The 59,059-nt window shown below is 41.8% G+C and overlaps 2 protein-coding genes across 3 annotated transcripts; both read left to right on the top strand.

Annotated features, from left to right (window-relative positions):
• The first annotated feature begins 1,089 nt into the window (after window positions 1-1,089).
• LPCAT2 (lysophosphatidylcholine acyltransferase 2) lies at window positions 1,090-58,773 on the top strand. Of its 2 annotated transcripts, XM_036088800.2 has the most exons (14): window positions 1,093-1,377; window positions 6,599-6,738; window positions 9,143-9,360; window positions 10,642-10,754; window positions 12,703-12,763; window positions 13,928-13,986; window positions 15,215-15,249; window positions 18,823-18,877; window positions 28,632-28,714; window positions 30,846-30,971; window positions 32,800-32,953; window positions 50,707-50,805; window positions 55,050-55,185; window positions 58,441-58,773. In XM_036088800.2, the coding sequence occupies exons 1-14, from the start codon at window positions 1,207-1,209 to the stop codon at window positions 58,623-58,625; spliced, it is 1,635 nt and encodes a 544-aa protein (XP_035944693.2). In that variant the 5' UTR covers window positions 1,093-1,206; the 3' UTR covers window positions 58,626-58,773. The 2 variants fall into 2 exon arrangements, with proteins under 2 accessions (XP_035944694.2, XP_035944693.2); XM_036088801.2 differs by lacking the exon at window positions 50,707-50,805 and having other exon boundaries at window positions 1,090-1,377.
• CAPNS2 (calpain small subunit 2) lies at window positions 42,068-43,943 on the top strand. Its single transcript, XM_036088803.2, has one exon. It carries the CDS (start codon window positions 43,012-43,014, stop codon window positions 43,762-43,764), a length of 753 nt encoding a protein of 250 aa, XP_035944696.1. The 5' UTR covers window positions 42,068-43,011; the 3' UTR covers window positions 43,765-43,943.
• Window positions 58,774-59,059: the final 286 nt, after the last annotated feature.

Raw genomic sequence — 59,059 nt, 5'->3', positions numbered from 1 at the left:
CCATTTCTTGACTGCTTTTTTTATGAACACTGCACATTTTTTTTAATTGTTACCACAACCCTATGGGGTAGAAATTAATCCTTCCGCATTCTTAGATGAGAGTACAAGCTCAGAGAGGTTAAGTGAGGAGCTGCAAGCCACACATCTGTCTGGTGCGGTTGGAAGATTTTGAGATTCTGCAGTAGCTGAGTATGAGGCAGCCACTGTGCTAGGGCCCGGATTGATTCTCACCGTGCCCTCCAGCCGGATGTGAGCAGTTGACCGGTAATTTTAAGTCATTCCCCATCTCCAGCCTATTCTCAGCACTCAGGGCTTGACCAAATGACTTCAGTGCCTATCTTCCCCAGCCCCACCACCACCCATACAGGTCCAGATAGGCCCCTGAACTTCCTCAGGGTGAAATGGAGCCACAGCCCCAATCATTTCCCTTTTCGGGGCCAGGTTCCTCATCACGTGTGGAAGGCAATAGCTGTTTCTGCCTTTTTCTAGTAACAGCATTGGGAAAGCTCAGTTTTCCTTTGGACAGCCATCTCCCAAGGTCAGTCCATGTTTTGAGGGGAAGATTCCACCCCAGGTACCAATCTCTCCCTTGTCAGGAATCTTTCAGCTGCAACTGACAAACAACCACCTCATATAGGTTTAAGCAAAACCAAAACATACCAGATATCAAACGCATAAAACAACACCCACCCTGGATATATTAACTCACTTCAGTGGAACAGCCTGGCAGTGGCTGGACTGGGGTTCTGCTTATCTGAGTTCTATATATCCCCATTTTACAGAAGGGGCCAGCTGAGGCTCATGGAGACACCGACTTAGCCAAGGTCAGCCACAAAGCCCGTAAAAGAGGTTGGTACTCCAGGTGGGCGTGACCCGCAAGCAGAGAACTCTGCCTAAACTGTCACTGGGGTGCCCTGCTCTGAGGGAGAAAGTCATCTCCAGGGGGCGGACCAAAGAGGAAGAGCCGATACCTAAAGGGGTGTGGCTAAGGCTCAGAGGGTGGAGCCAGAGCGGGGAGGGGGGGGGCGTTCGGAGCCAGAGGGGCGGGGCGAGACCGGACGGTGTGTAGGTGACTCGCGCTTGCGCGAAAGCCCCAAGGCTGCGCCGCCGGCTGGGACTCTGGAGAAGCTCCCCCCAGGTCTCCGCGGGCGCTCGCTCCCGCGTTTCGCATCCGTCGCTGGATCCGGTCCGACGCCCGGCTGGGCCATGAGCCAGTGTGCGGAGGCGGCGGCGGTGGCGGCCACCGTGCCGGGCGCGGGCATGGGGAAAGCCGGGCTGCGGCCACCCATGGTGCCCCGCCAGGCGTCCTTCTTCCCGCCGCCTGTCCCCAACCCCTTCGTGCAGCAGACGCGGATGGGCGCTGCGAGGCGTCTCCAGGTGAGGGCGCGGGCCCGAGAGAGGAGACGGAACCGGGAGAGGGGCGTGGATCTGACAGGGGAGGCGGAGCCAGGTGAGAGAGGTGAGAGATGTGGGTCTGAGAGAGGAGGCAGATCCAGGACAGGGACCAGGATCTGCCGGGGGCTGTTGTCTGAGGGGAGTGTGGGTATGATGGGGAGGCATCCCAGGTGGGGGGCGCCAGTCTGAGAAGCAAAGGCTCTGAGGAAGGAAGAGATGTCGATCTGCGAGGTGAGGGCTTTTGAAGGTTCCATGAGTCTGGAAGGGGCAGAGATGTGGGTATGAGAATTGAGGGCACTTGGAGGATGGTCTGAGGGTGTGTGAGAAGAGAAAATGCGAAGAACATGTGGATCTGAGGGGCAGGTCCTAAACAAGACAAAGCTGAGCAGGCCAGTAGCGGAGGAAACATTCCATGCTGAGAAGGGAGGTGAATCTGTGACAAGAGCTTCAAGTTGAGTTTGTTAGAGTGGAGGGGTGGCCAGTCTATAGGAGAGTGGACTTGGGGAAGTCTTTTTTTTTTTTTTCCTTTATTTCTTTTTCTTTTGCCTTAGGGAAGGAGAGGAGTCAGTCTAGGAGGTGAAGAGTGAGGGAGAAGGCAGAGAACCCAGGTCTGGAATTAGAACAAGATGATCTAGCTGAGAAGGGGCATCAAGGGTCGGAAATCAGAATCTAAGAAAAGGGATAATGTGGGTCAGCTTAAGGTATTCAGAAGTCTTCACCCTGAATCAGTCCTGCATCAGTCTTCACTCAAACCCTTTGAGATTCAACACTTCTCCAAACTTTCTTCCACTGTTAAAAACTGCTGAATACAAAAAGGAAGTTTCCTTTTCTTGTAAAACGCTCTTTTACCATTAGCAGTTACAACTTGCTCTGAGGACTTCCCCTTTGGTGAAGCTAGCGATCAAAGAACAAGATAGAGTGTGCACACTACATTTGTCCTGTGTGTCCTGCATGGAAAAAAAAAAAAAAAAAGGTTTTGATGTTTTCCTGTCCATCTCACACATTTCTTTACTTCAGATTTGAAATAGTGTTATTTTTGCATAGCGCACTTATATGCCCTGAGACCATTGTCCTCCACAGTGGAGGGGCAGGTTAGAGTAATGGTAAATGGGCAAATGGGTTGAAGAAGGGTGTGAGAGAGGAAGAGGAAGATAATGTAGTAATACCTCTTTGTAAAGAAACTAAATATTTAAAAATTTGATCTTCATGTCTTTAAATGGATAGATGCTCCCTTTGTATCTTAAAACTTCTGAAATACTTCTAAATACATTGACTATCACTCAAGATTAATTTTAGTCTGATTTGGTGAAATCAGTCATTCTTAAATGTAAGTATGTCTATTTGGCTTCATATTTTGGAGAGAGGACCAAAGTGGCATATTTATAGAGAGACTAATTGTTGGTGTTGGTTTTCTTTTTCTTTTTTCTTTTTTTTTTTTTTATACATGGCCTATTACTACTTGGAGAGCACTTTCAAATAGCTTTCCAAGAGCTGTAGTATAATGGAAAGATCATTAGTCTAGTCAGAAAGCCTGCTCAGGCCGTGCCCTTTATTAGTTAGTTGTATGACTTTGGCCAAGTCACTTAACCTCTCTGAATTTCACTTTACTCATTTATTAAATTGGAATAGTCCTACATCAAGAAGGGTTAAAACTAAGTGAGATAATGTGTGAAAGAAACTGGATTGTTTGGTGATCTTAATATTGATAGTTATGCTATTTGTTGCCTAGAAATCTTATACTGTACTTAAAATTTACTATTTGTATTGAATGGAATTCAATAGGTCTAGGTTTTTTCTTTTTTTTTTTTTAACTAAAAATGTAGACCAAAGAGGTCTCAATGTCTTGAACAATCTGGGCAAAGGGAAGATTTAACAGACATGATTGAAAAACAGTATTGTCTGTATTATCAAGTTTAAAAGATGGATATACTTTCACTTAAGTATGACTTACTATGATCAATTCAGACTAAATTTAACCTTGAAAGTGATCAATATTTTGCTTAAGGACCGTTGTCACTTTTGTATCTCATTGTAGGACTTAGCTTTGCCCTTCCCCTTCTCTTTTTGACAATTTAAGGTCCTCCTACTCAGTGGCATGGAAACAAGTAGCCTAGCTTTCATTTCCTCAATAGAATATGGAATTGAAATAAGTGTTTGGTAGTAATTGTGGGTCATTTATCATACCAAAAGTATTTGTTGAATGTCTATTATGTACCAGGCACAAGACTAATTTCTGGAGATGCAGCAGTGAACAAGAGAAATAAGAACTCTGACTATCTAAAGCTTATGTTTCACTGAAAAAAAAGTTAAAGAGACCAGTACAAAATTATGCATTTCCGTGTTTTAGTAGTACTATGAAGAAGATCCAGGGAAGACAATAACCCTGAGAGAGTGTTGAAAGAAGGCCTCCCTACATAGATGATGTATTACCAAATGGAAATATGATGGGGAATCCTCTTATTTTGTCAAAGGGTTACTCAAAGTTCATTTATTTACTGTTAAATACTATTACTTGTTGCAGACCTAGAAATGGCACAGAAAAAAAAGTTGCCCAATATTTGACAACTTAATTAAAATCCATATTAGCTACTCATTGTGAATGTGAGTTAGCTTATATGAATATACTATAACCTCATTCTAACTCTATCTTCGGGGTCTATGCTATGGTCCTTTCTTGCAGTGAAGATTATTTCTAGGTCATTTGCAAGGGTGTTTGCAAGGCTTATTTGACCTACCTTGGAGGTTACCCACTGCAAACAGTCTTTTCTCCAGGGGTGTTTGTCAAAACAATCAGAGGCAATTGCTTAACATGACAGCTACCGGAGGTGGTGAATACTGATTGGAGCAAACAATAGGCTTAACCAAACACCTTGAAGTTAGGGAATGAGATGCCCATAGGGGACTTCGAAAAGCTTTGACATATTCATGGGAACCTAGAAGGGTATCCACATGTATAGGCCTGTGTGTATACCCAGGGCTATGCATGTGACCTGAAAAACAACAACAACAACAAATGAGAATACCCTAAGCTCTCACCTCTAGCTAACCATCAGGCTCTGTACAAACTGGAGGTAAAAGCTAAGGTAGAGTTGTGAACTTCCACTTGGCTGTGTGTTGAAGGTGTGTTCCAACATGCACACAAAGACTCTTTGCAAACACTGGGGAACTTATTGATTCCAAGCACTTAAGGAAGTCTTATCTAATCATTAGGTGACTACCAAACTAATTGGTCAGAGACTTCAGTAACCACACATGACACATGACAAAGAATACAGCCTTTATAGAATTAGTTCGTAATAGTCACTGAACAAACAAATAACAACAACAAACAGCAACAACAATACACCCTGGTGGTGGAAGAGAATCTGATTTTCAGAGTTGTTACATTATTTAAAATGTTTGCTTTTCAACAGAAAAAATTGCAAAATGATAATAACAAACAATAAAGTATGTCCCATAAATAGGAAAAATAGCAGTCAATACAAATTATCTCCAAGGAAGCCCAGATGTTGGACCTACTATCCAAAAACTTTAAATCAGGTATTTTAAATATGTTCACATAACTAAAGGAAACCATGTCAAAAGAACTAAAGGAAAATATGAGACAGTGAATCACCAAATAGAGATTATCAGTAGAGATAGAAATTATTAAAGAAGAACCAAAAAGAAATACAATAGCTGAAATGAAAAATTCACTAGAGGAACTCAACAGCAGACTTGAGCAAACAGAAGAATCAGCAAATTTAAAGATAGATCAATTGAGATTAATTAATCTGAGGAACAGAAAGAAAAAAGGATGAAGAGAAGTGAACAGAATCTCAAGAGACCTGTAGAACATTATCAGGTGTATCAACATAAACATAATGGGAGCCACAAAAGGAGGCAAAGAATGTTTGAAGAAAAAATGGCTGAAAACTTGCCAAATTTGGTGAAAAATTTACGCATTCAAAAAGTTTAATGACTTCTAAGTATAATAAACTCAAAGATATCCATACCTATATACATCATAATCCAACTGTTAGAAGGCAAAGAAAAAGAGAGAATCTCGAAAGCAGAGAGAAGTAACTCATCATACACAAAGGGATCCTGAATAAGATTAATGTTCATCAGGAACTATGGAGGCTAGAAGGCAATAGGATGATATACTCAAAGTGCTGAAAGTAGAATATTGTCAACCAGGATTAATATAGTCAGAAAAACTATCCTTCAAAAATAGAGGAGAGGGGTGCCTGGGTGGCTGAGTCGGTTAAGCGTCTGCCTTCGGCTCAGGTCATGATCCCAGGGTCCTGGAATTGAGTCCCGCATTGGGCTCCTTGATCAGCAGGGAGCCTGCTTCTCCCTCTGCCTCCCGCTCCCCCTGCTTGTGCTCTCTCTCTCGCTGACAAATAAATTTTTTAAATCTTTAAAAAAAAAAAGTCAATATGGTATAGGATTAAGAGCAAGGGCTTTGTAACCAAGCTGGGTTCAAACCGTGGCGCTGCCACTTAGTAACTGTGATCTCAGCAGCTACACCTAACTTCCTCTGTGCCATTCCTTTCCTGTATGTAAAACAGCCTAAGGTTGTAGGAATAAAATAGGTTTCTACATGCCAAGTGCTTCTCGTGCCTGCTACATAATAAGCATTCGTGTATTATTGGCCATTCTTATTAATTTTCATTCTTATTCTTGTTTTTTATTTTATTTTTTCCTTCTCCATCTCCTTATTGTTGTTAGTTATAAAGGACTGGCAGGTATATAAAATAACGCATTTACTCTTTCACACTCTAACACCTTCATTAACACTCTTCCTTCTACTGATAGCTCTCAAAAAGCAATTTCCCCTCTTACCTTGCTAGCTTCTGCTGGTCTTTCAAGACCATTCAGCCTTCAACTCCTCCAGGAAGCTTTCCCTGACTGCTCAATCAGATACTTTGTTTCCCCAGCATCCTCTAGTCACTTTCCTTGATAAACAGATCACATGTTCTTATAGGACCTGGTTTTCTTCACTGTTGCTTTTCTACATCATAGGTGTTGTGTGGTGGGATATAGTACCTTATTTTTCTTTGTGCTTAGCTTCATGTCTGGGGCAGGGTAATGTTCAATTCATCCTTTAGTGAACGCATAAATAACACAAAACGTTCCTCTTCTGTGTTTCTGGTTGATAGCCAGAACATTAAAATACTGTCCATTCGCCTATTTTTTTTTAATCAACTTTGACTTTCAGATTTTATTTCTTGGAATTATCCTGCTTCCAATCCGTGCCTTGTTGGTCGCATTAATTATATTACTGGCATGGCCATTTGCCGCCATTTCAACAGCATGCTGTCCCGAAAAGCTGACCCATCCAATAACTGGTTGGAGGAGGTAAGAAAGAATAATGTCTAAATGTTAGGTAAATCAAGATAAAGAAGAGTTTGCCATAGTTTAATCATCGATCGAGAGTTTTATCTACTGCTGCTGACTCAATATTCACCATTTATTTCTGTTTCTCAGATGAAACGGTTCTTAATTCCTCATATGGAGAAATTGCTGCCCAAGCACCTTATGATAATCTTCTGTTGAAGCTGTAATTTCCTAACATTAAAATATTGTTTTCTGAGTTATTGCTTAAAAGTGATAGATCCTTAGTTCTGGAAGACCCAGTTAGTATACCTGAAACCATTATAGCTGGAAAATACCTGGCTTTCTTCTGCTCTCCCTCAGTCTTGACATTTGCTTTTGTCCCTGTATAGTAACTACATACTTTCTACAGTGGTATAATTAAGTGGGTAAGTTACAGTGTATTTAATACTTTAGTGATTATTATTAATAACAGTTTAATTCTTAATCAATATAGTCTAGCTTTTTAAAACATTAGTATGGAGGGAGAATGGAATTGCTTCTCGAGCATTATCTAATTAGCAGGGTATTAGAGAATAGACTCATCACAAATTAACAAAGTTACTGGTAAAAGTTCATTCCCATTGGGCAGAGCCAACTTGTTGCCATATGTTTATCCTGAGAGTGAAGCCTTTTAAAATGTGGATTCCTTGGAATAGGAAGCCATAGGTGAGTTTTAGGGCACTGTTGAACTCTCCAAAATTGTGCACATTTTTTTCTTTGTACACAGGGTCCATTCCTTTCATCCAAATCTCGAAGGAGAATATTCTCCAAAAATTTTGAAAATCACTGTTCTAGAAACTTTTAAAGAAATATGCAATTTGCTATTCAGTTCATGTTCTAGTGAATAAATGTCAACATTCAGCCCAAGGCTGGTTTGAAGTGGAAGTGAATCCAAGGCTGGCAGTGTCCCCAGAGAACTAATACCACCTCAATCCTTGCAAATCACACTCCTTTGTTTCAGAACTCAAGGTTGCGTATCACTAAAAAATACTTTATGAGAGATTTTTTCATGATGCACCAATCCCTTTCAATTATCTCTTTGGTTTCTATCGTTAACGGCTTATGGAGCCCTATAATGACGGAGGGGAATAGTCCAAGAATCCAGAGAACAGATTTAATAAATGTTAGGGGAAAAAGTTCTATTTTTGCCAATTAAGCAAGTTTCTCTACTTCCTCTCAAACAGGTAATGTTGAAGTTAATTATGCAGCACCAAACTTTTAGCCTTTTTGAAATCATTTAGATAGAAGTGTTTAACAGCTCTGAGTATGGGATATTTTAGAATCTACATCACTACAAATCAAAAATAGGAGGTGTAGAAATTCAGTAACAGGGTGAGCTTTTTATCCTTAGGTAAATAGACATCTGAACTTGAAAGAGCAAGAAGGAGAGACACAGTCATTTCCCTGTGCCCTCTGGAAAAGTGCCTTGGTTTTCTGTGTCTCACTTCTCTGCATTATGACAAGACTTGAGAGAATTAGACAGGAAGCTTATTTTTTAAAGCTCTCATTAGATGTCTTATGGGAAATACACATGTTTTGTTTTTCATGAAAAGCTGCTGTGTGCTTATTCACATCCTTGGACGTCCATTCTGTGTTTGCATTTCTAGAAGTGGGTTTTTGTCTCCCTACTCAGTTGAGCTTCTCAAGGACAGAGACTGGATCTTATCTGTCTTGTGGGTCCAGCGCAGGTCACCTGGCACAGTTCGATGAATTAATTAATCTGTAATGACAGAAATTCTTTTTAAAAAGTAAGCAATTTGATATCTGAAATTGTGTAAGTGCATCTATGTTCCAGGGCAGTGAAATGGTGAATTTACCTTTTAAGATTTTTGATGATGTCTAAGAGCTATAATTGTATAGGTAAGGACAGATTCAGCATGAGAGTTCTAAAAGTGTTTGGGGGAGATAGCAGCATCTTTGTTACCCACATGTACATTCCCAAGGTGACTCCTCTGAAGAACAGTACGCATTTGGGTTTCTCAGTGGGGGATGTGTGTTGAAAATTCATGTTTATCCCTTTATAGTCACAGAATAATGGAGCCACTTATTAGCCATATGTCCTTGGGAAATTTTGCTTCTCCGTGACTCAGTTTTCTCATCTGCAAAATGAGGATGCTGATAAATAATACCCATTTCATAAAATTGGGCTGAGGATTAAAGAGATGTAAAGTCCTTAGAATAGTGTCTGGCAGAAAGAACCCTTCGTATAACTATTAGCTATTCTTCTTAGCTCATATTTTAAAATGAAATGTTCTGACACATATGGGTTTTTGTGTTGTGTTTTAGAGTAAAGCCCTGCCATTAGCTGAGATTAGCAAGGCTAATTGTGTCTTTTCTTTTTCTCTCTTTCTTTCTTTTTTTTTTTTTTAAATATTTCTTTCCAAAGGGAAATCACTCAACCAGTTTTGAAGTTTCTGGGTCATGCCCTGTTCTTTTCCATGGGATTCATAGTTACTATGAAGGGGAAGGTGGCGCGCCCCATGGAGGCCCCGATTTTTGTTGCTGCCCCCCATTCAACATTCTTTGATGGAATTGCCTGTGTCGCTGCCGGGTTGCCTTCAATACTATCTCGAAACGAGAACGCACAGGTCCCTCTGATTGGCAGTAAGTACTTGTAAGACAACATAGATCTTTTCATGCTCGTGGGTCACCTTTTAAAAAAAATCATCTATCATTTATCGGGGGGCTTTTTAAAAGCTCTCAAAGCTATTTCCTTACTTCTAGTGAGGAATTATATCGAAGGAAGGAATTTATGATAAAGGTTAGAGACCTCCCTCTCTGTGCCCTTAGAGTTCTTTCAGATTCTTATTTTTGTCACCGTACCATCTTTGCTTTCTGTCCTTCTATCTAGCTAGAAAGACCAGCTTTCAAGTACCAAACATGCCTTGATTTTTTTCGAGAGAGAATTTAACTGAAGAATCTGTGAAAACACCGGTTACGCGCCATTTCACGAATTCCTCTTTGGGGTATTAGGCTGATAGACACGTGAAGTCTTTCCTCTTAACTCTGTTTTCTTATTATTGCCCTAGAGTCTCCATGAGGGACCAATGTGAAACTCTTTGAAAATTATGATGTGGAACGATAAAGTGCCTCCTGCCATAAAAAATAATGAAGCAAGTGAGATGTGTATCCCACCAGGTGCTTTGGTCTCTCCCTAGGGTGTGGGTCTCTAAGTAACCGCTCCCTGTCGTCCTGAGGTTATTGCAAACATCCAGTGGTGAGAGAGTGGGTATGGAAGTTTCCCGATGTTACCTTGGCACTCTGGAGAAATAGCAGTAGTTCCTGCCACTTTTCATTCAGCTAAGAAAAGCACACACATACACGCACTACACACATTCTCTCTCTCTCTCTTTTTTTTCAGTGTAACCACCTTGCTTTGTGTAATATGGCATTTTCCTGAAAAGCTGTTTAGCAATAGATTTTCGGTAAATTGAGGTTATTTTGCATGTGTGAGGAAGCTACCTACTTAGACTGGCGTGCTGAAAATTTTAGTAAAATTAATAATTGCTCCCTATCCGTGTGTACTCTGAATTCACACAATCAGTTTTCAGGATATTCCTAAAATAAAACAAGATAATATTGTAGATATATATTCCAAAGCTTGGATGTCTGTCAGTTGAGGAAGAAGACCTTCAGGGAGAAAATTGCCTTTGTTTCCTTTCATATTCTTGCTGCTAACTTCTGTTATATCAATGAAATCTTTGTAGATATAAAAAAACCTTCTAATAAGCTGTGAATTAGAGCAGTTTTTTTTTTAAGTTCTCTTTGATTTGCTATATTTTAACTTTACATAAAAATTGTTTCATGATTTTTTCAGTATCATTGCTGTGGTAGCTTTAGCCAAAAAAAAAATGACTTGGCTCTGACCTTTTGTTTGTTTTAAAGGACTATTACGAGCTTTGCAGCCAGTGCTGGTGTCCCGGATAGATCCGGACTCTCGAAAAAACACAATAAATGAAATAGTAAGGCGAGCAACATCAGGAGGGCAGTGGCCACAGGTAAAATACGGAAGTTCATTTAGATATATTGCGAGTTTACTTATTGTATATATGTAAATCATTTGGATCCACAGATGGCAGCATTTGGGGACACCTATGCTGGGTGTTTTCAGCATAATAGAAACAGAACAAATGAGTGAGTATTAAAAAGTCCTCTTCCCCATGAGATACTCCATGGGATTAATGTATCATACTTTCTTATTCTCCAAACTCTTTGAAACAGTTTTTACTTTGTGTCATAAAAAGTAATTCTCTTCCTCTGAATTTATTATCTTAAAGACAAAATAGCAAAGCTCAAATATACTCAACAATATGGTAGGTTTATTTTTTTTTTCTTAAAAGCGATTATGATCTTAATCTTATCCGAAGTATATTTAGACAGGGCTTTTCAATTCAGGGGGTACATCCGAATCACCTATAGAACTTTTTCAGACTTTACCATCTTACTACCCCTATCCCCTAGAATGCCTTTTTAAGGTGAGGGAGGGGCAACATTTTCTGGATAAAGGGAGCCTCCTGGGTAATTCTGGTAAGTATCACTCTACCTTGGCCCAGGTGTAAGTAGGGGACCTCTAGCAGGACTCATGATCTGGTAGTGATCTGGCCACCCATGATGATGTGTAGATGTTAAAATATTAAGAGGAGTATGAGGCACCAGGAGGTTTAGAAACCACGGCACGTGAGGAATGACTTAAAAAGTGACCAGGAAGAAACGGCACCCGGAATAAGGGTTCAGTTTTTCTCTTTGGATCCAACTACTATATCTAGGACTGGTAGGCCAAAGTTAACAAATAGGTAAGATTTTAGCCCATCTCACTCATCTCAAGGAACTTTCTGTCCAGAGGTAGAATGATCTGATCTGAAATCCTTCTCCAGAATTTTCAGGCACTGACTAAGCAACCACTTGGGGGGGATATTGTAGAAAGAATTCAAGCATTGGCAATGCTGGATGGCTTTTAATGCCCCTTCCAGATCTGAGATTTTATGATTTACTCTATATCCACTCATTGTTAATAGAGTAGCTGTAGCATTTCCACTGAATGAACCATATTTGATATTGTACCAGTTGTGATAGGAAACCTGATTGTCGTTGGTGTTTTTTTTTAATTGAGGGATGAAATTGCATACACTTATCATTTTTATTTTATAAATAACTCATCATGGTGGCACTTTCGCCTAATAATGTTTTCCCTTTCTAATTATTATAAAATACAAATACCCACTAAGTACACATACTAACTGCTGTGCGTGCAGGAATTTTCTGTTTTTATTTTATGTACTTAACGATTCACTCATTGCCAAATTCTAAAAGCTTCAGAAAATCCAGCTTGTTCAGTTAATGGGGAAACTAACTACGCTGCATGTCTGTCACGTGAAGAACAGAAAGGACTTACGTTAAAAGCTAAAAATACTTTCTCAAAAAAGATACTAAATTGTATTCCATATGTCCACTAACCCAAGTAAGCATAAAGCATGTTGTAAGTATTTTCTCCTTTTTCCCTCCTCCATATATCCCTGAACTGTATGTTGTAGGAGTGAATATCCTTTAACGGGAAAACAGAAACAAGGAAGTAGGAATGATTTGGTTAAGGATGTAAAGCAGTAGAGGAAAGAATTTAATGTGCTCTTTGACCAGGACTTAGGGTCTGCATCTTCTTTTAAGTTTATCCAGATCATTAGCATTGTCATTAAGAAACATTTAGTAAGTGTATTTTCTATTCAAAGCTTTAAACCATTTTCTAATTATTTCAATGGTCAGATAGCAGTTCTTTTAGAGGAAAACTGGATAATCCGATTCTAGCTTTCGATAGAATCAAGTATTAGCCTTTTATTTCACTTTTGTTTTATAAGAATTGGCGGCTCTTTGTGAAGTCATAAGAAAGTGAGTAAAGAGACAATCTATTAATTAGACTGAAATATTAAATCTACGTATTCCTTTTCTCCCAAGATACTAGTTTTCCCAGAAGGTACTTGTACTAATCGTTCCTGTTTGATTACTTTTAAACCAGGTGAGATCAATTAAATTATGTACTATAACAAAGTATGGACAATTTCTCAAATGATTTGTTACTAATACACAAAACAACTTGTTAGTTTGTCCTGGGCATTTCTTTCCCGATAGAAAGTTTTTAATATTGTGAATCCACAGAACTCACTCCTTTACTTTCTGTTTTGGTATCATAACCCCTTCTTCCTTGGATTATCGTGTATATGCGCTCGTGTGTGTGGGCACGCACACGCGTGTTTGTGTGTGTGTACATGTGAACCATTTGATATTGTATCCGGTTGTGTGCACACACGCACACACAGAAACCACTAGCAGATTTGTCTCTTCCTCCAAGGATACCCTCACAAACACCCTAGTTCCTGCATTATCCAATAGAAAACTATTTTAGTGATCATTATAATGCCTTCAGATGCCTTCTGTGCTTCACTCCTTTTTTTTAATATTATAAAGTCACTAATTTCATAGTAATGTGTAATTTCATACATAATTTCCTTGTAACTGGTAATGCTTTAACATGTTTTTGTATTGGCTGCTAGAATGCTCAGAGCCGAAGTTAGAACTCTCTTCTAGCAAGTGGGGGTAGTCCTTGCTCCAAGTATTCGCTTTTATTTATTTATTTTTATTTTTTTAAAGATTTTATTTATTTATTTGACAGAGAGAGACACAGTGAGAGAGGGAACACAAGCAGGGGGAGTGGGAGAGGGAGAAGCAGGCTTCCCGCTGAGCAGGGAGCCCGATGCGGGGCTCGATCCCAGGACCCTGGGACCATGACTGAGCCGAAGGCAGACGCTTAACGACTGAGCCACCCAGGCACCCCTCACTTTTATTTAGATTTTGTTCTCCTCAGTTTCTCTTGGTTTTGACTTTGTTATCACTTTTTTTTAAACCCTTTTGAATAATGTGTATTTGGAAAATGAAAACATGTGGAGATGTAAATAAATATTTTCAGCGACTTGGGCATAACATTTAATATTTTGGTTTCATAATTCTGAATTTTAGAACTCTCTCATTTTGGTGAGCACTAGGGATTTACAGACAATTAGCAAATAGTTTATGTGTACTCTTAAACCAGTAAGGATAGGTATACCATTTATTATTAATTTTCTTCACTGTAAACCTTATAGTCATATAAGGAAGATGCTATAATATTTCACTGTGGTTATAGGAGCCTTCATTCCTGGAGTTCCGGTGCAGCCAATCCTCCTCAGATACCCAAACAAGCTGGTAAGCGTAGTGTTTTACTGTGGGAAAAATCTCAGACATTCCAAACAGCACAGATTCTCTAGCACCCCTTTTAAACTTTGAATGAAGTTCTGAATAGACACATGGTGGAAGAACATGGGCAGACCCCATACACCTTGCCACATGGAGCGTTTAGAAGTTTGCAAGATAGGCACGTACTTGTGGACACCGATATTATATTTTGTCTCTGCTGTTATTAAGCTCCAAGAAGGCATTTCCTTAGCTTCTACTCTATTGTCACGGTAATGGTACCAGGGTCTTAGACTGGGTAGCAGAAAACTTGCGTAAAGTGATTTTCACTAAGCCCACAAGGAGACTTTTCCTGATTCAACGGTTATTACTGGAAGGATAACTGGTGTAGCAGGATAAATTTGGGATTGCCTTGGTGTTTCATTCCTGGCTCAGTACTTACTAGCTGTGTAACTCTTAGCAAGTAACTTAAATAAGAAGATAGATAGGAAAAGAATCTGTCATCCTATAGAAAGTGCACAGTTGGCTTAGAAAACAGTCTCTCTGCTCCAGCCAGGTACAACATTGTCCTCTGGATATGGATGGTGCCACCATTTTCCTATAAAGAAAGGTATTTTGGAATCTGTTTGGGTTCTGAGAGGAACTTTCTCTACTAGAGACTTTACATAAAAAAGCAGGCTATAATTAATTATCTATGTTATTTAAGGTAAAGAGTTCTTGCTCAATTCAGCTTTTCTTTCGGTAGCTGGCTTCTCAACTTTCAACATCTGGAGTTAAAAAAAATTAAAATCCATCAAAATTTACTTATTATACTTCTGCCTATTTGGCATTTTCTCAAATTCTTTCACTATGTACTATTTTAATCTTTTCTTCCAAATACCCATCCCCCTCTTTTTGAGCAAAGATATATTCTGGGGTTTGTAAGCAAATTAATTACCCAGATATGTCCATATTAGGAGAAAAATAGCTAAGCATGCACATAGCTTTATTAAAAATTAAGAGCAACTTAATTCCATAAAAAGATAGGTGGTTACATATGGAAAACAGATTTTTGCTGCATAGATATATAATCCAAGAATTCATAGAGCAATTCACTGCTGATAATAGGCTCATTTTACTTTTCAACATACTGCTTTTAATTCAGAAGGAAAGTATACGACTACCAATATTAAAATAAGATTTGGGTTTTATTTGGCATTTTTTCACTGAACTAACAGTCTGAATACTTCTGTTATTGTAGGATACCGTGACTTGGACGTGGCAAGGATATACATTGTAAGTCGCTTCTCTCTATTATTGGTTTATTTAAATTTTATTCAAGAGAAGAAAAAAGAGATCATGTATTCCTTCTTTTTTTAAGAAAAAATAAGCCTTGTTTTTTTTTTAAAGTAAAGATTTCTTTTTTTTTTTAAGATTTTATTTATTTATTTGAGAAAGAGTGTGTGTGTGCAAGAGGGGGGAGGAAGAGGGACAAGTACACTCTGCCTGCTGAGCCAGAGCCTGAGCCCAGCACAGGGCTTGATCTCACAACCCTGAGATCAGGACCTGAGCCGAAATCAAGAGCTGGTTGCCCAACTGACTGAGCCACCCAGGCGCCCCTAAGAGTAAAGATTTCTAATCAGATCCTGAAATCTTGTCACTGAGAAGTCTCTGTAGAGAGCATCACTATCTTGTCCATTAGTCCCTGGCCCCTCCCATGTGCAGAATTCTAGCTGTCTGCCATGTTCTTATGGGTCTCAAGTGTGTATCTACCAATTCTTAAGAACCAGTCCAATGACCTGGTTTGCATCCTACTTAGCTTTAATCTTGTAGTTCTATTTCCACTGCAGACAGCATATTAGCTGGTGTCTCCATTGTTGTTTTACTATATCGGTTTAAGCAGTCCAGAGCCATTGCGTCATATGGCCTAAAATAGCAGTGATGTGTCTGATCTGAGCTGAGAAAATAGCTAAGCTTTCAGTTCCGTTCTTGGACTTTAAAATCATAGGGATCAGCAGTTTCTATAAACATTTAAGAGAGGAGAAGAATACAGCTCACCAGTAAACAAGCTGAAGTGAAACAGGCCTTTAGAAAGAACAGAACATGTAGAATCTTACTTTCCCTCAAGACCTTTTGTCGAGTTCCCCCTGGATAAGTCTGAGCTGGTTTATACTGCAGTGAGAGCCATGTATAAAATGCCTGGATTTGAGGGCTTTGCCCGGGGGCTTACCCAGCAATGCCTTTTGATACTGAACATAGAGAGTTCACATAACATTGTTAATGCATGGACAACCACTTGGACATATGTAAAGGGGAATCATCATTTGCCTTCAGGTACCTTGTGAGTTCCTTAGATCATCCAAACAACATATGAAAGTCTGATTTTTTTATACTACATACCGATTTTTTCCATTTTGTGTGTGTGAATTGCATTGAAATAATAAATTTAAATCAGAGTAGGTAACTGATGGGCCAGTTACATGTGTTAGTGTTTATTAACATGTGAGACACGTATGTTCCTATTATGCTTCGGTCCCTCATAGTTGAAGTTAAGTAAACGACGCTCAAAATACCATCAATTGCAAGGGATATCTAGGCGTTATGTGATCTTTAACTCTTCAGGAAATTGGTTTATTCATTTGTCTAGAATACATGTTTCATGTCACTGTTGATCTTGAGTTCCTGGTTTTTGGCTTTTTATACAAGGGCAAGTGAGGAGAAACAAATCGTATGAGAGCATTTTAGAAAAGGGAGTGCCTAAAAACTGGGTGCAGAACATCATTGTGTGTCTCGAGGTGTGTCATCCGCAGGGTCTTTACAATTTAAGTTCCTTACAGCGACAGTGACTGCAGGTTCCCTGTGTGGTCAGTGTGTGGTCAGTGTGCCTTGTGTAACTTGTGTGGCCGTGCAGGTGGGCGTGAAGGTCAAGTACGGGAAGGCCTTCCTGGAAGGGGGATCAGGATAGAAAATGGAACGGTTGGGTTAATCTTGCCATCTAACCTGGGACATGTGTGATAAAGGGAAAAAGAAAATAGGAGAGGGAATTCAGAAAAGAGAGGGAAAACATATTTCCAGAGGTAAAGATTTTTTAGGACCGATAAACACACAATCCTCAAAAGGCACAATTATGTTTTGTCTAGATGCCACATTGCACTTGCCTATGGTGACTCTCATTTCCACTTTTATCTTCCGATGGGCTTCATGGTGTATTTAGCACTGTGCTGTTACTTTTAAGTCCGTTTTCTCAATTGCCTTTGCTCTAAGGGTGAGTCTAGACTGAGATTGTAAGGAAGAGAGTCTATACTAAGGCAGATAGCCTAAGGGAGAAGGTTAATAAACTTAGGGAGTACACTTATAGAAGGGGCAGCTATGGAAAAATCTGTTTTGCGTGGGTCCGAGAAGTGTTGTTTGGTTTGGGTGTATGTGGACAACACAGTTTTAATGAGATCTTATGCCTGGCTCCTTCCTTCCCTCCTCCATCCCTCCCCACCATCCCTCCCACCCTGCCTCCCTCCCTTCCTCCCTCTCTTCCTTCCTTGCTTCCTGTCTTTCCATCTTTGTCTTTCTCTCTTTCTTTCTTTCTTACAGCATTCAGAATTTTCAGAACAGATTTATCTATTTGAATCACTAAATTCCAAAGCTCAATTTAAATAAATCAAGCACAGTTTATTTTGTGGTAAATAATATGGATTGATTTTATTTGCTTGGGGTTGAAAGTAAAAGATTATTTTCCTCTCAGATGGAAAATTTGAGAACTGATACTTAACATTCACAATTTATAATTATATATGGAATTGGTACATCTGCCTAAATCCCTTCTTTTAACTAAATAACTTGTTTAAATTTCCAAATTTCTTGTGTAAAGTAAGTCCTTTAAGTAATTTTTTATAGATAAATCATATTTTAGTTTCTTTTTTTTTTTTAGAGAGAGAGAGAGAGAGCACAAGAGGAGGGGAGGGGCAGAGGGAGAGGGACAGACAGAATCTCAAGCAGACTCGCCACTGAGTACAGAGCCTGACACGGGGCTCAATGTCACGACCCTGAGATCATGACCTGAACCAAAATCAAGAGTCAGATGCTTCACCAACTGAGTCACCCAGGTGCCCCAATTTTAGTTTCTCAATAGCAAAAACAGGTTGGTTGTTTTCTTAAACATGTAGATTAATCCACTCTGCCAGAATTCTGGGTCATCTGTCTAAATGAGGTGAAATAAAAATCCCATTGGCATCCTATCCAGAGAGTCTAAATATGTATTAGAAAGCCATACATAGAAACAACTATTTTCAAAAATTTTCTTTGAAAAGGTTGGTTATAATCATTTTAAAGCCTTTGTCCTTTGTCCAGCTTTACAATGAAAGAAAATTTCTCCATAACTTAAACATTTATTATTAATTGGGACAGTTATGATAAAGTTTCTGCTCTTAGGGAAAGACCCGCTGATTTCTTTTCTTTTTCTTTTTCTTTTTTTCATATCAGGAAAGAGTTTAGAAATGTAATGTTCTACTCAGGAGTTGTCCTATAAACACCCTTATGTGCCTTAAATTGTGGCCTTGGTAGTTTCTCTAAGGACTTAGGCCTACAAGTCCGAGTTGTCAAGGAGACTTCAAATTTGGGGTTTAGCATGCTGAGCTGCAGCTCTGACTCACAGGTGCATATTTGATATTGCATTTGGTGATTTAACTTTTGAATATCACGAATACTTGTTCAAGCCCAAGGAATGTTGTAGCAGCAGGGTGACATTTATAAATGCAGAATATATATGAAGTGTGACGTGGCAGTGCTTGTGTATAAAGAAAGGATCATTGAGTAATAATATTAGGTGATACTTGTATTACCACATAAAGATGGCCTGCTCTTTTTTCTCTTCAGCATTCAGCTTTGTATGCTTACTTTCTGCCAGCCCTTCACGAAGGTGGAAGTTGAGGTAAGTCATTCAACATGTAGCCTTGGAACTGGAGATTTGGCCTTCCCTTTGTTTCGAACTTCTAATCTAGAGAGCCCATCTGTACAAAGGTTGGAAGTTAAATCCACCCTCTTTAAACTAAGCCCTGGTCTTTTACAAATTGTCCACCTGGCTCTCAGATCCAGCCCTTAGAATCTTACCAGGAAGTACCGCTAACTTCTGGGAACTTCCATATTATAGCCGTCCCTGGCTGACTAGATTTGCGTAACTGCATAACTACTTTCAATGCTGACCTCCGCGCAGTGGGATGGTAGGCTTCATATCCTCACAAAAGGAGCTACAGTAGCTGATGGAGGCCTAGAGCTCCTGGAAGAGTATGTTCTGTAAAGTGGAGAGGCACAGAGGGTCAGAAGCCCTCACGAAAGGCTTGAGGAAATCCTAGCTGGGAGGCCATTCATATCATCGTTCATGGGGCAGTCTTTCAGCTTGACTTGTGGTGGCAGGCAGGGAGTGAGGGAGTAATTCGATCTTTCTGAAAATTCTGACCAGATTTTCAAGACTCTGAAGTTTGGTTCCAGAACGGTTCTTAGGTTTTAGGAGTGACGTGAAATGGACCCCTAAATGCAGAATTGAGTTGGTTTTAATCATACTCTCAGGTAGCCTCTGAAGAGAGGGTCAGAATAGTGAGGCAGGCCCTTGATTTCATTTTCCAGTTGCATCCATAGATTATGTAATGAGAACTTGAAGTTTGCATATGTAATTCAGAGTCCTGAGTGGGGGCCCGTGCTCCAAGTGACAGGACATGGAATTTAAGTCACAAGAATACTGTCTTTTACTTTGTTTTATAGCTTAGTCATTTAGCCATGCAGAGGGTGTCAGCAATACCAAATGGCATAGGAGGGCAAATTATATTTCAAAATGAGTTTAACTTTGGTTGACATTTTTGAGACTTGCAGGTTGCCTGCCTGCCAGGAAAAGATCTGTTTATTTATGTGCCACATTTCCCCACATTTAAAACTAGCTCGGCATCTCTCAGTATGACCAAAAAACACTAGTTCTTGAAATATACATAGATGTTTCTAGAGAAAAACACTAATCTGTGCCCTAATAATTAGTTTAAGAAGTACCAAGGTAAACAAAATGAACACGATTTCTTTCCTCAAGACCTGTCAGCGCCTTTGAGATGGTTTGACCACAATACCCCCTTTTCTCTGGATACCTCCTGAAACTGATGTTCCGTAGGATACATTTTGGGGAACCCTGTCAGGAAGAAATTTTATATTATTTCTAAGTACTCCAAGCAGGCTCTTCCTTCTTTAATAGCTGTTGAGATAAACTAGCCCTGTGTTCTTTATCTAAAAACAAAACAAAACAAAACAAAACAAAACCAAAAAACAGGAAAACTCATACTTAAAACAGCCACACTGTCTTCTGTGCAAATTTGGAAGATATTGTGTATATAGTGTATATGCTGCCCCTTCCCGTTTACCCTCCCCAGCTAAAACAAGATCTAGCAACAGATGTGGAAATACACATAGAACTGTACTTCTTTTGTCTACATGTGTCAGTGGTCAAACTGTTACAACAGAGGTAGGCAAAGTCCTCTTTTTTGCCCTGAACATTATTACATTATTTCCTTTCTGTGTCATGGCCGGCCTGCCTGCCTACCTTCCTATTTTTCTTTCCTTTTTTCTTTCTTTCCTTCCTTCCTTCTTTTTCTTTCTTTTTCTTTCTTTCTTTCTTTCTTTCTTTCTTTCTTTCTTTCTTTCTTTCTTTCTTTCTTTCTTCCTTTCTTTCTTTCTTCCTTTTCTTTCTTTCTTTCTCTTTCTTTCTTTCTTTCTTTGTTTCTTTCTTTCTCTCTTTCCGATTACAATATTTGTTTTCTCCAGCCAGTTCTTAGACCTGTCTGGATAATATTTCCTGGCAAAGAATATACCCTTTGATAACTTCACAAACAAAATGGCTGCCAACTTGTCTAAAATAGCAGAATCGGTGAGATTCAATGTATTAGAATTGCCATCCATGGCAAGAGGATGGGGATGTGTGGCCTTCAAGTTTCATCTTCTTAGTTTAATTATATTTCTCTTAGATTTATGGTGCTACCTTCCACTCAGGGCACTCCTCACTACTTTATGACTTTTGAATATTTTAATCCCCCCCAGGTTGGGTGCAACTGAAAACTGTATCCCACTGCTTGTCAGCTGCTAGGTATATCCACACCCCAGCTCAAGACTCTCAAGAGCTGGGCATTGCATCCAGGCTTTTGTACCACATCCAAGGAGGCCCGGCTTGAGCTGCCACACGTGTAGCTTACCTGGAAGGCTCAGTGCACTTAGTTGCACCAACGTCAGGTGACTTAGTTACTCAGAAGCACCCTCCCAGCCCACTACCACCTCCGTGTTCTTTAAAACTGTTGGAAATCGGGGGCACCTGGGTGACTCATTTGATTAAGCCTCTGACTCTTGATCTCAGCTCAGGTCTTGATCTCGGGGTCATGAGTTCAAGCCCCACGCTGGGCTCCACACTGGATGCGGAGCCTACTTTAAAAAAAAAAAACTGATGGAAATCCTAGTTATTATTTTTTCACATATGTTTTAGAACTATTAATTAGGTAAGCCTAACTGAAGATATATCATTCAAGAATATGGTCTTAGTTTTGTGGTTTTTAAAATGAACTTTGAGTGGATCATTTGGTGTCCTTTTAGGCACTCTGCTCTGGTGAGTCATGGGACATCCCAGGATGTGGAAGGCCTTATTCTTTCATCTTTTACAAGTCATCCCTCACTGATAATGATTTTCCAACTCCGTAGTTACCAAAATCATTGGATAGCTAAAATCTAGGGAGTGTAATATTGAAGGGTGTTTTTCTTGTCTCCTCTCCCCACTCCCTCTCTGCTTCCTCGACAGAGACTTTTTTTTTAAAAGGTCATTATTTTCTTGACTCTTGAATCTTAAAAATATAATCAGTTCCAAACCGCGTGCCCTCTGTAATTGGTCTTCCAGCATCCGTGAACAATGAGGCCATGTATGTCCACAGAAGGTCTACTGAAATTTATTCTCTGGATCACAGTGGCCTAGTGGGTGTGTTTAAAGTGTCTTTTAGTGGTTACTTTTATTGGCCAGCTACTTCACAAGTATGCCTTTATAAGCAGATGGCTTAGGGGCATAAGGAAGAAGATAGCTAGTAGGAAACATCCCAAAATGTGACATAAATCAACAGCCTGCTAGTTGTATCTCATGAGAGAGAATCCACACAAAGCTAGACCATCAGGCATTATGTGGGCAGCAACTGGTTTATGAATGAAAGCAGGGCATTCACAGTGACCATCAGTCTGTTTCCTCCTTCATAGGCTGTATCTCCATTTGTCCACAGAGCCACCCATTATAATACAGACACATGATTGTCTGTAGGCATACAGACATATTTTGTTTTAGTAAAATTCCTTTGTAAAGCTTAAAAGGAGCTTCTAGTGGAGAGCATTAGACCTACAATACTTTATGGGGGGCAATCCATTGCTATAAGTAGTAGAAAGGGATTGTTTTTTGTTTTTTGTTTTAAGATTTTATTTATTTATTTGACAGAGAGAGACACAGAGAGAGAGGGAACACAAGCAGGGGGAGTGGGAGAGGGAGAAGCAGACTTCCCGCTGAGCAGGGAGCCCGATGCGGGGCTCGATCCCAGGACCCCAGGATCATGACCTGAGCCTAAGGCAGACACTTAAATGACTGAGCCACCCAGGCACCCCAAAAGGGACTGTTTCTCATTAAAAAAAAAATCCTGATTTAAGAAAGGATTGTAATAATGAGTGTTATGATCAATACCTGTAGATAGATAACAACTTTTTAAATCTTTAAAGAGTTCATTATTCAGGGAAGGTTCAAATATATTTATATAGTTTACTTAAATATCCAGACACACTCAAATGATTTATAGTTTTGAATCTAAAATGAATGGGCCTTTTAGAAAACCTCTATCACATAAATACACACACATAAACACACACACAAAAAAAACCCCATATATGTACTTGTTCTAACAAAACTAATTTCTTCTGGAACTTGGTAGAATTCTGAAATTTCTAAGTAGTAGCAGAGAAATGGAGTGTTATGTCTATTTTTATTTTTTTAGACAGAAAGAGTGCATGATCGGGGTGGGGGGAGATGGGCAGAGGGAGACTCAAGCAGACTCCACGCTCAGCGTGGAGCCAGATGCCGAGCTTGATCTCACGACCCTGAGATCATGACCTGAGCCAAAATCAAGAGTTGGACGCTTAATCGACTGAGCCACCCAGGTGCCCCGAGAAATGGAGTGTTATTAAAAAGAGTATTAGCTGGGGTTTTATTCCAATTCTGCTACTCCCGATCTGTATGTGCTTGAGTAAATGACTTAAGCCTCCCCTAGCCTGTGTTCTTACTGGGAAAATGGGGATAATAATACCTCTTTTATAGGGTGGTTAGCATTTAATAAGGTGACTTAAGTGGCAGTACACGGTAGGTGTTCAGTAAGCATGCACTTGTATTTCCCTTACCGTCTAAATTGTTCCATTCTTTTGGGAAGAAGGCAGCAAATGTTAGTTCATAAATGTTAGTTCCTTCGTTCGCATTTGCTCTTTTTGAAGCCTTCACAGAAGAATCTGGGACGAACCAGAACTGCACATCTGTTGAGATTGACTCATCAAAATCCTTTTCTGTTCCTTGGAAAAAGAAAAGGCTGTTGGTAGTATCATCACTCATCAGTCTTTCTCCTTTTTTACAAGCATTTATTTAGTAGAAAGGAATGTGCTCGATGTGGTCAGGAAATAATGAATAAAGCAGTTTTATTGGTCCCGAGTGTTCATGTGAAGGATTGGCTCTGGATAGCAGATGGACTTCAAATAGGCTCAAGAATTCTGACTTTATCTTGTGCGTAGCCTACAGCCCAAGAGATGGTGGGGCACTGTGGGACCAGAAGGGCAAAGGGGGTGTTCCTGTGGGAAACACATCCGTTAGCCGCCCCCTTATATGGGGCAGGACGGTGCGGAGCCTGCAGGCAGAGGACCAGAGCACAGTCAAGGGAGGAGGGCAAGGGTACTGGGAGCCTGTCTCAGGAGCAATGGAAAAGAATTAGAGAAATGCACATAGGCTTTTGTGGGGAAGGAGAGCCTTCCCTCTACCCACCTAGGTTCCATAGCTGGATCTGTGAAATAATCTCAGCAGGGGCAGATTCATAGGAGAAAAGGTATACAGATTTATTGATTTTTAATATGTGCACAAGGGCGTCACAGGGAATAAAAAGTGAATACCCCAAAACGTGGTGAGAAAGGAGAGGGAGGGTGTAGGCCACTCAGGGGAGAGTCAGTGATCTTTAGGAACAACAAATGGGCCCTGGGAAGAATAGATCGGAAGCTATGACAGCACGTGATAAAGTTTGTCTGGGTGTGATGTCAACCTCCAGTCACATCTCCTGTGATAAGAGTCCATCTTCCCTGTTTGATGAAACTCCCCAGGAGGGAATTTATGACAACTGAGATGACAACTGAGTTCCTTTTTTTTTTTTTTTTTTTAAGATTTTATTTATTAGTTGAGAGAGAGAGAGCACAAGCTGGGGGAGAGGCAGAGGCAGAGGGAGAAGCAGACTCCCCACTGAGCAGAGAGCCCAATGTGGGACTTGATCCCAGGACCCTGGGATCATGACCTGAGCCAAAGGCAGATGCTTAACCGACTGAGCCACCCAGGCGCCCGACAACTGAGTTCCTTTTGGAGGAGTTGACTTTAGGCACATAGGGAAGTTCAGAGAAAGCCTCTCCCTGCATTTGCCATTTTTCAAGTGCCTTTAACTCAAAATAATCAATGTACCAAAGTGGTACATTATGGGGTAGCATGTCCTGAACTCCTCCACTGTTTTCTTTCTAAAGTTGAATGTGAAGTGCCATTGAGGGGAAAGGTGAATCGCAACCTGATAAGCATGGACTGTGTCTGAAACATTAAAATATGATGGCGGCAGGTCCAAAAGGCATACCCCAAGCAGCAGTGAGATTCAGGTTAAGTCACTTGATCCTCACCTGTCACAGAGACATTAAGGAAACAGACTCAGGATTAAGATCCCGTCTGGGGGCACACTTGCATGATTGAAAGGATAAAAGAAGACCTTCAGCAAAACAAACAGAACTACTTTTGTATCTGCAGGCAGAATGGTCACCTTGGGAAAATAACATAATTTTCAAGCAGCCGTGAGGACCCTGTGGAACTTAACATGAATTTGTAGTAGATTCTACCCATGAGACTGTGGACCTTTCTTTTAGCATCCCTCAGTGGACAGGGATGGGAAGGCAGGAGCAGGAGAGCTGATCATGGGTTGGCGCCATGGGTGTGGCAGAAGGGGGAGATTCTAGGTGACAGAAGGTCCACATGGATGTGTCTGACTCCTGAAGTCCAGTGAAGACAGGCAGCCAGCTGTTGCCAGGAGGGAGTGGAGGAAGAGAGACGAGCATGTCCTGAGAGTGACCAGCAGGTTCTCACAGCTGTGACGGACCGGGTTAGAGAAGTAAACAAGAACTCCTCAGAGGAGATGAGCATCATTGTCATTGTTACTGTCACCGAGGCCAAGGCACAGGTAAAAACTTCTGGGGCCAGATGAAGAGATCAACATGTCAGATGAGCCATCTGTGTGGATACTCAGGATAATGAGAGAAGAGGAAGGTGGAAAGGAGAACTGGGGGTCCTGAAGTCACTAGCTGTGTGTTAGGGGACAGTCGTAGACAATGGCAATCGTGTTTCCCTGTCTTCGGCCAATTTTCCTTCCCAAATAGAGGATGTGCTTTTGCTGTGAGCCTTGAATGACCACATATGAAATAGAAATGTGATAAAGAGGGCAAGGTCTGCCCCGAGGAGAAGTGAGTTTTTATGAGAATTTCCATTGTATTGCTTCTCAGGAGGCATGGGGAGCCTCCAAGGCCCGTGAGGGTCAAATCTGGGCTTTTAATTATTTTGTACTCTCAGTGGAATTTTCTTCATTGAGAATAAAATGTCATGCCCATATGAGAGTTATTAAAAATCATTTTATGGAAAATATTACCTGCACTAAAAGGAATTAAACCCACAGTTCATTGTATTATGTTTGGTTAACAGTGTAGCAGCAATTTATTTTTCAGGGTTTTCTGAATGTGCTTTTATAACCTACAAATTAAGTGTCATTACAAACAATCATGTGGCTTTTTTAAAAAAATGAAGAATCATATGGCAATTTAAAACTTTATCGTTTTATTTTGTTAGAGACTTTACGAACATTGATTTTAACATGGAATTTTCTTCCTTGGATTTCATACGAAGCAAATGTAAGGATGAAAATCTAGAACAGGTTGGAGGGAATTTTGAGAAATACTTATTTGCAAAGATCCGTTGTTGCTCTTGATAGATAAGTGATGTGGGGACCTCTGGTGGCTTAGTTTATTTTTCCATCTTGAAGAATAACTTGATACTACGTGGAAAGCTAGACGTAAAATTCCAGTTGGAGAAGGCGTTTGAGATCATTGAGCCGAACTTTTTCATTCGACAAGAGAGGGCACTGAGTGACCTCAGTGATTCAGACCTGATTCAGACCTGACCCCATCAGGGCTGAATAACTTTTTCAGGATCTCACGGCAGAGCCTAGGCCCCAACCAGGCCGAGTGCTCTTTCTGCAGCCTTCCCCTGCTCCCCTGGGAGAGAAGGTTAATGACGGTGCATGTCACACAGCGCGCTCTCCCATGATTCCTGTCCATGTTATCCTAAAATGCCATTTGCATCCATGCTGTCCTCTGCGCCCTCACTCCTTCTCTTCGCTGTCCTACCTTCTCTCACAGAGTGATTGCACTAACCTCCCGGGCTTCTCCCTGCTCTTAGCCTTTTCCTCTTTGGCTCAGCCATTCCCTACCACCGATGTTTCTGCTCAGAACCTTGGACTTGGTCACCACACTCTCTCGCTCAAACTTCATCTCCAAATTGCCCTTGCCCAAAGGCGATTTAATGGGATTAACGAGATTTGAAAAGAGGTCCACGTGAGTCCAAAAGTGGTGTTATTTGTACAAATCTTTCCTTTTCTTTCAAATTGTGGTCCTGCCACTGGGGTGTGGCCTTGGCTCTATTGTTTAGCCTCTTCAAGCTCCTTTCTGCACCCACCAAATGGAAATGGTAGAGCTGGCCTCCAGGAATTGTTGAGAGTTCACCTTATAAAGTACCCAGCACACAGTAGGTGCCTAATGGATGGCAGCTCTTACTGGTGGACTTGACTCATCTGTCATAATTTTTACCCCACTGCATGGAGGGCCCCTTGACGGCAGGGGTTTCCTTGTCTTGTCTTCAGGGTTTCGTGCTGCGCCTGGCCTCCAGTAGGTCCCTAAGCAATATTTGTTGAATGTAAGTGGGCCATGAAAACTTGAGCAAGTCATTTAATCTTTGTGAACCCCAATCCTAATGACAAAAATCAGGAGGATTGGCGAAATGAAATAATGCATATAAAGCACCTAGCATGGTGCCTGGTTCGTAGTTAGAATTCAATGAATAATAGCTATTGGCGAGATCATGTTTATCCTCAAAAAGCCAAGATCAAGTATTAGCTCTTCTGTAAAGCCTCTTTGGCTGCTTTTCCCTGCCTCCCTGGCCAAATTAATCATTTCTTATCCCTCGCTCTCATACTCCAGGAAGGATGGTTTAGTGGGGAAAACAAGGGTTTTAGGATCTGACAGAACTTGGGCTGAGTCCTGGTCATGTGACCTGTATAACTCTAAACTAACTTAATGAAGCTTTTAAGCCCTGTCATTGAGGGTAATGACACTTAGCACATGCTGTGTTGGTCTACCCTATTAAAATATGAATCTTTTTGGGGGCAGGAAGAGTCCTGTTAATCTTGCGTGGGATATGGTAGGTGCTCAAAAACGATGTAATGACTTAAATATAGCACCAAAATCTCATTAATGTTCGAAAACTGTAAATAAAACAAGGCACCACCAAATACCAAGTAGAGAAAAATAAAATAAAATTTAAGATGATAAAGCAAAACAACAGTGTTCGGCAAAAGCTAGACAGCCAATACTAAGGGTTAGAAGAAAGCAGAAGAGGGCGCCTGGGTGGCTCAGTTGGTTAAGTGACTGCCTTCGGCTCAGGTCATGATCCTGGAGTCCCAGGATCGAGTCCCGCATCGGGCTCCCTGCTCAGTGGGGAGTCTGCTTCTCCCTCTGACCCTACCCCCTCTTGTGCTCTCTGTCTCACTCTCTCTCTCAAATAAATAAAATAAAATCTTTAAAATAAAAAAAAAAGAAAGCAGAAGAAATAACAAAATGTGACATTTGAACAAATGATAAAATACGGCTGACACAAGAGTGGGTAGAGAAGATAAACCATAAGAGATAAGCTACTACCAATACTAACATTTTCACACAAAGTGCTGGAAGCAGTAGGAAATGCAGTGTGGAGGAGAAGATCTTCATACCTCCAGCTTTACAACTTCCAGAATTCCAGGCCCTGGCTCAGTTCATTCTCATCACAACCAGGGAAGTGCATGATCATTGCTCTCTTGTCAGAGTCCAGGCGGCAGTTAAGAAAACTTTAGGGACATCCTCATGAACACACAGAAAGACCTAGGGCTTGGCTGCAGATCCCCTGAGTCCAAGCAGTGTTCTTTCCATGATAGCATATAACCTTTGTGCCGGAAAGGCGGTGGGGGATTTAATATAATGATAGATAGGTTATAAATTAATATATGTAACATGTAACGTCTTAGGCCCAACAGTTGTGATGGAAAGGTATGTCTGTCTTTCAGTTTATGCCTGTTCAGAAACCAAATGATGAAGAAAAAAGCGACCCTGTCCTTTTTGCTGGTAGAGTCCGGAATTTGATGGCAGAGTAAGTGTCTGTATGTGATCCCAATCAGTAAATAGTTTTTAAATGATGGGTCAACGGCATGTCGCATAGTTTTAGGATTTGGGTGTTTTGTTTTATTTTGTTTGGTTTCATCCTTAGGGCCTCATTCCCTAACTCATTTTGGTAAGTAAAATAATGTGCCTGGGAAGGTGGTCAGTAAGACAATCTATAAATATTTTCCCCAGATGCAGCCCCAAACTAATGGAAATGGGGTTTTGCCGGAAGCGGAGCAGGGAGGCTTCAGTAAGCAGAAGAGACCAGCCCGTGACTTCCAGAGGGTGGGTTCTCCTCAGCTGGTCTGTCACTGTGACACAGAGCCTTGTGTCTGGGCCGTTCGGGGCTCACCTTCCGTGCCCCAGCCTCCACGGAGCTGCCAATGTCAGCTGATTCAAAGGCATTAATGATTATAGCCACACAAAGGCGAAAGTTTGCAAGGGAAGGCAATAGATGCACAGAAAAGGGGGGAAGTCACCCCCATTAAGGGATGGCTAGAAATTTAAGATTTGTAAATTGTAAACATAAAGCAAATATTTTCCTGCTCTTAAAGGAGTTTTAACTGGCCATGACTCTGATTAGATAAATCACCTCTCGTCCTATAATGAACAAATGTTTGTGATACTGTCCTACCACCCAGGCAGCCCTAGAGCCTTCCCAGTGTGCACCCCACGCCAGGCACCACTCCCTCTGTCATTCCCGTAGTAAGCTTGGCGCTGATAGGCCAGCAATATGTATCCCTAGTAAAAATTCAAATGAGAAATCTGAATCTAGCTTCATAGCTGCTTTTGGTATTATAAGCAAGATTATATATACTTAGATTCATATTTCACAGCAGAATAACTTTATTTTCACAACAGCGTAAGTGTTCAAATGCTCAAAAAAGTTTCTACTATGTGTACTTACATGTACTTGATTTTCCCATTTACTCGGGTTATCTAACATAATCTTCACAGCAGTTCTTGGAGCCAAGCCAGGAAAGTGAGATTCAGAGAGAGAGATCGTTTGCCCAAGATCATAGCAGATAGTGAGGGTCTGGGCTGGGACTCAAATCCACATTTCCTGTGACCCAAGCCCAAGCTCTTAACAAGCATCTCTACTGTCTAGAATTATAAATTATAAATTCCTGAAATTTTTAAAATTTTTATTTTCCCAAATAAAAATACTCTTACACCAAAGTATTTATTAATCAAAAACAGCCTAGTTGTAGATAGAAAAAATATTTTATTCTTATTGCATCTGTTGAAAATGTAATGTTCTTAGCAGTGATTCAACAAAATCAAATACAGTTGAAGACAGAACTGTATGATTCTCACTGAATAACTGTGAATAAAAGTTTTCTGAAGAGGAACCTTCAAGAAATTATTTTATGTACCACACAGGCTTTTTTCTCAGCACTCAGTGTCTTTTGAAGTTGTTATTAATATCTATTTTTTTCAGCTCTAGTCCGTTATTAGACCTCTGAGCAGGTGGGATCTAGTAGGGGTCATGCGCTCCTTTGAGGATGGAGGACGTTTAGGTTTGGAAGGAATAATGAGCTCATTCTCCATTCTCTTTCGTATTTTCAGAAGACTGTTAGGTAGCAAGAAGTGATCTCTAGTTTTGAGAGATGAAAAACGCAGATGGCAAGCGATTTGGCTAGATTGTCCCCTTATACTATATACAGAGGCCATTTATCTGTGTAAATGGCACTTCACGGGCCTTTTTAGTTTATCTTCACAATAAAGAACGCTGTGCAGTAGGTAATTATTCCTGTGTACAGATGACAAAAGTGAGGCTTAGGTTAAGAGCCAAAAGGTCCACAGGTGGTAAGACACTCCACTGGAATGAAACTCAGGTCTTCTTGCTTTCCCCGGATACTGAAGTCTGCTAGTATCACGGTCACAGTTAAAACACCAAACAAAATGACCAGCTGACCGAAACATGCAGACTCGGCCACAGGAAGCCTGTGCAGAAGAGAAATATGTCTCTTTGGCAATAATAAGCCAAAGCTACTGGTTTGAAAAGTAAATACTTTCCCATTTACTGTTGTTTGTTGACCAGTTCAGGGCTGATGGAAAAAATCATTACCTTTAAAGAAAAAAAAAATTGAATTTGTTTGCTTTTAAATGCCTTTTAGAGCTTTGCGAATTCCCGTAACAGATCATACCTATGAAGACTGCAGATTAATGATTTCAGCAGGACAGCTAACATTGCCTATGGAAGCTGGGTTGGTGGAATTTACCAAAATTAGCCGGAAATTGAAGTAAGTATATTTTTAAATTGCTACACTTTCTCATTGGAGGGGGACATGAACCATGAGAGACGATGGACTCTGAAAAACAAACTGAGGGTTCTAGAGGGGAGGGGGGTGGGAGGATGGGTTAGCCTGGTGATGGGTATTAAAGAGGGCACATTCTGCATGGAGCACTGGGTGTTATATGCAAACAATGAATCATGGAACACTACATCAAAAAGGAATGATGTAATGTATGGTGATTAACATAACAATAAAAAATTTTTTAAAAATTGCTACACTTTCATAAGGGTGTCCCCCAGAGATCTGACATCTTATATGTTTCTTTTCTCTGGTTTCATTAATGCCCAGCTCTAGAACCCACATGGTGTTTATTAAGGAGGCCAGGGCTGTGAATGCATCTCCCATTTAGTTCACCTAGTTGTGTTTTTTCAAGAATGGTTAACTTGGAAGTATGCGTATTGATCACAGGAGGAGCCCGAGAAATAGTCAATGTGGAGCAGCACAGATCTGCCTCTCTCAGAAGTGTCTCAGAGCAGTCGGTCTGTCCTGCTGCCCTCTTGCTAGAAAGATGACATAATTAGATGGTACTGCCATGTGGGGGTCAGACCTTTTCGTGTGAAATCTGAATTGACATGTAGAGAAGCAATTCTGACTACCACTGAATTTTAAATACTTACCCTAGATCTCCTTTCTCTTTAGGGTACATAATTTTTTTAAGGCAAAACCCCCCTTTTGTGCTTTTATGAACAACCCCTTAGAACCATCTGCTGTGAAAGGTATCACCCCCGATTCCCTTCTTATTACCGTTCATTCTGTTTTCAGCCCCATTGGGGATTTGCAGAATATATTGATTCAGTAGGCTTTGGCATCCTCCCAAGGAGAGAGCTGCAGAACTAGTTATGTATTAAAGGTCAATATTTGAAGGTAATATTTTGATAACTTATAGTGCAAATATGATTCGTATCTTCTAAGTAACAAACATGTTTTAATATTATATTCACAATAGTCATATAAATTTGAAAAGTTTAGATAGTTACTGAAATTGGATACAGAAGAAAGCAGTATGTGTTAGGTCACCTGTTTAATTGGACAAGACAAAGACAGGACGTGATGTGGGCTATGGTACATTTTCTGGTGTTTTGGTGTTTTAATGTTTCATAACTAATATTGGAGGAAGTGTGTATTGTCTAATGAATCTCCCTATCACAACATTTTGTACAATGTGAGTTCATCATCAGCCTGGAAACTCTGTTGAAAGCAAGAATTGCATATTTTTTTTAACAACCCAGTAAGTACTATTGACTTACTAAGTAATATTTACATTAAAATATGATTTCTTATTTTCTTTTTTTTTTTAAAGATTTTATTTATTTATTTGACAGAGAGAGAGCGAGCTAGAGGGGGAACACAAGCAGGGCGGGTAGGAGAGGGAGAAGCAGACTCCCCACCGAGCAGGGAGCCCGATGCGGGGCTCGATCCCAGGACGCTGGGATCGTGACCTGAGCCAAAGGTAGATGCTTAACGACTGAGCCACCCAGGCGCCCCTTATTTTCTTTTCATGAGTCATTTCTTATTCTATCACATTGCTCCTCTTCTCAGTTACTTTTCTCTTCCTCAGGTATTTGGGAAAATTACAGTCTTATTAATATCCTTCAAAAAAGTCAGAAGCCTGTGTACACATTCCATAAGTACTCTAAAATACCCACTTTATTCTTATTTTCAGATGTAACACTTAAAATATTGTTCCCTCAGACAAATGAATAAAACACCATTCACAAAATGTCCATGTGGATTGCAAAGGGCTGAAAACACGTATTTATGATTCTTTGTTTAGGTTAGACTGGGATGGTATTCGTAAGCAGTTGGATGAATACGCAATAATTGCAAGCTCTTCAAAAGGAGGGAGAATCGGAATTGAAGAATTTGCGGAGTATTTGAAGCTGCCTGTTTCAGATGTCCTGAGACAACTCTTCGCACTCTTTGACAGGGTACGTTAAAACGTCATCTCTAGCACGCAAACATCTTTACTCTGCTGGTCTCCACGGAGCATAAGTCAGTATGGCATTAGAAGAGTTGGCAGGTGACTATTAGCAGAAGCAAGACTGAGCCCAGGTTTAATTTCATGATCTGGTTTTTCCCCTGTAGTAGTAGTAGTAGTAGTAATATAATTGTGTGTGTGCGTGTGTGTGTGTTGCAACAATTATGATGGTATCTAGTTATTTTAAACACCAGGTCAGAAATAAATATTGCAACCATAAAACCATGTTTGTTATATAGAATTGGAAAGGCTTCTGTAACTGGCAAGAACTTAAATCTTTATGTCAAAATTCATTCATTGATGACAGGGGTGGTACTATTCTATCCTGAAGGCTTCTGGACTTCCCCCAAAATATGTGAGGACCAAGTAGATTTTATTTTCACGTAACCTTTTATGACAAGGTTTCAATTAAAGCTTGACTGTTCGCCATTTATGAATATGTAAGTACAGGCAGATAACTGAACTGTCAGAAAGTTTCCTTAGGAAAAATGTATCAAGACTTCAAGTTCTTGATTTTTAATGTGGTTTTTTTTTTTTACATATAAAATTGACAGTAAAGTTTACTCTTTCAGTGACAGTTTTACGAGTGTTCATAAATGCGCTGAAGCATGTAAATACCACTCCATTCAAGATACAAAACAGTTGCAAAAAAGCATCCCGTGTAGCCATCCCTTTGTAGTCAAATCCTTGCCCTACCCTTAACCCCCAGCAATCGCTCCCTCTCTAGCTTTGCCTTTTCTAGATGCCATATAAATGAAATCAGATAGTATATATCTTTCTGAGTTTGTCTTCTTTCACTTGGCATAATGCATCTGAGATTCGGCCATGTTGTTGCACGTATCAATAATGTGTTCCCTTTTCTTGCTGAGTGGCATTCCATTGTATGGACACCCCATTCTTGGTGTATCCAGTCTCCAGTGGAGGAGCATTTTGGTTTGTTTCCAATGTGGGGCAACGACGAATACAAACTATGAATATTCCTGTATAGATTTTTGTGTAAATCTAGGCTTTCGTTTCACTGGGGTACAGACTTAGGATTGTGATCTTGTTATTGTCTTATCTGAGAGTGACTTTATTTTGCATTCATTCCTAAAGGATATATTTGTTGTGAATAGAATTGACTTGAGAGTTCTTCCCTTTCAGCAGTTCAGTGATGGTGTCCTACTGCCTCAGGTCCTCCGTGATTATCCTGCCTTACTGATTGTTCTTTAGTTTTGGCTCTCTTCACCAATCCTCCTGCTACGGCATTTTGTCCAGAGGTGGTTGCCTTTTGTATTTTGATTAGCGTTTTTAATTGTAATCAGAAGGAGAGATGGGCTGGGCTTTTTCCATCCTGGCTGGCTCCAGAAGTCCCGGTTCTCTATGGACCGCTGGGAAAAGATATTTTGCAAAGAAATTATAGCTTAATGACAGAAACCAGGACAGGGCTTCTTTTTCTCCTTACCCAGAGCACACTCATGATCCTAATGACTCATTCTGTGACCTCTAAGATGAACCATCCTGCCACCTGATGAAATGAAGCAATCTTCTTCTCTCTGTAGTGCCCAGTCTCCTGTTCTTGGCTTGCTTGCAGCACGCAGATCATCTTCCCTTGTCCATGAAATAATCATGTACCACCGCAGTCGTACTACTAGAAAGTGTAATGAAGATTTAGGAGAAAGGAGAAGTAAATTATTGGCTATAACCACACAAGTTGGGAAAATAGAAGCACTTCTTACTTGTACTACTACCAGTCTCTCTGTGAGCTTTATGTTGTCGCATCTTCCCTTCTTGGCTCTAGAAGCCAGGCAAGTAATTTTAAATGAAGATTCTATAAATACGAACTTGGTGACAGGAAGGAATATGGCAGGGATAGACAAATAAGGACAGGAGGTGGGGGAAATGGGACATGAAACAGGAACCGAGGAGGAAACTTAGAGCAATCTTAGACTTTGGGCTCATTAGGATTTTCCATCAACATTAGAAATACTATCTATGGAGGTTGCCCTCCCTTTTCAGGTGTCAAAGTGTCATCACTAGCAATTCCAGGAATGTTAGGACACCCGTTCTGTCTGTTGGTGACTGATGATCCCCGTCGTTTCTCTGGCACTCTTAAGGATGGGAAGATTTGGAAGCGGGGAAGGGAGAGTACAAGGATTAAAATCACCCCCAGTTAGCCGGGTTGACTCACTCTGAACTAGAGGATACAGCGAGCCTCGGCAGCCAAGTTGGCCAATCACATTTCCGCATGGACGGCTTCCACCGGCTCACACATCACTTACAACCGTGAGTGTTTGTCACTTCTTTGTAGAGTGTGACTTGGCTTTCACTGGAGACCATGAGATGGTCTTTCCAGCACTTTTCTTTTGATCCCCAACATATTGGAAGGTAGAGAAATAGCCCGGAGAATTAGGGACTAACACATAGGACCTTCCTTTCTCTCCTTCTTTCCTTTCTCCTTCCTTTCTTTTTCCCTCTTTCCTCCTTCTTTGTCTGTCTTTCTATCCTTTTTCGTCTCCAATGTATCTGCATGTCTGCGCCTGTGAAGATTTGCTTTGTTTTGAGAAGGCGAATTATGCAATTGTTGCCACGCCCTGGGCACATACCCACTTAACTCCCAGGGTAGGCTTGTTTTCTCAGTCTCTTTAAGTCATTTAGCTGGGGAATGTTCCATGGGAAACACAAGAAGTTCAGTAATGCCACAGTTTGTTTCTCTCGGAGTAGCTTATCTTGCTGAACTCAATGCTTAATGAGGGGTCGGGGAGGAAGGGTGAGAACGAGAAAGGGCGGGGTGTTCCTGTGGCTCTTGCAGCAGCTGTAAATTTTTGCAGCGCAGACAGTTGTCCTCAGCCTCTCTGTCTTCCCCCAAGTCTAATGAGGTTGTGTCGGGATTTGGGGGATGGGGAAAACACCTGAAGATCTCTCCACATTCCCTTACTCTTTCTTCCCATGTACATTCTTGGCTGGTCTATAAAGACTTCGTAATGGTCTTGGCTCAGTTTGTCCCTAAAAAATACACTGTCTCCTCAGCTTCTGCTGACAACCTGACATGTCCCTTCAGACTCTCGGCAGATCTGATGACAAGTAAGGTCTGACAGAAACATGGCGTCCACCATCCAAAACATGGCGTAGTTCACTAGTTTAGGATCATTTCTTTGGAGAGGTCTTATCTCTCTGAAAAAGAAAAAGGAACTTTTTCATCTTTGCATTGAATTTAGCTTCTTTATTTTTTACGAATGTATCCTGAACTCTCCGCGTCGGATGAGTTTGGATTGGTCAGATGTCCAGACGAGTCAGAGTTGAAGGCTGAGACAATAGTTTAAAACAGTGGTGTCTCGACATTTTTTATATTCATTAATTCAGTTTTAAATACTAGACTTTTTGCCAGCACTCCAGAAGGGATTGAAGTATCCTTAATGGGATTAAGAAACAACGCTGGCTAAACCGAAGTCATTATAACACAGTCATTTTTACAGTTCTAACCATGTCTCAGAATGTCCGTAAACAGCACGCCTATTCATTGTGCCCTCCCTCAGCGCCGTGTTCCTGAGCAGAGCCGCCTGCTGTCCCACCAGCAGTCTCTGATGTACCTCTAAGACAGAGTCCTCAAATACTTCAGGACGCAGCTCACTCCTGTTGCTGGCTTGACTAGGCACCACGTTATCTGCCTCTTACCCCTTACTGGTGGCAAGTCCCATCACTTCTAAATGCATCTCCTGATAGACTCAGCTTAATATTTCATCAACGCCCATCCCCACCACAGTACGCATACGCACTGGTGGCCAAGCCATATTTCAGGAGTCAGCAGACTTTTTCTGTAAAGAGCCAGATAGTAAATATTTTTTACTTCGCAGCACAATTGGTCCCAAACTTTCAGGGCAGCTTGTACAACCAAAGACAAAAGTTCATCTTATCCCACTCAGAAAGATTTCTCTGTTTACCCGCAGTCACCTAAGCCATGAAAGTGCCCTGTCCCGACTCTCAGCATGAGCAGAAAATCTGCACGCTATAGCACCCTACCTTCTCCAACAGGAAGGGGCAAGCAAAGATGCTTGTTATTGTTGGCACTCAGGATTTAAAGCTGGAACGAATACCAAGAACCAGGCAGACAGGAAAGAACTCAGGATAAAGAGATGCATTCATTCCACATAATGTGAAACAGTAATAAAAGATCTACAGAAGTTTACAATAGCCGAAAATGCTGGATTGTCAAAGTGCTAAAGTACACACACACTTTTCCTGCCTAATAGTTAAACAAAGGATGTGGTAAATGCCAGAAGAACTAAGTACCCGTTGGAAGGCTGAAAGGGGGAAAATCACGACAGTTTTCAAAATTATTTTACGTAATGGAAAGAATAACCACCTATCTAAATTTTATAGGTGATGGTCTGTTTTGCAATGTTATTGATAAAAAAGGCAATGAGCTCGTGCTAAACTATATATAGCTGAGGAGTTAGAAACCAGTCTCTCTCATTTGTAAAGACAAATAGTGTATCACTAGAAGGACCGAGGCAGGGCATCAGCAAGAGGCAGACAGAGCAGACAAGAATAAAGATTCAGAGGATCGCTTTTGAATCAGATGTGGGGTATCCTACAGATTGACAGTGGTCACTCTAAGGACTGACTGCAGTCCATCTATCAGTCCTTAAACCAGCTTTCTGTCTACAGTGGCAGAGGTGAACACTAACCAACAGTGAAGTCTTCTATCCTTTAAATTTCCAGTTCAGGTTTGATTTGTAATATAGTATTTCGTAGTTCATGTGAAAAGAACTGTTGATTGCAATCTCAGTTAATCAGGATTTGTTATGTGAAATCTATCCAGAACTTACATGAGGCAATTAACAGAAAAAGGCTATAACCTTCACTCTATGCAGTCATACGAGCTGTCCTAACTGTTTGGTGGTCCTCTGTGTCTGACCATTTCCCTGTCCATGTCTCAGGCTGGCTTAGCTCCTCCATTCAATACATTACAGTATTTTCTCTCTCCGAGTGTTGTTACATTAGAAATCTCCACTTAAGGGTGAGAATTATACGCTTTGTTTTTGGCTCCTCCATGCAGGTATACCTAGGAGATGCTTTGAAGGAACAGAAAGGAGGCTGCATGAGTTAAAGCTTAACTTCTTTTTTTTTTTATAAGCACAAGTGAGCAACACTGGCCTCCTCCATGAGCATCAGGAAGTAAAGAACAGAGCTTTGTAAAGAGCAAATTGTGTCAGACAATTTAATTTCCTCCTATGACAGAGTGACGGTCCAAGATGATAAAGAAGAAGAAATAGATATTATCTATATGGGCTCTAGAAAGGCTTTTGATTTCATCCAACATGACATCCTCATCAATAAATTAGGAAGGTCTGGTCCAGATCATGGCGCAGTTGGGTGAAAGCCCCCCTTGACAGAAAGGCTTTGCTGCAAGTGGGAGCTGTATGTCCTTCTGGGTTCAGCACCCCCACCTTGGCATTCTGTTTGGAGGAGCATAGGGTGCCACCAGGAATACTTGTGAAAACCAGACAATATGTCAAAGCGGTGATAAGGGTAAATATGTCCTTAAAAGTGGTGGAACCAGACCCAAGAAAAAGGAAGGTTAAATTAAATCAACATATAGCATGAAAACACTTGGGCCTGAGAAGGAAAAGAAACGTAAGGCAAGAATGATGCTGCTGCTACCATTTCAGAGCATGTGAGGATCTAGACTCCCCGAATTCTAGAGCTAACAGGACCTTTCGCATCCAACTGCCCACCTTCCTCATTTAGAAGGTGACCGGCCTGAGAGAAGTGACGTGCTCAAGGCTACACAGCTGGTTAGTTGCAGGACTGAGACTAGAACAGCTCGTCAGTATCCTTTTTACTTCAAACTGTCACTGTTGACCGTATATGTATATGGGCTTCTTTTTACATTTACTTTATACACATATATGGGTTCTTAGGGCATTTTTTACATATCCTATTGCTCACCCATTTCAAGCCTACGATTCAATGATTTTTTGAGTAAATTTGCCAAGTTGTGCAACCATCCCCATAAATCAGCTTGAGAACATTTCCATTACCCCACTGAGTCTCCTGGTGGCATCAAGTGTTAGTTCCCGTCACCAGCTATCTCCCAGCCCTAGGCAACCACGACAGTTTTAAGTCCTTTGGTGTGATTCTAGACCTGGTCTAGAAGAAAGACTTTCTGTCTCTGTGGATTTGCCTTTTCTGGACGTTTCATGTAACGGAATCATACAGTAGATGGTCTCGTGTGTCTGGCTTCTGTCAACTTCTCAATGTTTTTGCAGTTCATCCATGCTGGAGCATGTATCAGTAATTTGTCCTCTTTGCTTGCCAAAAGGTACTCCATTATATGGGCACATTGCATTTTGTTTATTCACCAGCTGGTGGACAGTCAGGTTGTTTCTACTGAGGCCATTATGAATAATGTGGCTAATAACATTCATGTTTCTCTGTTTACTTTTTTAAATTCAGTAACTTTTCCCCCTCGAATGGAGGCTAAATTTTCCATCAGATGTGTCCTCTTCCCCTGCTCTTTTTCCCTCCCGATCCGGACAGTAGAGTTCCCCCAGATGGCAACCAAAGTTGCTATTAATGTTCTAATAAATAGCCTCGGGGGATTCAATAGTCCAGAGAAGAAAAGGCTTGCTAATCTAATAAGAGTCTTTTATTCTAGGATGGCTTATGAGAAACTGTTAGCCAAATGCCCTCCATCTTCATAGAAAATAAATGAGAGGAATTGGATTTAAACCTCAGGGAAAACCACTTCAGCTGGGCATGAGGAGGCGTGTTTTATGTGGCAGTGGTTGCTATCAAGTTAATTTGCAATATTATAAAAACAAAGCCCATGTAATTTCCTCTGAGAGAAGCTCATATGAATGGGTTTACATCTGTCTGAGGCCAGATGGCCCTGTGATCCCCTTAAAGGAAGACAGTCCTTTTGTGGCGCTTTCTTCTGTGTGGTGAAGGAAGACGTTTGGCCTTTGGTGTTCACAGAGGCCATTTCATTGTGCCCAGGAGACTAGTTATTGGAGTCATTGTGTCATAAAACCAGTGGTTGGAAAGTTTTACACAAGCCCCTGGGCGTGGCAGAAGGAGACGTTGCTCCTGTGCCCTGAACAGAGCAGTGTCCCCAGCTACTGCTCTCTCCCAAACAATAGCTAGAACAGTCGTTCAGTTCTAGAAATTGTACAACATAATTTCACATCTCATCTCCTTTTGACTTCATATTTGAGCCTGGGTAGTCCCACTGACAGACCGATCGTCATGTGGCAGTTCAAAGCCCCTTCCAGTCTGAGTCTGTTCTGCCGATCTGCCTTTCTCCGCTGTCGTGCCCAGCAATGGCCCATCATCACATTGGGCTGTCTCTTAAAGACCACACATCCTTTAGCGCCTCTGTATTTTTACTGTGCTGTCCCTTCACGTCCCTTGTCTGTTCGGAGGACTCTGGCTTGGCCTGTAGTCGGGCCTGCACGTTATCTCTTATGTAGGTCAGTGTTCTCCTTGGCAGAATTCATCGCTCCCCTTTTGGGCACCCACAGTGCTTGATGATATAGCATACTACCTCTCCTCAGTAGCTTACCTTCCTGAGTTTTTCTTTCCTTATCACACATACTTTGTCTTTCAGAGGACTTCTATGAAACTTAAATGCCAAAGAATACTATACACAGATGTAATAGTTTAGTATTAATAGTAGAAATGTGAGAGCGCCTGGGTGGCTCAGTCGGTTAAGCGTTTGCCTTCAGCTCAGGTCATGATCCCAGGGTCCTGGGATCAAGTCTCATGTCAGGCTCCCTGCTCAGTGGGGAGCCCGCCTCTCCCTCTGCCTGCTCCCCCTGCTTGTGCTCTTTCTCTTTCTCTCTGACAAGTGGATGGATAAAATCTTAAAAAAAAAAAAAATAGAAATGTGAATATAGACATCAGGTTATAATTACAACTAGTTTTCGGTGGGTGTTCTCAGTCCTTGAGCACAGCAATCCTGATGTATTCACCTTTGTCTCCTAAATACTGAATCCAAGTTCTAATACCTAACAAATGAGATTGAATCATTATGAAGTAGGCATAATGAGATATTACCACATCGTACCCATTAGGATGGTCACTGTCAGGGAGGGAGGGAGGGAGGGAGGGAGAGAGAGAAGGAAGGGAGGGAGGGAGGGAGGGAGGGAAAGGAGGGAGAGAGGGAAGGAAGGAAGGGAGGGAGGGAGGGAGGGAGGGAGGGAGGGAGGGAGAGAGAGAAGGAAGGAAGGGAGGGAGGGAGGGAGGGAGGGAGGGAAGGGAGGGAGAGAGGGAAGGAAGGAAGGAAGGAAGGAAGGAGGGAGGGAGGGAGGGAGGGAGGGAGGGAGGAAGGAAGGAAGGAAGGAAGGAAGGAAGGAAGGAGTGTTGGCCATGCTATAGAGAAATCGGAACCCCTGTGCACTGTTGGTAGAAATATAAAATAGTATATCTACTGTGGAAAACAGTATGGTGGTTCTTCAAAAAATTAAAAACCAAATTACTGGGGCGCCTGGGAGGCTCAGTCGTTGAGCGTCTGCCTTCGGCTCAGGTCATGGTCCCAGGGTCCTGGGATCGAGCCCCACTTTGGGCTCCCTACTTCGCAGGAGGCCTGCTTCTCCCTCTCCCACTCCCCCTGCTTGTGTTCCCTCTCTCACTATGTCTCTCTCTGTCAAATAAATAAATAAAATCTAAAATAAATAAATAAATAAATAAAAATAAAAACCAAATTACTATATGATCTGGCAGTTCTGGTAGAAGCAACCCAAGCATCCACCAACAGACAAGTGGATAAACCAAATGTCTCTTATACATACAGTGGAATATTATTTAGCTTTGAAAAAGGAAATAAATCCCGACATAACATGGATGGACCTTGAACACATTATCCTAGGTGAAATAAGCCCGTCACAAAATGACAAATCCTATGCGATTTCACGGATATGAGGTCCCTCGAGCAGTCAGATTCATAGAGACAGAAAGTGGAATGGGGGTTGCCAGGGCCTAATGGGAGGAGGGAATGGGGAGTTACTGTTTAACGGGGACAGAGCTTCAGTTTGGGAAGATGAAAAAGTTTCTGGGGGTGGGCGGTGGGGGCGGTTGCAAAATAATGTGAATGTACCTAATGCCACTGAACTGAACTCTTAAAAATTGTTATGATGTTAAATTCCATGTTATGTGTATTTTACCACAGTTTTTAGAAATTTTAATTCAAATTTTAAAAACAAGACACAAAGAAGTATATACTGTATGATTCCGTTTATTTACGGCGTGGCACTCAGTTGATGGTATTCGATGTCAAGATAATGGTTACCCTTGGGAGGGAAGAGTAACTAGAAAGCAGGAGGAGGTTCTAGGGTATGGGAATATCCTATCTCTTGATCTGGCTGTTAGGATATAGGTGTGTACCGTGTGTGAACTTGTACAATTTCCTATGTGTCTGTTACACTCCAAAAATGATTCCAAAAAATGTAGATCCTTAGCCCGACAGCAGACTATCGCGTCAGAATCTCTGAGGATGGGACCTGGGGATCCTGCATCATAAAACCCTCCCTTCCAAGTTTTTCTTAAGAGCATTGGATTTGGGGAATCTTCGCTAAAGGAAAGGGACTAGGGAAATATCCTCCCCATGCCCAGGAATCCCATTCTGCGCTAACAATAAATATTCCTTAGAAAAGAAATTCTTGATATCTTTGAGTCATTTAGCTTCTCCGGTTAGGAAAATGCATGTCATCTTTCAGGAGCCAAGAAATCAGTGATGTACAGAAATGTGTATTTTAATATATTACATTTTAAAATATTATTTCTTGTAATTCGTCATACACACAATAACTCACGAATGTTTTATTGAGGCCCTCTAAAAACTGGCGGGTGCTAGGACCTAATGGAAGTCAGGCTTTCAGGAGGAGGGGACCATGGGGTGTGGTGCTATTAAGCAGGTACAGAAAAGCCAGTTCTTCCACCTGTAAGCTAATGAGGCTCCACTTCAGCTCTCTCCACACCATCTCCAAGACATCAACAGCTTTTACACTTGCTTGTTAAACCAAAAGCATGTTTCTTGCAAAGGCTTTATTGGAAGGGGCCGATCGAGGCCTTGGAGAGGCTCTTGGAGGCCTTCTTGGAGGAGGCGGTCAGAGAAGAGGAGGAGGAGGGGGAGGAAGAAATGTCGGAGGAATAGTTGGAGGAATTGTGAATTTCATCAGCAAGGCTGCAGGAGCTCAGTACACCCCAGAACCACCTCCCACTCAGCAGCATTTCACCAACGTGGAGGCCAATGAAACGGAGGAAGTTCGTCGGTTTCGGCAACAGTTTGCCCAGCTGGCGGGACCAGACATGGAGGTGGGTGCCACTGACCTAAGGAATATTCTCAACAAAGTCCTTTCTAAGCACAAGGACCTGAAGACTGACGGCTTTAGCCTTGACACCTGCCGGAGCATTGTGTCTGTGATGGACAGTGACACGACCGGCAAGCTGGGCTTCGAAGAATTTAAGTACCTCTGGAACAACATCAGGAAGTGGCAGTGCGTTTATAAGCAATATGACAGGGAGCAGTCTGGGTCCCTGGGAAGTTCTCAGCTGCTCGGGGCTCTGCAGGCAGCGGGTTTCCAGCTAAATGAACAACTTTACCAAATGATCGTCCGCCGATATGCCGATGAGGATGGCAGCATGGATTTCAACAGTTTCATCAGCTGCCTGGTCCGCCTGGATGGCATGTTCCGTGCCTTCAGATCCCTGGATAGAGATGCAGATGGCCTTGTTCGAGTGTCCCTCCAGGAATGGCTGCAGCTGACCATGTATTCCTGAAGCCAGCGCCCTCCCCAAGGACAGGACTCCTGAAAGCCTCGCCACGCAGTCCTCACTGTGGCTGATACCCTGTCCCAGAGCTGTCATTTCCGGCGAGCTCGTACACCTCCCTGCATGCTTCTGAACTGGGGCTGCCTTTTAGCGCCTAATTAAAACAGATTTTTTTTTTTAATGAAAAATGTTCTGAGTGGTTTGTATGTCAGCTCTTTGAGATACTGGATGTATATGAACATATATATGTGATGGGGGGGGCATGGGGCAGAGCCTCCGTGGAGTAGATTTTAATAGGGCATTGCTTATTTGGTGAGTGAATTCCAAAGAACAGGAAATTTGTTGTTATTGAGAATGAAATCTTGAAAAAACCCTGGAAAGCCCTCAAGAGATCTATTTTTCCCTTTAAAAAGGTGAGGAGGAGGGAAGTTCAGAATCTGTTTTTCTCTTAATTTCACATCTGGTCTTTCCATTATATAAAAAGAAAGAAAGAGAGAGAGAGAAAGAGAAAGAGAGAAAAGAAAGAAAGAAAAAGAAAGAAAGAAAAAGAAAGAAAGAAAGAAAGAAAGAAAGAAAGAAAGAAAAAAGAAAGAAAAAGGAAGGAAGGAAGGAAGAAAGAAAAAGAAAAGAAAGAAAGAAAGTGTTTTCCTAGAAACCTATTTAACTGTATAGAAAAAGGTTCAGAAATGAGAAAAGAAGCAATTTCATGTAAGGGAAGTATATATATATATATATATGTTTTTAATGGTGGAGCAACAGTCTAAAATTCCAGAATTGTTTAGTCCTGTTTCTCTAGTCAAATAAGCATGCAGCAAATTTATTTTGTTTTGATATATCTGTAAAGAGGGTCAGGGCATTGGGGAATGAAGGGTGGGCCCGTAGTCCAAAATGTCACTCTCAATCATTCTTACATGTGCTTCATACAAAATCAGGCATGCCCAGCGCATGTTGGCCGGCTCTTGTCATGTCTTGCCCTGCCTCAGAGCTAGGAATGTTGTGTTGTTGTTCCTCTTGGAAAACTGCAGACAGAGGAAACGTAAGCAAAGAAGGGGGGGGGGGGGAAGGGAAAAGCACACAGTCATCAGTTATTTGGTATATAAAGGAATATAGAGATATATAAAGATATATAAATATTGTTGACTGTTACAGTGGTTCTCAGTCCGGAGTGCGATTCAGAATCACAGGGAGAGCTCCTTAGGAATATTGACAACCGAGTCCCACTCCAAATGTGTTGAAGAAGAATCTTTAGAGACGGGGCCTGGAAATGAGCATTTTTAAAGCTCCCCAGGTAATTCCAATAAGCAGCCAAGGTCACCAGCCAGGGCAGTCGACCCCTTCTTGTGTATGGCCCGTGGTTTGGCTCTATCGGGCAGAATCCAGAATCCTGCGGGAAGAAGACTCAGCCAGAAGGGCTGCATATGCAAGCGCTCAGTCTCCCCACACCCGCCCCCAGCCTGCTATTTAATTGGTTCCCATCCCTCCTGCTTCTCTTTCAGTGCATTCCCTCTCTCTCCAAGGGCTACTTTAGGGGGTCCTCCCGAGTTTGAAGATAAATTCTTCCTTCCTCTTTTGACTCATTTAGAGGAAAGTTTAACTATGGAACTGGTCTAACTCTCCTGTTAACAGCCCACAGCTGCAGGTGAGAAATCCCCAGTGAAAATTAGGAGAGGTTGGCGTTTGGCCTCTGCGCTCACCATCGTCAACATCATATAATATTTATGAAACACCATGTGCGTATAATTCTGCACGGAGCCAAGCATAGAGACCACATCCACCTTCCTCTAGGGACCTGTAAATGTAAGCTTGCTCTGGTGGGCTTCTTAGCCAGGTATGGTCATATCAGAATGAGGCTCCTGCTAGCAACCACACATTAATATCAGGATCCCCATTTTAGAATCAGCCCATTCATATGTCCGGCATGAGCGTAGGCATCTAGCCAAGAAAGGGGAAAGCAGCAAAGATGCCTTGTGAGGTCTCAGAATATTAGGTTTATTATTCCACAGGATGGTTGTAGAAAGGGCAACCGAGCCTTACCCTTGTTTTTGTCAGTTCATTCTAAATATTTATGAAAGTCAAGATGGTCACCTCATGCTGGGGTGGTATTAAGTATTTTTCTTCCTCCTCGGGTCAAAGGATTATCTGCTCTTACGATTCTCTTCCTGCCCGCATAGGGCAAAACATCCTGAAGTTACCTACATGTCTCTTCTGTTCTCTTCTGAATTTGTATAAAATTTGTACAGGTAACCCCAGTCACTAGTGGAGACACTAGAAAATCCAGTCTAAACTCTGGACTTTGTTAAGTACTCAAAACTTTGGCATCGCGTAGAACCGAGAGCCTGACGAATGATTGAATTTCTTAATTTTTATTCAATAGTTGACATTTTAAAGGCACATTTTCAGTGGAAGAGGGAGTATTTACCTGATGATTTTTTTTTTTTTTTTTGCCATTTCTACATGGAAGCCTCCTTATAGGCTGAGACAAAGGTCTTTGATTCATATCATTCCATCCTGTGATTTTTCAATTTCTAACATTAAGCAATACAATTGATGTACTAAGTTGAAAATTATACTCAGTGATTTTAAAAAGCATGTGAAGTTGTACCACCTACATTTTTAAATTTCAAAATATCCCATATGATTTTGAAAAACACCTTTATCTTAATATAATCCACTGGATTCTGTAACCTGTAACAGCAGGAAAAAGAGCGTAGGTCTGTACTTATGCATGTATGCTCTGTACCTAAGAAAAGCAGACCTCCAAGAATATTCCAAATGTGTACATCATCTTAAAGGTCACATTTTAAATATCTTGAGTACTAGTTCATGTGTTCTTAAGAACTGATTTTTTTTTAAAGTTAGAGATTTCATCAGTAATATTACACAACTAACCCATACTGGAGCCTTAAAAAATATTCATGGATGCACCTGCAGGGCCCTGATATTTAACACGTCTGTTGATCTTGAGGTGCTTTAAGAATTACTTCTTAAAAGTGTCTGTGTTTAATGCTAAGTGGGTTAAAGCAATTTAATTCCAAGAAAATTGGTAATACAATTATGTATGTGGGTAGAAATAGGCTCTTAATCAGAATATTCGAGTAAACAGAATACCTCTTCCCAGACTCCTCTGGAAAACTGAGAATTAACTGTATTTTAATAATAATACTCCTTTGGATTTGTACAGTTATCCGCAAAGACTCAAAGCCTTTTTCTGTTGGCTGCTGCCTAGTAGGTTCTGTTTTTATGTAAACATTTCTAAATTGTTTTGATGGCATTGATTATCTCTCATTTGCAGGGATGATATCAATTATAACACACCAAAGACAATATAGTCCTTATCCTTGGGAGTTTTCCATCTCAAAATGTATTCAGAACCACATCCTTAAATGTTGCCGGACTTTAAAGGTTGTAAAACGTATCTGATTCAGTAGGGATAAAAATGTTGACTAAATCCGACTAGGAAAAGCCTCAGGGAACGGCTACTTGAGAATCAGACACAGGAACACCACCATTTGTTCCTTCTGGAATTTTAAATGGACCGTGTCTAAACATGTGGTCTGGCTTCCCACTGGTCCGAGAAGCCAGTGCTGTGTGGGGATGGCAAGGCGCTGGGACGCCGGGACATCATGGTGACCCCTAGCCTTCACTTCCATGCTTTTCTGATCCTGCTGACCACCAGGGAAGGGACGGGGCCCGCCATCTAGGGTTTCAGCCAGGCTCAGTCACCCCTTCTCCTTGCAGTGACCCAATACAAATCCGTAGTTCCTACTCTGGGCTATCCTGGCCTCCAGATTAGGACAGATTATGGAGGGATTAGAGTCTCCAGAAAGCTGGGCTCCTCCTTTGAAATGTGGCCCTGAAATATTTCCAAGTCTAGATTTTTTTTTAAGTTTATAATTCTTCCTGAGAAGTTCAATAGGTTTTTAAAGAAAAGAAACACAGATTTGAAGGATAATTTTTATCATGGAATTTATTTGAAATTAAAAAACTAAAGAAGTGTGTTTTGTTGTATACTTTGTAATTGTCTGTTTTTGAATTTATTTTATTAAGCTACTTTAATTTGAATGATTTAGAGTCCAATTACCTGAATTTTCATTGGAGTTAGTGGTAATAGCAAGTTTTGTGACCTCAAGTAAAGCTTATGTCTCATTATTTTATTTAAAATCAATTAACATAGGGGCGCCTAGGTGGCTCAGTCGTTAAATGTCTGCCTTCGGCTCAGGTCATGATCCCAGGGTCCTGGGATCGAGCCCCGCATCGGGCTCCCTGCTCAGCAGGAAGTCTGCTCCTTCCTTTCTCACTCCCCCTGCTGTGTTCCCTCTCTCGCTGTCTCTCTCTCTCTAATAAATAAATAAAATCTTAAAAAAATAAAATAAAATAAATTAACATATAGTGTATTATTAGTTTCAAAAGTAGCGTTTAGTCATCGGTTACATATAACACCCTATGCTCATTACATCACATGCCCTCCTTAATGCTCATCACCCAATTACCCCATACCCCTCCCCACACCCCCTCCGGCAGCCCTCAGTTTGTTCCCTATAGTTAAGAGTCTCTTATGGTTTGTCTCCCTCTCTGATTTCGTCTTGTTCTATTTTTCTCTACCTTCCCCTGTGTTCATCTGTTTTGTTTCTTAAATTCCACATATATGTATATACATACACACCACATCTTCTTTATCCATTAATCTGCCGATGGACATCTGGGCTCTTCCCACGGTTAGGCTATTGTGGACATTGCTGCTACAAACATTGGGGTGCAGGTGCCCCTTCAGATCACTATGTTTGTATCCTTTGGATTAATACCTAGCAGTGCAATTGCTGGGTCATAGGGTTCTCATTTTTTTTTTTATTAGTCAAAATGAATTAGTTGAATGGATTATTTCTAAGATTCCTTACAGTTCGAAGTTTTATTATTCTGAATTTGGAACCTTAACAATGTGTTATTTTATTGATCCAATAATAAAATACCTGAGAATAATTTCCATGCTGCTTTTCTCCCCTTCACATTACTAAGATGAAAACTTACATATAATTTCTCATGTGATTATCAAGGGTCTGCTTCTTTTTGTCAGCCAAAACCATTCAGAGATAAGACTGTTAATGAATATTAGAGGTCCAGAATATTACCTTGTTTTGTGAATAGTGGTAACATGAAGGGTCCTTTACATTTATCTTTCTCCATCTGCAAAATGAGTTATGATGCTTGACCTCTGTTATACATAGAGTTCAGTGGTATAGATAAAAATTGGATGCCTCACAATAAAGAGACAACATAAATTCAAAAGAGTATTTCCAGTCATACAATCTATGATTATACCTTCATTGTCCATTGACCATTCTTCTATCTCTTCTTCAGACCTTCCATTCAAGACTTCTGTGTTGCTTCATAGAGAAAGCCAATTGAGGAACAAATGTACCTATAGTGGGCAATAGGTCTATGGTTCAGTAAACTGCTCAGCCTCTAAGGCTAATGAACAACGGCCCTCTATGGTGTGTAAGGAAATGAATGATGGTGACACAAGAAGGAAATGATGTCACTTAGAACTCCACCATCTCTGGGGCACCTGGGTGGCTCAGTCAGTTAAGCGGCTGCCTTCAGCTCAGGTCATGATCCCGGAGTCCTGGGATCGAGTCCCGCATCCGGCTCCTTGCTCAGCAGGGAGCCTGCTTCTCCCCTGCCTGCCATTCCCCCTGCTTGGGCTTGCTCTCTGTCTCTCTCTCTCACTTTCTCTGTGTCAAATAAATAAATAAAATCTTTAAAAAAAAAAAAAGAACTCCACCATCTCTGAAATTTCCGGGGTGATGAAAATGCTGTAGCTATTGATTGTGGTGGTGGTTACCCTGGCATATACATTTGTCGAAAGAAATTAACTGTACACTTAAAATGGGTGCTTTTCATTGGATGTGAATGATACATTTTTTTTTTAAAAAAAGATCAGCTTTTTTTCCAAAAAAGTGGTTCAAGAAAAGGAAGAGGGGCGCCTGGGTGGCTCAGTGGGTTAAGCATCTGACCCTTTCGGCTCAAGAGATATAGACCCTCAGTCACAGTTAAAGATTACACTCTTATTGACGCCAAACATCATTTGTTCATCTGTCAAGTACTGCGCTAGCTTTGTTGTTCCTAGTTCACACTTTACCTGGAAATTCATCACTTGAAGATTTGGCTGCCAAAATGCTTCTAACACCTGGGATATTATCATCATAGGGCTTGTTTGCAGTTCTCTTTCCTTCTCCCCACTTCGTCCCTCCGGGTTCTGTCTAGGTGAGTAGTTCATGTGTAGGAAACCCTGCATTCAGTCGGCCTGGCTTAGAATTATCAATGCCTTCTTTTCTGCTGCCATCATGAAATACCTCCTGAGGTATATAGATACTCATATCATACTAGTTAGACGCTTAGAAGTTCAGGATCTCCTGGGGCCTCCCGTCATCTAACCTGACACAGCTCAGGTTCACTCCCTGGCTCCTGGTTTGTTACAGAGAAAACCTGCAAAGAAGAAAGAATCTGCTACCACTGCCTCAGTTTGCCCTTTCCCCTCCCTTCCACTGTCTGCATGTAGGGGGTTGCTTAGTGACCCTGGTCCCCCTTTAGTGACCTGTTGGTGTTGTCCATCATGGCGGGGCCACCACCAAGATTCTAGATCCTGCCTCGTAGAGAGGCTTCCACCAGGGCTGAGCTCAAGAACCCATGCTGGGTGCCACGGAGCCACTAAATGGCCTCAGTGATTCAATGTTTATATTCATTATTAAACAGAAATATATTTTTCTTCCTTCTGAATTGGGAATGGGTGGACCCCTTGCTTGCTGTTCCCTCTCAGTGCAAAGTTTTTTCCAAACAGGCTCAATGCGTGATGACACCGAGCTGTGTGACCTGCCTGGATTTCACCTTTGGGGCTGTGATTAATAGTAATTCAACTAGTGGGCCTGCTCATTGATCTCTCCCCTCCTGTCACAGAACCGTGATGGTAGTATCGACTTCCGCGAGTATGTGATCGGCCTGGCTGTCTTGTGCAACCCTGCCAACACAGAGGACATCATCCAGGTGGCATTTAAGGTACTGTCAGCCCCACTGCAAGCCTCTTGGTCTGCCTCGTGAACAAGTGTTGACTCGAAGCATATTATTTGAAAATCAGTGAGATCTGTTACATGAGTTTATAGATCTGCCGCGACGTGTACGCGGAGGTAATGTGATTAAGACAACTGCCCCCGAGAATAAAGAAAACACCAGCATCCAGTTAAGCACAAGGGAAGTCTTTGGGAGCAGCCCCGTTAAGAGCATCAAGACTGAAGAGAAGGTGATTTCACAAATTAGCTTTAAAAATGATTTCTTTACAGCATCTCCATTTCGAAGCCCCAAAGTGCAGTTCATAAATAAACACCACCTGTCACCAGTCATTCTCATTCACCATCTGGAAAGTTCCCATCTATCCCGATTTTCTCACTCCAAGTGCCAGAGGTATTTTAAGTGCTCGTTTCCGGATGGAATTTATGTTGTTGTGGTGGGGTCAGGTGAGCATCATGATACACGTCCCAAGTCCCCACCCTGCATGTGTTCCTGTAGTGTCACGTATATTTCCACAGCGACATTGAGGAAGGAGGTGTGCCGATGAATAACACCCCATCCCCAGCAGGACGTGGTGGAGGTCTGAGCTGTGAGGACTCAGACTCCATTTATCACGTCCATGCCCAAGAAGAGGGGGAAGAATACACTCCCAGAGTGTGTTTTTCATTTTCCTGAGATAAAAGCTGCTTCATCTAATTAGTATTTAAGGAGGGTGTTCACTTCCAGTCCTAAGGTGGTGTAGTCTGCTCTCCAGTGAAACAAAAACTTGATTTCCCTGCTTGTCCTTTTACCGAGCTATGTATACTGACTCATCCCAGCTTGGCGGTCTCTCTGCTTCCGTCTGCCATGACAACCGAGGACCTTCTCTCTTCCTGTTTCCTACTCTCCTCTTTTCCTGGTTTCTGAGAAGAATATCCCACTGTGATTCCGACAGGCTTTCTTTCCCCTCTATCATCCAGAAAGACGCTCTTTCTCCAAGAGTCCTTTCTCACGTTTTATAGGCCACCAGGGCAAGCCTCAGGAATGTTCGTGCGTTCTGTCATTGACAGAGAAGTCCCCAAGCTTTCTTTTTTATTTCAGATTGGTTTAAACTGAGTTAACTGCAAGGCCTATAAGGAACCTAAGTGGTTGATGCTTAGCAGATGGTCATAAGGCAAGGGCCAGAACTTTTTCCAAGTTTAAAACATTTGGCTTTTACAAACTTATTCATCATAAAACCTAAAATTATACACATAGCTAACTTATTCCAATCCAGATATTTCTGTTTCTGTTTTGGGATTGTATACGTAATTATAAGTTGAGCTGAGCAAATGGTCAGTTTGGGTTTACTGATGAAAGACCTGATAGAAAATTTGGCCCTCGATCGCAGTAATTATTGTTTTTAAAGACGTCGTGAGATTTTTCTCTAGCCTAGACCTTGGTTTGGTGTGGGGGAGGGAAGCAAGGAGGACCTAAAACTATACTTAGCCCTTTTTCCAGTAAGACAAGGGTCATGCTTTACATTGCTTATTTTTTCCACATTCTTTTTCAGGGGTGTTTGGTGTTTTTGAAAATACTTTGGCACACTTGTATTTTTCATGTAGTTGTGTCCTTTTATATGCACAGGACCCTGTCAATTCCTTTTATCTGGGAAGCACTTCACAGTGAACTCCCCATCCTTGAGCCCATTTCGTCCTCACAGAGAACTGTGGAGGTAGAGGATTAGCCAGAGTTCTTCAGCCATGCAAGAAATTTGTTGCAACCCCGGGGAGGGGGCTCCAGGGTAGACTCAGAGGCAGCGAGTCCACAGGCCCCCGCTGCAGAGACTGCTCTGCAGTGAGTGTGAGCCCCTCCACCTCTGCCCTCAGTCACCTCCAGGAAGGGTCCAGAGCCTTGAGCCACGTGCTTGCTGGAAAGACAGGACGTTTGGGCTGAGACTCCCACCGTATTCCATGCAATGGACAGATATCATTCCCCCAAGGGAAACCGGGCTGTTGAGCTTCCTACCAGAGCCCAGAGCATGGGATTTACCTCAGGTCTGGGAACTCTGTAGCTGAGAGACTATTGGGAGTGATGAGTAATGGAGGGAAAGTGAGCGTTTCCGTGAGGGGAACAGTCTGGGGTAGTCAGGACGAGGCCAGATGGAGAGAAAGTAGAAGCACCCAGTATGGACACGGGAAGGGAATTTCCACAGAATCGAGAGCCACCAGAGCACCAAACGTGACAGACGGATTGCCAAGGATCGTGTCGGAATGGAAGGCCTCGGGAGAAAGCTTAGCGCCTGTGAGGAGCGGGGTGGGGTGGGATCTCTCGGCAGTTACTGTTGGAAGTCCAGGGCCCATAGCGAGCCCTGGGCTGCAGTTCGTGCAAACAAATGCTGAGTCACTTTTCACTCTGGGGCTGTCTTCTCCCTCACTTGGGGCCTGAGGGACAGAAAATGGGCAAGTGCCTGCTTTCTCACCTGGGGCAGCGAATCAACGTCAAGTGCTAGTGTTTTCTCCAACCCTGATGAACAGTTCAAACACTAGTCAGTTTGTGCTTGTGGTTCTTTTCGTGATGATCACACCTTCTCTAATGCTTCTGGTTTTCTGGCTTTGGTCGTGTGTTTGGTCAGAAGGAGAGGCCTGGACGGCAGGCGCTCTCATGTGGCCTGCCTGGATTTGGATGCGGCTGTACCCCCGGCCAGTTGTGTGACCTCGGGAAAGGGCCCTAACTGTCTCATGCCTCAGCTTTCCCACCGAAGGCACCTGCCTGGCGTAAGACTGTTGTGAGGGTGTAATCGGTTAATACAAGGAAAGTGACTTGAACACTTTTGGTCGGGGCCTGCAGGGAATCAGTGCTTGCATCATTTAAAAACATTAGTGCCCAGGAGAAGATTTTGAATTTGGGATATTAATTATCTAACAACTATCACTGTTTTGCTGCTTGACTTTCAATCCGTCCCACCTACCGCCTTTTCCTTTCGGCCTATAAACATGTTCAGACTCTCCCTTCCTAAAGACAGCCTCCTTTTGTGCTTGGCCGATGCCCCATTTCCCTCCTTCCTGTTATTCCAGGAGCCCATGCTGGTTGTCTCCACCGCTCACCTCTTCGTTCCTGGCTTTCCATGACCACCTGGGAAGTGGCTCCCTGAAGCCGTGTTTCCCAAAGGCATCCGGATCTCCTAACTGCCAAACCCAGCCACCCTCTTTGCTTCTCGCCTGGCCTCGCTCTGATGTTTTACTCAGTGGGCCGCTACCACCCTCAGAGTGTCTCCCTCTTTCCAGAAAGCCCTCCTGAGCTCCCAGTGGCACGCTCCTCGTTTCCGGTTCTCTCTGAGGACTTCTGAGTCCTTTTTTTGCCAGCTCCTCTTCCCTGCATGCACTTGAACTCTTGCTGCTCCCCGGGCTTTGCATCACTTTCTGCATTCTCTGCAGATAAGCCCCAACCCCCGCAGAGTTGGCGGTTCTTACCAGAAGTCATGGCTCGAGCCTCGACCACTCTCCTGAGCTGAGGTACTGCATCTCGTAACTCCCCCGGCACCTCTGATTCATGTCTAACCTCTCCAGGTCCAGCTTTTGATCTCCCCCTCTGGGGAATGGACCCCACTTTCCCCCAGGTGCCCAGCGCCTCAGCCCACTCTTCCGTCCTTCTTGCCATCCCCACAGGGCCCTGCCTTCGCTTCCTTGTAAATTCTGCCCCTTCCTGTCCTTCTTGCTTCTCCACCCCACACTCTTCATTGCTTTTCCCGCCTCTAGACTTTCCAACCTTCTGACTCTAATCCATCTCCACACTCTCAATTCCCATATGATCACACCACATCCCCCACTGTCATAACCCCACAGGGTGAGGTGAGGCGTCCTACAGCCTTCATGGCGTGATTCCTGCTTGTCCGTCCGTCACCTGGTCTGAGCCCCCAGCAAACACTACCAGTCCTCGTCTGTCCCAGGAGTATCCCTTTGTGTTCTAAGACCCAACTCAACCTGTCAAACGGGTAAAGCTTTCCCTGACCTCTCCCATAGGATTCATCTTGCTCTCCACGGGGCTCCCACGCCCTTTGGTCTTACTCTTGTTGTAGCCCGTGCTTTCCTTCTGTCTCGTCCCACGACCAAGCCAGGTGTCGTGAGGGCAGCAGAGACCATTCTTCCTTCAGATACATCTCCCTCACCCCGGCACAATAGTTGTGTGAATTACTAGAGTTTATTTTCCGAGATTATTCCGTACCACTGTTGCCCTGCTGGCACCCAACCTTATATTTTATTTTCTCTTCCCTTCAGCTCTTTGATGTTGATGAGGATGGCTACATAACAGAGGAAGAGTTTACCACCATTTTGCAGGCCGCCCTTGGGGTGCCCGACCTGGATGTTTCTGGTCTCTTCAAGGAGATAGCCCAGGGGGATTCTGTTTCCTATGGTGAGTAGGCAGTTTGGTTTCTGCTTTAGTTGACCAGGAGGGCAAGCCGACTACAGATGGACCGTCAGGCGGGAGTGTGGTTTCCCTCCACTAATTGTATTAACAATAGAAATAACAGGAATGATGATGATGACAGGAATAATAGCAGTAGTGGGATAAGAGAGACTAATTACTGAGGACATATATGCTAAGTACTCTCCTAAGCATTTTTAAATAAATCTTTACAGCAAGCCTATTTCATCAGCACTCTTAATATTATTTTATTGAATTTATGGAATTTAACTTACCTGAGGTCATCAGCTAGAGAATGTCAGAGCCAGGACTCAAAAACCAAGAGAGTCTGGTTTTGGAGCCTGGACCTCTGCCCTCCCCACTTTCTCTCTCATCTGCTACCCTTCCTGGAAGGGTCTTTTCCTTTCTGCTGTCACTTTGGCCAAGCAAAACTGAGCAAGTTAACTAAAGTGGTTGTAACTCTGCTAGAGGGATACAGACTGGGGTTCCAGCAGTGACCACAGCAGCTAAACCATGTGTCATCACGTTTGCCGTTAGCAGCTTAGGAAAGCTTTCGTGTGGGCTCATTTTCTCCTGTCCCTTGGATGGCACCCCTGTGAGGTCAGGACCAGCGTGGCGGAAGAAGACCCCACGGTCAAATGGCAGGTCCATCCATCAGGGACCAAGCTTTCTCCGGATGGCCTGAGTCCACACATCAAAACAAGTCCCACATCAGTTTCCTTGTATCTCCTAGTACAGTCGTTGAGAAAAATCACACCTGAGTGGAGAGGCCTAGGTGACGGTTTCCCTGTCTTAGCTTTGATGTGGTCATTCACGTCAGGTTGGCTTCTCTTCCCCCAGCCTTTTCCCCCTTGCAGGCTGCAGGGGGATTCCTCTGGAATGCCTCTTTCCTCATGGTGTTCAGAGAGTTTCAGCTGTTAACTTTCATGGGAGAGGAGAATTAGATCACATACTTCTCTTACTCTCTGTTTTTAATTACTATCATTCTGCCTGCCCTTTATTCTATTTTAGGTAATTAAATGCCTAGGGCACTTACTTTATTGAGTTCATGGAAGGAAGGAAGGGAGGGAGGGAGGGAGGGAGGGAGGGAAAATGGCAAGTACATACTGAGATAAAATATATGAGTCATAAACCCCATGTGTACTAAGTCTCTGAACATTTTCCTTTCACAAGTAAGACTCTTTATTGCTCTGAGCTGCCAAATTTGGAACAATTATTTGGAGTAACTATTTCAGTGGAAATTATACCACAAATGATTTGTTAGGTAGTCATAACTTTACCTGTCCATTTAAACAAATTTTTAGGGAAATCTGCTTTGTTTTTTGGAGTTCAATCTTTTTATTTTTAGAATACACAAGATATTTCCCTTTCCCCGATATTATGCCAGTTTCCTTTTTTGCAGAATGTTGGGAGGTATTTAAGTGTGATTTTATAAAAGAATAAATATTGAAATGTATCATAATGTGACTATCCAAATTGTTTTCCTTCTGTTTTCCATTTAGCCAAATTAACTGATTTCCACAATTCCACAGATTAGCCAGTTCACAGAACTTCTTCTAGAAATGAGTTACCTTTTTTTTTTTTTTTTTTTGGAAATGAATTACTTCTTAATGGCACTGACATCCCCAAAAAAGACAGAAACCTCGATCTTTTGAACAGATCACAAGTCTTGAAAGACAGACCTTGGTTTCAGCAGATCAACTCTCATGTCTACTTTCCATAAAAGTCACTTAAGTCCTCTGTGCCTCCATCGCTGAGACAGACTCATGCAGATGAACCTTTATTTTGGATGTTAAGAAAAAATACCTAAAGACCATGTTAATAGCTTGCCTGATTTGGAAACATAAAATGGTCAATTGATGCAAAATAATGTTGCAGTTGCCAAGAATGATTTGGGCTCGGTCCAATGGCTTCCTCGTCCCTGACACCTGTTTCTGTCTTCAAGAGTTGTTAGTCTAACGTAGACTCTGGGTTATCAGAGGATTTAAAAAAAACAAATAGAGAACATGGGGCTAAAAATCCTTTTCTTATAGAGCCAGATAGGTTGCAGATTCAAAGTCTAGGCTCCTTTTGCTATGTAAGTGCAACAAAGTTTTCTCCATCCGAACAGAAGAGGAGAGAGGGATTTCAGAGTGGAGGAGCAGTACATTTCAGAAACTCCGGGTTATCGGAGGCTTAGCGTCCAAACTCTGCTGGTTAACTCAGTTAGCCTTCTGTGTCTTTACCTCAGTTCCTAAATCCGAAACACCCAAGATAGAAAGAGGCCCACTACTCCGAAGTCTTGGGACATGATTATGATATATTGTACCCTCTACTTGCCTTTATTGGTCATAAGTCGGGGCTCAGCTTTTCAAGACTGTGTGTTTGTATACCAGAATTAAGGGTTGAAATCGTTTTAAAAAAAACAGTAATAGAAAGTCATGGGCAATAGCATTTTTAAAACATTTTGTATTATAAAAACTAACAGCAATACAGAAGACTGAATGAAACATAAACGTAGAGCGTAACAAGGTTTCCTAAAGTGAGCGGTGGTGTTACGACTGCTCAGGCCAAGAAATAGAGCTTTTCAAGAACTCTGGAAACCCCTGTGCGCCCTTTCCCAGTGACAGCCCCTTCCTCTCTCCTAAAGGGGGGGCATGGCTGCCCTGACTCTAAAAGGAATACTCTACCTTGCTTTACTTTTTAGCATGTCACCACAAAATATTTAAATATTATGTGTGAGTTTTGCCTGAGTTTTTGAACTTCATATAATGGACTCCTACAGTGTACGTTGTTTTGTATCTGGCTGTTTTCATTCAACATTATGGCTTTAAGATTCGTCCACAGTGTTACAACACAGCTGTTCCTTCATCTTCATTGCTATGGAGCCGTAATGTCCCACCAAAATGCTGCAAGTCTCCATTTCTGCTGTTGACACACACCTGAGTGGTTTCCGTTTCTCACCTGTCATAAGTAATGTGGCTGTGAACATTCTCAGGCATGTCCCCCAGAACACAGCAGGCCCACGTGTCTCCAGGTTATACACTTCGGAATAGAGTTAATGGGTCACGGAGTATGTGAATCCTCAGCTTTACTAGATAATGGAAAAACCACCTTGCAAAGTGGCTGGACAATTTCTAAGAGTGGAGTAAGAGGCTTTGGCGATAATTGTATTATTAAAGTCATATAGGAATTTGTATCATGCCAAAAGAAGATTCGCCTCCATTTACTGGATTTTGTTTGTTTGTTTTTTCCCCCTTTTAGAGGAATTTAAAAGTTTTGCCCTAAAGCATCCAGAATATGCTAAAATATTTACGACCTACCTAGACCTCCAGACGTGCCATGTGTTCTCATTACCAAATGAAGTCCAGCCAGCTCCCCTGGTCGCCAGTAACAAAGTCAGCCCTGAAAATCATGACGAGAGTACCTCAGACAAAAAAGATGACTGAAAGCAAATATTCGCAATAAGGGAAGGCTTTTACCTGAAATTGCAAAAGGATTTGTTGATAGTTGTTTTCAAAATGATTTCTGAGTAATGATGATGTTTAAAATGGAGAGCTTTTTTTAAAATAAAAATAATAGATCTTCTTATTAAAATGCTTTTATCCACATATGTATATTATTAAGTGATATTCCCTTTCTTTGATGTTATATTGTGCTGTACCGATTAGTTTCCTGGTGATAAATATGTTTTTATGGATTTTCCAGTTTAATTTGCAAATGCAAATGAATGAAATGGTCTCACTTATTTACCGATGAGCATTAATCAATGCTGCAAAGAGTTTTAAAAAGTGCAAACACTTTTTAATCTACTTCCCTCTAAAGACGTGAAGTAATAGTGTTATCTCGAATCCCTTCCCATTCGGGAAGTAAGAACATTGCA

This window comes from Halichoerus grypus, chromosome 15 (assembly GCF_964656455.1).
Source record: "Halichoerus grypus chromosome 15, mHalGry1.hap1.1, whole genome shotgun sequence".
NCBI classification, from domain to species: domain Eukaryota; kingdom Metazoa; phylum Chordata; class Mammalia; order Carnivora; family Phocidae; genus Halichoerus; species Halichoerus grypus.
This window is presented reverse-complemented; position numbering and strand designations above follow the sequence as displayed.

Bases quoted from the DNA above. Each gene is read 5' to 3' on its own strand.
- CAPNS2 (XM_036088803.2), top strand. From the start codon at position 43,012: ATGTTTCTTGCAAAGGCTTTATTGGAAGGGGCCGATCGAGGCCTTGGA.
- LPCAT2 (XM_036088800.2), top strand. From the start codon at position 1,207: ATGAGCCAGTGTGCGGAGGCGGCGGCGGTGGCGGCCACCGTGCCGGGC. The intron at 18,878-28,631 runs GTAAGTCATTCA...TCTGTCTTTCAG, and splicing joins TCACGAAGGTGGAAGTTGAG to TTTATGCCTGTTCAGAAACC. The intron at 30,972-32,799 runs GTAAGTATATTT...TTCTTTGTTTAG, and splicing joins AAAATTAGCCGGAAATTGAA to GTTAGACTGGGATGGTATTC.